This window comes from Echiichthys vipera, assembly GCF_963691815.1.
Source record: "Echiichthys vipera genome assembly, chromosome: 2".
Classification (NCBI taxonomy): Eukaryota; Metazoa; Chordata; class Actinopteri; order Perciformes; family Trachinidae; genus Echiichthys; species Echiichthys vipera.
Window position 1 is genome coordinate 32576860 of NC_139827.1, and position 72089 is coordinate 32648948.

Consider the following 72089-nt stretch of genomic DNA (forward strand, 5'->3'; position numbering starts at 1 on the left):
CGCTGAAGAGTTCTAATAGTATCCACGGGTCAGAATGTACATGATTTTGAATACTAAAACTCACCGTGACTTTACTCTGTGTAGTGTTCTGTAAAGATTTGAAACAGCGCAGAAACGCCCATGAAAGAAAATGGAGATCAGGCCCCAGCGAGATTTGAACTCGCGACCCCTGGTTTACAAGACCAGTGCTCTAACCCCTGAGCTATGGAGCCTGTGCTGTCTATAAGTGACGTCACATTTGCCTAAAAAGCTACGCTGCCGCCACTACACTGAATATTTATTGCAAGTTCAGTTAAAAACACAGTCCCTGCCACGCACACACAAACGGTGCAAACGTTCAGGGACCATACACCCCAGGCCCGAGCCGACATTTCCCAAACAGAAATAAGATAAGAAGGGGCCTATATAGACCTGACAGTAGATACGGTGATAAAGTTACATGCACTACTGTAATCTATTAGCATTTATTGACGACATAACATTCGATACGCATTTCACTTTCATGATTTCGACTTTAACTGTAACCTGTCCAAAAAATAATGAGATTTGCCATTTATCCACCAGGTGGCAGCATGTCACCACTTAAACAATAAGAAGTTCCTACAGCAAACTCCTCTTGACGTCAGGCTACTCTGTCAAAGAACAAGAAGCGTATTACAGCCGTAGACCGTATAATGATTACAACATAAGTAGGCTCCATAAGAGCATGACTTGGATCAATCACCTTCACAGGCGGACAGTGATGCTCGGTATCAAATGTACAAACATCAAACAAAACTATCTCAAATAAAGCAACCGCAATCTAAAAGAAGTATATTTTAAGTTAATTGAATTCAGTAATCGTAAGTAAAGATCAAATATGTTTCCCTAATTCTACTTAATGTAGTAAGTATACTAAAAGCAATGTACTACTGGTGTACTTATAAGTACGCTGTACTATTTGAATAGTGCTTGGTACTAAATTGGCCCAATTTTTTGTATACTTATACTTAAAGAGTATAAGCTTTGGTTACCCAACTAGTTTGTGTCTGTTTAGGCTGTGTACATTTGTATATCCGTTGTATATTGTCTTTGAGTCGGCTTGTGTATTTTTATTTGTACCTTTATTCCAGCTGAGGCCTCTCGGACCAAGTCAATATTGTAAATAAGAAACTGTTCTTAATGTTTTATCTGGAAAAATAAAGGTTAAATAAAATAAAAATTACGTCGAAGTTTTCTTTTTTTACTGCATCTACTACAAGTGAACTTAAGGCTCACTTTTGAGTGTATGACAGTATACTTTAGAGTACACTACAAGTTAACGTATCTGTTTTTTTCTGAGTAGTCTTTATTGATGAAAGATACAAGTATAAACCAAGTTTTAAATATAAGCCAAACATACTTAAAGGTTGATTATGTAGAATCTTTATTAAAAGCTATGTTTAAAAAAAAATAAAAAAATACACTCACAGGGTGTTTTGAGGGGTACAGAGTGAAAGTATTGCTTTTCCATAAAAACATATATATATTTAGTCTTAGTCTTAGTGATAAATATTTTATAGTAATTATTATTTTTGAAAAATGTTTGTTGGGTTTGACGATGACTTTCTGTCCCGTTGTGTTTCCATGGTAGCAGCCAATAGCGTTGGGCGTTGCTGGTTGCCAGGGTTGTCTGTTGTTGGGTGCAGCTACTGTAGGCTGGCACTGGGTGAAATGGAGTTTGCCAATCCTGCAGCTGCTTCGGAGCCTCAGTGAAGGGGGTGTTATTTGTCCCAGCAGCTGAGTGAGCGGAGACGGGCAAAAGCCAGAGTCAATATAGGCCGAGCATTCACTCCATTAACTGAGAGAATTCAAACGCACGCCCAAATGGCTATGTTTCTCCTTGCGCGCTTACATCACTTTCATCCTTACTGAGCTGTAACGGCTAATGCTAACGGCTAACGGTAACTGTCAGTCAAACTCCTCTAATACTTGATATTAGGGTGTGATTTTTCCGTCTGAATTTAAAAAAAAGAAAAGCTAATGGATTACAGAGCACTCAAAGAAAGAAAGAAAGAAAGAAAGAAAGAAAGAAAGAAAGAAAGAGAAAGGTGTCCAATGAATGGATTAGTCCAAATTAGTGGTTCCCCTGTTTGATTCATCACTGACATGGAGCAGGCTGATCACTGACACACTCAGCAACAAACCTGACAACCTGTCTGCTGGAGTTATTTTTTGTTGTTGCGACTACGATCTCGAGACACTAGATGGAGGAGTTCTGCTCATTCTCCATATTAACCTTTAAACTTGTATTAAGGATACAGTACATAATAAATAATAGTAATTAAAAGTAAACTGAAAGTATACTTTTTAGTTTACACTATTTTTAGTTTACACTTAGTACACTAATAGTGTTTAAGTTCACTAATAGCACACTGGAATAAACCGTCTTTTTGGTGAGGGCAGGCAAAGGCTGTCGGGGGTGAGGGGTCTCGGAATGTTTTGGGAGTCCGTCTTTTTATTGGTTGTCGGCCTGCCATCACCACGGGGGTTGCGGGGCGTGGGGAGGGACAGGAGCCGGCTGCCGTCCCCTCACTCTCCTCTGAAACCTCCTATACCGAGTTTTCCCACAGGAAGGGAAAGATGGACGCCAAAGGATAGCGCCAGAATAAACATGGCACCGTTCATTTCAACGCGTCATGGACGTACCGTGCTCCCACCTTAACCCGTTAGAGGATAGCTCCTCTCTGTTTGGCATTTTAATAGAAAGAGAGAAAAAAGGGGGGTATTTGGCTCCGTGCGAGGAGAAGGAAAGCCATGGTGGAGCCGAGAGAAGGAACGAGTATTTTCCATGCGTGAAGAGGTCTGTGGCGATCCCGGGTCTGGTTGCAAGCGTCTCGGACTAGGCGAGCCCGAAGTTCATATCAGCAGGTAAATGTTTGATTCGGGCGCCCTTTCTGTGGTGCAAACCGCTGTGCACGACTGAACGGGTAAACTCACCTAACCAAGTGTTCCGATACACCATACACAATACTCTGTAAACGCACAGGCGCACTTTAGTGGAGTGCAACTTTGACTAACAACACACTTTGAGTGAGTTCAGTCGCCACCAGGTCCTAATGATAAACAGCGAACAGTGTGTTCGTTACATTTGCTCGTAGTAAACATCTCCCGTGCTGCGTTCAGTGACCCAGAGCGGTTGAACCTGTTCCGATGGCTTGACTGACGGCGCGGTGACTACTGAGGTTGCGCCGTCGGAAGCCTTTACTTTCTCAACATTTCGGTACGCTACGCCCCGAACTACGAGAGGAAAGCAAAGACTGGCTGCTGCTGCCTACACCCCGCAGAGACTCGCTTCTGTCTGCGCGTATGTGTGGCGTTCAAGCTCCCGCTCTACAACAGACAAGCGTATTTTTTTTTAAGAAACGTAATTCCCCCACACCGAGGAGATTTCTTCCACTGAGGCAAGAAGCCCCCGAAACGTGAGAGGCCATCACTGGAAACAAACGAGTCGTCGGAGGGGCTGTCGGTGTGTCTGGAGCCAGGACTAGCAAATATAAACGACGATATTTAGGCCGCTTTACTCTGTGTCTGGTATCACATCATATTACGGCGTTATAACAAAGAGAGTCGAGCGAGGACAGCGCCTTTCGTCCCCGCTCGGTCATGCGAGGAGCTCGGGTCTACGTAGAAGAATGTGTCGGCTTCTCCCGGCGCTAGCTCAGCCGCGGCCCCATGTAAGTGACTAAAGCTGGCTCTGTTTTAGCTCTGGGGGACGTTACTGGCGTCCTGGTTCGATTCGACACAATTCGAAAGGGTGAGATTAGAATTGATATCGCCATAAAAAAGACAGTGTGTTCATATTGCTGTGTGGTTGGCCTTTGCTCGAGCACACGGGTTTGATTTAGGGGCTCTGCGATACTTCTGGCAAACAAACCAGTGTTTTTTTTTTCCTCCTGCCATTTCACAATTCATGTCCTCCCCAGGGCCAACAGTAACAACATGCTCCTGGCCTCTGTCGTGGTGGTGTGGGAATGGCTGAACGAACACGGACGGTGGCGGCCCTACAGCCCCGCCGTCTCCCACCAGATAGAGGCGGCCATCCGGAGCAGCGACCCCCGCGGAGGGAGCGTGGTCCTCGGCCAGGTGGACAGCCGGCTCTCGCCGTACATAATAGATCTCCAGTCAATGCACCAGTTCCGACAGGACACAGGTAAGACAGGGAAGGTGCTCGGAGCGATGGAGGGAGACGATGCACTGTGCAAGGGTGGTCTGTTTGGGCTTATTATTGAGGGGTCAGGATTCCTTTATTGTTTCATCTCTGTTATAGATGCAGTATAGTATAGTCCTTTGGTTTTTGCTCCTCGACATTGCAGCAATAATAGCAATACAACTAACAATATAGAAAGGCATTCTATTCAAAGAACAATACCATGGAATAGAGTATTTCATGTAAATACTATGCATAACGTGCAAACAAAGTGCCCAAGGTGCTGTGTGTGTCAATGTGCAAACCTTCCTTTGTGTGTGTGTGTGTGTGTGTGTGTGTGTGTGTGTGTGTGTGTGTGTGTGTGTTTTTATGCCCACCTTTATGTGTATGTGTGTGTGTGTGTTGTTATGCCCACCTCTATGTGTGTGTGTGCATGAGTCAATGACATACATGCAACAGGTTGTTAGCGTCCATTGTTCATGAGCCTGGTTGATGAACAAAGCTGCCCCAGAGCCTGCTGGGCCCTGAGGTTGCGATACTGCTGGCCAGACGGGAGCAGCAGAAACAGCCCGGAGCAGGGGTGACTGGGGTCTCTGATGCTCCTGCAGGTTTTAATGACACAGCGTTGGTTGTAAATATCCTGGATAGAGAGAAGTTCACAAGCACTGATGCTCTTTGCGGGCCTCCCGACCCTCTGTGAGGTAGTCAGGATGCTCTTGCTTGTGCCTCTGTAGGCTCAAAGGATTCTTGGGCCCCAAGTCAAACTTTTTCAGCACTGCCTCAAAAATGTAACCTAGATATTGATACCAGTGTATCGATAAGTCAAACGGCCTCTGATCGGAAATGACATCTATGATTACAAACCCAGTTGCATGCAGGTCCAGGTTGATAAGATAATTTATGATTTTTTTTACCAATATTCCCTAACACTATTAATAGCCCAGTCTGCAACATTTGTTTGTTCATATTCACTGAAGCCGACACACTGCTCCGATAAAACAACATAAATCATCCTTTACGTGCACCTAGAGCTTATTGTTTGTTTTGCAAAAATCTACCGCGGCCGTATCATCTTCAGCTCAGTTCACAGTTTGTGCACACGCCACAGACCGCCCCCCCCCCCCGCTCTTGCATGTTACAATATCACAGGCACAACGCCTCAAGCTAGGCATAAGCAAAATGACGTTAGCAGTTGCTATCTATGAGTAAGTTAGCCAGCCTACCTCCATGTACCATGTTCCCCATGCTGTTCATCCATGTGAGAAGACAGAGGCACGTTCACAGGAATCGGGTGCACGCGCACTGACGAGCACTTGATGGGAGAGAGCGGAGGAGCTCGGTGGTAGAGGGGGAGGGATCTGCAGGACCTGCTGACTGTAGCTTTAAGGATTTGTTGAGTTTAATGTTGTACTCCAGAAGAATTGAGATGTGTTGTTTCTAGTGGCCTCTTTGGCTGTAAGATGTAATTGTAGACGAGCCTCCATCTTGTCACGTTCACGGTAACTATGTGTGTTGACTATTTATTATTATTATTTTTATTTTTTTGCTCTTTTGTAAACTTTATTGAAACAAATTCACCTCTCTACCTCCAGTCAGTTCCATATACTGTAGTCTACCCTCTTACATCCATACACACACACACATGTTTCTATTACACTTCTGTCCTTACAAGCCTGACTCAGAAGTTGAGATTCCCGATTTCTGATTACAAGTGAAGGCAGCATATCCGTTAGTGACGATCTGGGCCTCAGGCCAACCGCTGTCCGCAGAGTCACCAACATGGCGGATTATTTAGGTCTTGAGAGGGAATTTCTCCACAGACACTCAGATTGGAATACTCAGCAAAAAAGGCAACAAGTGCTTTCTTTAGTGGGTCACATGATCAATCACCGTTGGTTTAACTCACTCTGTGATAGATATTTACTTAAAAGACAATTAAATAGATGGAAATCTTACGTAGTACATCTTTAAGTAAATTTCTGATGCAGTGAAAACCATGCAGTCATCTATTACCAGATCCACTCTGAATCTATTGATCTGCTCTATAAACTCTCGTACATTGTCAGCTCATTTTCAAAGTTAACAGGATTGAGGAACTTCTGCCAGTTAGAAACACAGAGAAAGTGCTAAGTGTGTGCGGTGGCTGCGCCGGATGGAAATTCAACATTATGATGGTGCGGAGCAGCTGCAAAAATGACCATTGCACCACAGAGTTAGCTGCATTCTTTAGCTCTTATCCACTAGCACACAGACGCACAGCAGCTGCACTCCTGACAGGAAGAGACAGAGAGAGACCTTGATTCTGTGGGAGTGGAATATTTAATTCAAGGTTCACTTTAGTTGTCTTCCCTCTGTTGCCCCCCCCCCCCCCCTCTCTCTCTCTCTCTCTCTTACAAGTGTTAAGTTTCGTCAATGGGCCAAAGTCCCAAGGGCCTTGCCGTTTTTGGCTCCGACATGGGACAGAGAAAGATACAAGAGTGTGTGTTTTTGTTTAGTGGGGGGTTGTAGAAGGAGTAGGAGTGGTTGTTCTATAAGGAGTGAGATAATGGGGGAGTCTGTATTCTCTCTCCCTCTCTCTTTCTTTCACTCCATCTTTGTTGGTTTTTGACGAACAGATGTGAGTTAGTCCATTGTGGCTGTGAGACACACACACACACACAGAAGGTGAAAGTCTGGGGGTTTGAGAAGCTGAACAGACCTCCGAGGCAGAGGGGGGGGGGGGGGTGTTAGGTTTGGGGGTCCCTGCTGATACTCGTCCAGTGGAAGATGAAGGGATGGAAGGAAGATGGAAAAGGAGAAAAAGCAGTCAGCGTTGGCTCTGATAGCCTTTCCCCTCATTATACAGTTCTCGGTTGGCAAAGAAAGGGATTTGCTGATTATATTCTTCTTAGCTGCTTTGAATATGCAAGGTGTAATGTACAAAACATCCACATAGCAGTGTTCTCATTGTGCTCATTAATGGATATGTGATGTGGCAGACAGGAAAAAGGGGAGAGAGACGTATCACACGCAACATTGTCATTAATTATGGTTAAAGCTGGGCTCAGCCCTAACAGTTACCATTGGCAACCATTTTGAGCAATGTCAGACAAATTTTTGGCCTTTGGTTTCAGTGGCAACCGCTTTTTAACATGTAAGTAAATAGGGACAGCAAAAGAATCACCACAAAATAAATACATTTTAAATAATTGTTAATAATTTAAATTGAAATATTGCTGTCACAGTTAGAACCAGACACCACTGCACGTGCATTGGTGCGTTTAGTTGTGTGTGCAAAAGCATCTGTTTTAAAGCAAAAAAGGGTGTTTGACTGAGAAAACAACTGATCCTCTTCCATTGTCATCCCTTTTTAGGGGGTTGAGGGTGGGAGACAGCAGGTCAACAGTAGATGTCACATAGAAGCGGTGTACATCATCTGAAAGATGGAACCTGAGGATTAATTTGAGATGCCGCTCAGCATCGTGTGTTAATGTGTTCTAGTCAGAAATCAAGAGAAAAATCCATGCTGTGATTGAGATTTTGGCAAGAATTGCATTTTTTGGGGATTGGATGGCGAGCACTTGTGTTGTGTAAACCCCCAGAAACCCCTTATTATCAATAGGTCTCCAGGTCTGTAGTTTGTGGTTGTAAAGGTTCATGAGGCTGTTATTACTCTAGAGAACAGATACTTTATACAGGGAGCTCAAGTTTTAAAAAATGCTTTCACTGCATTGAAATGGCTGCTTTGAGGACCATTGGATTCCTTAGATCTTCAAGTTTAATGTGATACCATCTTATCTTCACTCTATCTCTAAACCTGAGCTTCTGCCCTTTCAAATGAAGCAAAATATTGAAAAACCTATTTTTGGTATTAACACTGGTATTGTTAGCCCTGCAAGATCAGGATAGTCTCGCAAGCTTTATTGTATTTTACTCTCAGATCAGTCTGGTAATGCGGCGGAGAATATTTGGCGAAGTTTGACCAGCGACTGAACCTATCAGTGGGTGTGACGCAACGAGAAGCGACTGTTCAGTGTATATGAGCGCAGCTATGGAGCAAGCCGCTCACTAACCCTTTCTTCTCTGGATCCTTCTGTTGAATATGGATCGGGCTCCTGAAATTGGGCCTTTGATCCGTAAATTCACGTTACACAAACGGAAAATATTCTTTTACTTTCTGAGCTTTGCCTCAACGCTGTTAGTACGTCATACGCTTCGTTGATCTTCGTTGATTTGGCCCGTATTTTGGTGATGGACGGATGGTTTATCCAATCAGGATAAACAACAAATCAGGGATATGCTGTGCAAATGAGAATCAATCCATCTGGCCTTCTGAGTCAGGTTAATGTATTGTATAGATGTGATGATGAAATATTGGACAACCAGCTCAAGTCTGACTTTATTTGTGCACATGTACTCTGTTGGACAACAGGTCTCTCAGATGAAATGTAGCGGTGTCACACATGTTTCTCTCACCCTGCACCCTTCATCATGAAACTGTGTTTCTTGATTATGGGATGTTTACAGAGCAGACAATACCGTTAATGAGGTGCATGTGAACACATTGCCTGTGGGGATGCTTGCTGATTTATCATTCCCTGCAGAATTCTGTTTTTATAACTCTAAAGAGACTTTACAATGTCGATTTGTATCAATTTGTCAACTATAAGCTGCACGAGTGTTTTCCAAAGTTTGTAGAGAAACTGTCTTTTTGAAGTTCTGCATCATTTCACACATAAAAGGAACTATCTGATTTGACATAAATGATTGAAATTGCAAATCCAATACTTCCTGGAGAGAGCTTTGGATGTATTTCTTCTCTTTGACTCTGACTGTTACGTTCAGGGTCTCTTCTTTGGTCTTGAAGCGTCTGCTTTATGTCGCCACCTAATCTATCTCTCACTATCTCTTTCTCTTTTCTCCTCCATCACCCTGTTTCCCTGCTTTTCTCTCACACACTCTATGAAGCTGAAAATTGACTCTGAACCCAAAACTCAGGGGATTTGACTCTTTCAAGGTGAGACAAAGTAGAGACAAAGACAGAGAGAGAGCTTCAGGGAGTAGGGAGCACGGCAAAGACAGAGGAGAGAGGGGTGGAAAAAAAATGGAGAGGGCAACAGAAAGTTAAACAGCAGGGAAGGGAGGTAGAATAAGAAAAGATGTTCAGAGAATGAGACAGCTAAAAAAAAATCAAAATGTAGAGAGAAGCTGAGGTCAAGAGGAAAGAGAAAGATAAAAGTGACTGTGAAGAAAGACCTGACAGAGAACTTGAAAGGGGAGTATGAAAGAATAAAGGCTTGTATGATGTATATAATACAATATAATATAATATGTCAATGATGGATCATTTTTCTCAAAATACTGTACATTAAGATGTGATTTTAATCTTAATAAAAACCCTTTTTTGCATTGTTCTGAGGAAGCAGTAACCCAGCTGTCAAGGCAGGTCCTTGGAAAGTTTCAAAAACGTGTTATTACCTTTCAACACCATTAATTAACATCATTAAGTCCCACAATATCAGGATTGAAAGGAGTAACTTCAGGTTAGCGGACTGGATTCTGCCCGTTCAGTCTGTTTTCTACATGGATGTATAAATCACATGACACTAGTGGGAAGGAAACCCAGAGAAAGTGGTGGGGGAGCTGTTGTTGTGAAACTCTGCGTGTCGGGTTACTGTTGCTGTGTCCTCTGGGGGGACATCACTCACTGTCCGCTCTGCAGTGGACATATATGAAAGCAGTGGACATATATGAAAGCATGTGATGACATCAATCAATATTTATCACACTGTTGCTTTCTGTATCTTGCACCCCACTGTGGTCATGGGCAACGACAGACTGACTCAGAATTTCTTAGTCTGCGTTCCTTTAAAATCTCCAAACTATAGGCTGCAGATAATCGAAGGGCGTAGCTACCGTGACGTCACCCATAGATGAGATTGATTCTTTGATTGGACCATATTTGGAGGGCGAAGCTGGGGAGGAGCACGCTGTTTATATCTCTGTTTACATGGCACGAAGCTAAATGCTAAAGAAGAAAACTGACAGCGTTTCAACCGGTCGACACAAGTCATCTGGTGGACTATTATTGGTGGGTGACCTGAGAGCTCATGTCGCTGCACCATATGCTGCAGTGATACTGGTAAAAATTGCCAGTTTCCCTTGAGTTAGGGAATAAGCTAGCACTAGCCAACGTTAGCTTAATTAGCAGGGTACAACCGAACACAGGTGACTGCAATGTTACAATTAACTTAAATTAAGTGAAAGGGTCAAAGTCCTGATACTTCACTACAGACAACAAACAAAAACAAATTTGTGGCTGTTTTAATGAACACAGTATTGTCTTTATGTATCGCTAAACCTCTACCCTGTCACTAGCATGGCAACCTGTCAATCACAAGCTAGCCACTAAATTAACTAAGTGCACATCATGCTGTAGTGAAGTAGACTTGAAACTAGTGAGTGAGACATAAACTCAGTCAGAAAATGTTTACTGAGTAAAAAAAAAAATTTAAATTAAGTTTAAATAAAAATAAATCAAGTGAGAAGTAGGCTCATTTTCAGACTTATTTTTGCATCGTCCGCTGCTGGAAACAAGAAAGAATACAGGTTTAAGGCACTTCTGCATTGGCTTCACTTGTCAGAGCTGGCAGCTAAGGGGGCACTCCCACTGTCCATCTGTACAGTGCCCAAACAAGTTCCACGGGTAAAGCCTAGTTTGTTTGAACAGTGAAAAAAATTAAAAAAATAAATAAAAAAGACAGACCATGCCCAGACATTTAAAAGAATGGCGGCGAAAGGTTCAAGTTGGTGTGATGCAGAGGTGGAGTGTTTACTGCAGATTTGGTTTGGATGAAAATATTCAAAAACAGTCGAAAAGACGCACAAAAACTCAGAGGTCTATGGAAAGATTTGTAAACAAAGCGACGCATCGCGATGACTTCATCAATGCGTGTGACCTGTTACGGCGGGATGACGTATACACGCAAGAAGCATTCGGCGAGGCCCAGGCAGTGTGAGTACAAATGAGCCTGGCCCACGGGGCGAGGGGGGGGCAAGAACCCTAAAGTCCGGGGCACGTTACGGACGGACAGTGTGAGTCCGCCCTAAGTCCATCATTATTATACAGCCAATGCTCCAAACTAAAATTACCATAACTAACTAACTAACACTTAGGTCGCTTTCACACCTGAGGTGTGTGGTCCACTTCAACCGAGTCCTGGTCTGTTTCTGCGGATGGTCCGGTGGATTTCGGGTGGTGTGAAAGCTCAATCGAACTCAGCAAATCAGACCAAATATAGGAAGTGTTCCAACAACCGTGCACCAATAACGATAACTTAATATGACTATACCTCGCTTGTCGCCTCCAACACATCATAGTCTCTCGCTCTCATCGGGGCACGTCTTCTTCTTCCGTCTCACGCGTCTCATTTGAAGAATGAACAGCTAGACAATGCGCTCTCCCATCTGCTGCTTAAAACGGCTGCATATATGTCTGATAGGAACACCAAAGCAAAACCAGAAACCCTGAGACCACATAAATATGGTGATGCTCCATTATTTCACCTTTCTAGCTAACAACCATGTCGCTAGGTTACCGTGGCGCAAAATGTTTGGTTCGTTTGACATGATTGATCCTCTTGAAAAAAACTGCAACGTGAAAGAAAACCAAACTAAATGAAAAATGCAACAATGTTGGAACTTCCCCCTGAATCGCACCAAGTCAACAGAACTATAGGTGTGAAAGCAACCTTACACTAAAGCTCACACTTAGACCACGCCTGTCACATTTTTCAGTCCGTTAAACACTGAGCAGACGTAAGCACCGCACACACACACACACACACACACACACACACACACACACACACACACAGGATTGCCAGTGGCTGATGACTCTCATGTGATGGGATTTAGAGGGGCTCACATGGAGGCAAAGAGAGGACATGCAACAAAAGGAACTGGAAATGAAACGACAGGAGTAATGCCAGAGAATGTGTGTATTTTACATAGACCGGCCGAACTGCTGTACGTGGACCACTCAAGCTGCTGTCATGCATGGTCACCCTTAAAGGCCCATCATGAGCCATGAAGCACCCTGAATAGTTGTGGTGTTGTTTTTTTCCATGTCCGGGAAGATGATGTATTTACTTTAACCCCATTCATGGAGATGTTTTCCATTCATGAGTTAAAAACATGTAAATACTGTATTTATGAAGTGTAGAGAGACAAAGGGAGAAAAGTAGAAGAGGGGACAGTGATGCAAGGGATATCAGACAGAAGAGAAATCAAGGTAAATCAGAAGAGGGAAACAAGGAACAGAGGGGGTGGGGAAGTTATGATAAAAGGAAACTAGATAAGAGGAAGGGAAGTGAGTGTCTGAAAGCAAAATAAGTTCTGGGCGATTTTGTCTTGGTGGATCCAGGTCAGCTTGACCTTCCAGATAATTGGTTTCAGTCTCTATGTTCTTCTCTTATCTCACTCTTCTACTTCTTCTCCCAAAGTCGGCTCCTCCTCAATCCCATCCTCTCCTTACCTCTGAGAGAACCACCCCACTGCTTTTAATTCAGCTTCCTCTGTACTTTGATTTTCTTTTCTCCGTTTCAGCCGTTCTCATGTCCTTTTTTCGAGGGTGCGACTTTCATTTCAGAAACTTAACCTTGATAGACAATGGACACAACAAACCGTCTTTTTCATCCTTGACATCAATACCCGATCCAGCCGATATCAGCATTGGATCGGTGCATATCTATGACTCACATGTGAGTTTTGTGCTGCTTGAGGGTACTGTCTGAGCACGATGAGTGTAGAAGTGGGGCTACAGGTTACAATCTCATCTGATTTGCCTTGGGCTTTGTTCATGTTCAGACAGAAATCATTTAGGCTCCAACTGTCACACTGTCACATGACAGACATGGCAAGGAAAATCTTGTTTTTCTTCTGATGGGTGGATACAAAGTCACAGAGGCATGAGGTCACATAGTTTGGGTGTGTATTTGTGGCTGATTTAGGAGAGTTGAATGTGCAGGGATGTCTGCTAAGTGCCTCTCCCTTCACATTTTTGGGTTGTTTTTTTTCCTCCGTACTAGGACTTAAAGTAATTTGTAATTTTGCAGCTCTAGTTCCAAAAATGGCCAGCTATTAATTAGGATTATTATAATTACATATTCAAATTGCGTGTTATGTCTGGCCATCTAAAATCCAACTATATTCAGTATGCTATCATATATTAGAAACAAAATCTGAAACTGGGGGCGGCTGGTGGTTAAAGTGGTCGCAGTCGCTCCATGTAAGGAGGCTGAAGGTCCTCGAGGCAGCGGCCGGGGTTCGACTCCGACCCGCGGTCCTTTGCTGTTAGTCCCCCTTTTTCTTTCTCTCACCCCATTTCCTGTCTGTCCTATCTAATAAAGGCTTGAAAAACAAAAAAACTGCCCCAAAAAATCGAAAACTGTTGAAGCTGGAACCAGCAAGGGTTTGACATCTCTGCTTAAAAACGTACAATTAATTACATCAAAATAGTTGCTTATTGATTTGAGTCCGACACTACTTTGTCCTCGTTATTATGTAAAAGTAAGTGATTCCTGAACCTTGGACTGCCAGTGAATCCAGTCTGTGCTGAACTTGATGGACAAAACTGAGCAACATACTGTTCATACTAAGCACAGGACCACTTTGTTTAGCTGAAAGTTTCTCACTTTCTCCATCCTCATTTATATTTTTTAATGCTACAAATTATATCCAGCCACTAAGTTAGAATAGAAGTACAGAGAGTCGTTGCCATGGAGATGATGCACAGAACGTTACAGACCTGCACATTGCATGTTTCAACTCGTCTCCAATTAAAGGGGATTTATTGTTTTATTTATGAAGACACTTTTCATTTATTTTTACAATAATATGTTTTGGTTTACGGAAATAACAAATGAATTTAAATATTTTACCACATTAACCAGACATGCATTGCATTTCAAATATTTTGAAGTAAAATTAGAGTGTGACTTGTCATTTTAATTTTCATCTAAAAGACTATGACTACATTTCATCACTCATAACTGCTTGTTTGTCTGAAAGTGCAGTGACGACCATGGTGAAAATGAGGTTATAGGTTAGGTTGGGTAAAGTTAGGGGGGAGGTGTGCTATCTGACAACAGTGGTTCTCAAGGGGAGCAAACAGACACAAACTTTGTGAACATACCAAGTTTTAAGTAGTATGCTAAACATTTTCCCATCACTGTGCACAAAAGTACACAGAGCCAAGAGCCCTTCCCAGCACGGCACGCTTTGCAGGTTCACATTTTTTTCTCAAGAGCGCGCCTCACACTGTAACTGTGTATGTTTTGCAGTTGCAACTGTCCGAAACACACACAATTTGCAAGTCTGTTCTCAACTGGAAGTGATTCTCGATTCCCAACCCTTGTGTCGACTCAACGTCTTGAATAAGCTTAACGGAGAGGAAAAGGAAATGCTGGCTCATGTCAAATGCTGAGGTTTCTCACAGTGTTGCTGTCGAGGGTGTCATGAAAAGTGAGAGGACAAACATCTTCCTGCGTGGAGCATGAACTGACCCTTGCATGTGTTTGCCTGCTGGTCAGTCTGCAGTCATTTCTGTGTTTGTGTGTGTGTGTTTTCGGTGTGTGTTTTCGGTGTGCGTGTGCGTGCAGGGAGGGGTCAGTGGTAGAGAGAACAATAAAGACCAGATGGCCAGTTTCTTTCTCCACCTGCCTCTTTGTCCTCTCTCTCTCTCCCCTTCTCATACATTTCCCTCACTTTAATTCCTCTCACTGGTGCAAATAAATATTCACATATATTCCTCATGTTTACTTTTGCTTTCAGCTTTTCTCCATACACATAAAAACAATTTGTTCACCCCCAAGATGTGAACAGTTCATTAAGCTCATTTGTGTAGGTTTTTGCTTTTGTTTAATTACTTTTTTTCTTTTCAGCAGATTAAGATAGACCATGGGTTCATTATTTAAAACAGTGTACTCACGTACACAGACTGAGCGGTGCATAAATCCAGCGTGGTCACACCCAGACATGCTGCACTTGATTCCAACTGTGACTGACATTTGAAAGCAGCAGCAGCCCTTGTGATCCAGCTCCGACAGACGAAAACATTTAGAAGGGGAGTGTTACTGCGAGAGAGCAGCAGGATTAGGGCTTTTGCTGTGTACAACACATGGACAAACATGTGCACTTTATTTGTGTGAAGCAAATAGTCGCTCAGCTGTAACTGTCAGAGCCAATAACACCTGCTTTCATCGGCTAAGTCTTGGTTCATTTGTAGACATGGGGCACACCCAAGCATACCTACATTCACACAACTACATGATTACACAAACACACACACACACCCAGTCTTGTGTGCTCACTAGCTTAAAGGAACAGTTCACCCCAAATCAAAATGACATATTTACCTCTTATCAATCTAAAGTGTTTTGGTGCGAGTTACCCAGTATTGGAGATATGTAGGGCTGAAACAATTACCGTTAATTCCGGACTACAGAGCGCACCCGATTAAAAGCCGAATGCTCAAATTTTAGAAAGAAAATCAATTTTGTAATTATACAAGCCGCACCGGATTTTAAGCCGCAGGTTTAAACAGCCAAAAGAACTACCGGTAATTCACGTCCATTTCTTACACTTAAATAAATAAAGCACTGTGTTATTCTTCTTAAGCATTGTTCAGATATTTACACAGAAAGATATTACAGAAGATTTTTTTTAAACTTTTTTTAATTAATCTTCTTAGTAACATAAACAAATATATTACATACGGTACCTAAAACATGCTTCATAACTTAATAACATAACTTCTTATAACTACCGTAATAACATATACCACATAGCGCATCCTACCAGAAAAAGTCACTCATCGCCTTCATTTTCCTCCTGCGCACTAAAGCCATCAAAGTCCTCTAACTCAGTGTCCGAATTGAACAGCCTCAGGATCTCATCACTCGTTACAGTCTCCTCGTTTTCGATGTTGGATGAGTGCACCCCGTCTTCTTCATCGCGCAGCAGCCCAGCCTTTCGGAACCCGTTGGTGATGGTTGATGTTTTGACACGGCTCCACGCATTTAGGATCCACTGGTAGACTTGAGTTAAAGATGCTCTTCGCATGCGTCCTGTTTTGGTAAAAGATTTCTCACCGCTTGTCATCCAAGTCTCCCACTCTTCGCGCAGTGCCACTTTAAATGCCCGGTTCACGCTGATGTCCAGTGGCTTTAGATACTTAGTGGTACCCCCAGGAATCACAGCTGGAGTTGAGTTTGTGCACTTGATTGCAGCTTTCACTGAATCTGTTATATGCGCCCTCATGCTGTCCGTAACGAGCAATGATTTTTTTACTGCGAAAAAAGCCCCCCGGTCGCTTTGAGTAGCACTCTCTGAGCCAATCCTTCATTAGGCTCTCTGTCATCCAACCTTTCTCATTGACTTTCACCACGATTTCCTTTGGGAATTTTTCCTTTGGCATTGTCAGCCGCTTAAAAATCACCATCGGTGGAAGCTTAATTCCCGATGCTGCGCAGCTCAGTACACAGGTAAAATGTGTTCTCTTGTGGCCGCTTGTTTTCAGTGTGACGGAGGAGTCACCTTTTTTATTTACAGTCCGAGTGAGAGGCAGGTCAAACATCATAGGTACTTCATCCATATTTATGATTTCATCTGGCCCGATGGAATTCTCCGGGTTTTTTTTTTGAGTGAATGTGCAGAATGAAGTAAGTTTCTCCTTGTAGTCGGGAGGGAGCTGCTGACACAAAGTGAATGAATAAGCCGCACCGTAGTATAAACTGCAGTGTTTATAGTGTAGGAAAAAAGTAGCAGCTTGTAGTCCGGAATTTACGGTTCTCGAGTTACTCGATCACAAAAAATCCTCGAGGAAAAATCTTTAATTCCTATCTTGTCCACACGTCCCGTTTTTGCGCATGCACACCACTACATATGGGAAAGGCAGAGAATAAGTTTGGGATCATTTCACACTTAAAAAAGAAGCCAAAAAGATGCAATGTGTCCACTGTTGACTATAACTGTTACACCACAACAGATGATTCCGTGTCTGAGCCGAAAGCAGCGCCTTGTTAACGCCATTTCACTGATCGCCGCTGTTTCAGGTTGCCGTAGTGACAGCAGATGTTAAAAGCATGCGTACCTGTTTTTGAATGACTTCATGTTTCGTTTTTCATGACAATGTTAAACATAACGTTACCTACCTGATCAGTCTTTATAGTTTTGTTCCTTGCTTGTTACAGTAAACAGAAAGAGAGCGACTCACTCTTCCGGATAATATCTTCCTCTCATTCATTTTCTAAATAAATCTATTTGTCTTTGAAAGCTGCTTCAGTAAACACATGCTAACGTAGAATTGTATGCACCACTTTGAATTCTTTAAATAGTAACTTTTTCATGGTAAATTGGGAGTGTATTGCCTTCAACACACACACCACGTCTCTCTCTCTCTCACCTTCACGCACGTGTGCACACACAAACACACACACACGCCTGTTAGGTTACCACAAAAAATAGGCCTACCCCAGACTTAATACCGTAAATTCCGGACTACAGAGCGCACTCGATTAAAAGCCGCATGCTCAAATTTTAGAAAGAAAATCAATTTTGTAATTATACAAGCCGCACCGGATTTTAAGCCGCAGGTTTAAACAGCCAAAAAAATGAACTACCGGTTATTCACGTCCATTACTTACACTTAAATAAATAAAGCACTGTGTTATTCTTCTTAAGCATTGTTCAGATATTTACACAGAAATATATTACAGTGAAGATTTTTTTAAAACCTTTTTTTATTTAATCTTCTTAGTAACATAAACAAATATATAACATACGGTACCTAAAACATGCTTCATAACTTAATAACATAACTTCTTATAACTACCGTAGTAACATATACCACATACCGCATCCTACCAGAAAAAGTCACTCATCGCCTTCATTTTCCTCCTGCGCACTAAAGCCATCAAAGTCCTCTAACTCAGTGTCCGAATTGAACAGCCTCAGGATCTCATCACTCGTTACAGTCTCCTCGTTTTCTATGTCGGATGAGTGCACGCCGTCTTCTTCATCGCGCAGCAGCCCAGCCTTTCGGAACCCGTTGGTGATGGTTGATGTTTTGACATGGCTCCAAGCATTTAGGATCCACTGGCAGACTTGAGTTAACGATGCTACCAGACGCCACGAAAAAAAAATGAATAAGCCGCACCGTAGTATAAACCGCAGTGTTTAAAGTGTAGGAAAAAAGTAGCGGCTTGTAGTGCGGAATTTACGGTGTATTTTTTGCAAAATAACACAAAATTCTATTTATATGTATCTATATAAATATATATATATATTGTTTTGCAATTTTTTTTTATCCGATTACTTGATTAATCGATGGACTAATTGGTAGAATACTTGATTACAAAAAGATTTTATAGCTGCAGCCCTAGAGATATGTCTACCTCCCCTCTAATATAATGGATCTTGATAGCACTCAGCTTGTGGTACTCAAAAAAATACATTTGAAAAATTCCACAGCAATGTCTCGTTCCATAAATCAGGACCCTGTTACTTAAGATAATCCACAGACCTGTGAGAGCCTCTCATGCTTGAGGAGGCTCCCTTCTGTGTGGTGATACATATGGGTGTAGTTCCCTAGAAAGGAAATAGTTCCAACATGAAACTGCTCACATCCAGGTTTGTGGATTATCTTGTTGACATGTTCAGAAACAAGGGAAGGCTGTCCTCTTTGTGTCAAGACCCTGGCTTGATTAATCCAACACAGCACAGCTAAAGCTTTAACCACAACAAAATACACAGATGCTAATTGACATTCTGGATGCAATCCCTTTCCATAATGGCCCTTGCTTACAATATTCCTTTAATAATTGGCAGAATGGAGAGATTATGAAAGATTTTTCCTGTTGGAGTGGACACCTTGACTGAAGGAGATGTTGATTTTCAGCTGTTGTCTCCATCATAGACTGTATTAAAAATAGGCGTAGCCTCTCCGCCGAGGCCTGTTCTCTCAACTTGATCCAACTATATTCGCCTCCGGGAGCCGCCATTTTGTCAGACTTTGACTAATTTCCTTTTACCAAAACAGGGCATTGATGTGACGTTGGGGGGATGGAGATACGTATGTCTGGGTGACGTTTACAGAATTAGCCACATTAGATCCACCGCCCGGGAGCTAGGCTAACACAAGAAGCTGCTAGATAAACGGGAGTGGGAGTCCTGTGTCAGCCAGCATTTATGGTCTAGGATTTAAACTGATTCAACACAGTACCATGCTCATAGACCGTAAAACACCGACCCTCACGACCACAATCCTCCCAGATTGGCATCTAGTGTATTTGTCATGCATGTGTCATGGTGGTTCCTAAAGATAGATAGATAGATAGATAGATGGATAACTTTATTTATCCCCGAGGGGAAATTAGTTCATCGTAGCAGCGGTACAGAGCAATCAGAAGTACTAAAATAAGATAAAATATAAAATACAAAATATGAACAACAATAAAATAGAATAAAATAGAAGTACAGTATTGCAGATAAAACACTATATTAAAATGTGCAATGTGGATTTTAATGTGCAAGTGAGATAAGGTGCATGTCAGTGATAGGTCACTATGAGTAGTGAGAGTTTATTCCCTGAGCGTTGCTCAGCGTTGTTGTGCAGCGTTGTAAAGTCTGACGGCAGCAGGTAGGAATGATTTCCTGTGCCGTTCCTTAAGGCAGCAGGGTTGAATGAGTCTGCTGCTGAAGCTAAACCATCTGTTTGTACAGTCCTTTGAAGAGAAAAACCATCTTGTCACTTATGGAAACGACACCACACGAATGACCAAAGTCCAGGTCGAGATGACGGAGTTAGCATGCTAATGATGCTAATCCTGACAACTAGCGTCCGAGGAGAAGTGAGGGCCAGAGGCTAACCATCACCCTAGAGACCACACCCCTAATTATTCATAAACTTTAACCTCCAATAAAATAAAAACTAGCCTGGTACAAAATAATTAACAGCCCTCAGTGTTCTCATGGAGATATGACCTAAACATACAGACTAGAATGTTCTTTTGTACCAGGCGTCTTTTGTGCGTTGTCAAGAACTACACGATGCACATTCTCTTTTGGTATTTTCCACTGAACAAACATGCTGGCAGATGCACTAGCTACAGCAGTCCCTGTGTGAGCCTGGAAACTCTTGTGCATGCAACAATGCTCTTGTCATTTCAAAGTTATTAACAAACTCATCTTGATCTTATCATCTGACTCACATGGGAGATCGATATACCCATCGTGAAGCTGATGTCATTCACACTGCTTTCTTACAACTGGTGGATATGCATAGCTACCATGTTGTGCAAAGCGAGAAGGGAGACATTGGAAAAGTAGCTGTGATTTGGAAGGATGTAGCAGCGCTCAATGTGCCCCATCAACTGGACAAATCCTCTGCCCTCCACTATGGAAAATGGTTGGAAATCGTCAACTTGGCTTTGGCTTGCTCCTGATATTGTTTGTGAACATGAGTGATCAAATTGGTGGTGTCGAAGAATGTGACATGGAATCCTCCTCGCATTTCTTCGACATTGCAAGTATAACATCCTGCTACACAAACTCCGTGTGGCTACAAAAAACAACAACGCACACACCAGGGTTGCCCTGACACACACAACGCCAGGTAGATGGAAATAATAATCGGTTGTTAACATTAGACCAGTTTTGGCAGATACTGTGCATCCCTAATAATAATGAACATAATGAACTATTTCATTCAGTCTTTGAATACAAGTAGACTTTTCAATAAAGCCATTAAAATCTTTTAACAACCATCTTCTCCACTCTACTATTTGTGGAGCTGCCTCTGTCCAACCAGTACAAGGACGAACAACCTCTCCTGCCCATATAAAAAAAAAACAGACTTGGCCTCAGTCTGCTTTTTGTCTGGCCGTGAATGGACTCGTTGCGATGCAGTTTGAGAGAAATTACATTTCATGTGGCAGGTCAAGTGCTCCCCGCTGCTCTGGATTCATTCAACAGAGAGTGAGAGAGGAGGACGGGTGATATACTTTCACAGACACTCTTTTTGTCTTTGGCGCAAATACATTTCAGAGCCTATTTTCTCTATTCAAAATTGAATAGAATTTCTTTATTGTCATTGAACTGGTGCATACAATAATTCAGGTGCACTGCCTGAGCGAGCTCAAATTTACAAGCTAGAAAATGCAAATTAGGAAAATGTGGAGAATACAAACAAATGTTCATACACTCACATTTACAGTGTGATACACATACACACAGATTCTCACACACACACACACATCATGCCTATGTATGCACCGGTATAAATATTTATGGCTGACATGACCTACCCTCTATAATATAAGATATTGCGCAGGACAAGTAAATAAGTAATGCACAGAGATATGGTGGTGCTTTCAGTGCAGAGTTCAGTTTAGTGATGGCCTTATGTCTCATTTTTCCATGGTTTTGTTTTGCGTTATTCTATCACCCAGTGTTACAAAATATGCACGTGGAGCATAACTGAGACAAAAACAAGACAGAATGAATATATATTATTGTAATGATGGACTCTGATGAAACTAATAATCAATGAAAGTAACATTACTCGAATCCATAATGCATCAAACTAACTAAAGCCCTTTATTTTTAGTTATACAATTAAAATATTGTTAAAATATTGACTATCAACATGGTCATACATAGTGGTAACCGGTCTTAACGGTACAGACAGCAGGATGGTAGGAATTCGCACTACAGTATGGATTTTGATTCTACGGTGTATCGGCAGAGCAGCTCTGACGTAACGACACAATGTGTGCAGGCAAAACAAAAACGGATCTGGCCCGCAAGGAAATTCTTCCTGTCCTTTTGAGTTGAAGTCTATGTGTAAAAGTAATTCATGGGCGTAGTGGCCGATGTTGATCTCGCATTGGCGTGCAACTGTCTGTAGTGTGTAGCTGATGCCAAACACCGGTGCGCTGGGAGACTTGCTCCACGCACTTCTTGTAGGTGCGTGGCCACAACGCTTCACGATCCCTCTGCGCTCTTCTTTGTGGGTTTCTGAATCCTTTTGGCAACAGCTCTCCAACAACAGAGCAGAGCAGTCATTTCAGTCTGGTTCAGTCTGTGGTTATATCACAACCACATTGTTCCTTTCTGCTTTGATAAGAACAAATGGTTAGTAAACCGCCAATTTACCAGCGAATGGACAGAGAGGTTTTTGTTTATAACTGTCACTGGGGAGCTTGTGTGTTTACTCTGCAACAAGTATATATCAATGTGAAGCAAAAATCTAAATTGGTAAAGTAACTAGTAACTTATAGATTTTCATCTATTTAATTGCCTTGTAAGTTAATAGCTATCACAGAGTGAGTTAAAACAATGGTGAATGATCATGTGACCCACTAATGAAAGCACTTGTTGCCTTTTTGCTGAGTATACCAATCTGAGTGTCAGTGGAACTAACACTAATGGTTATGCTGCATTCAATTGTAATCAGACTTGTAGTAAAGGTAAATGTAATAGGAACGTGTGTGTGTGTGTGTGTTTGTGTGTGTGTGTGTGTGTGTGTGTGTGTGTGTGTGTGTGTGTGTGTGTGTGTGTGTGTGTGTGTGTGTGTGTGTGTGTGTGTGTGTGTATGGATTTAGATAGGGTAACATATAGGGGACGGACCAGAAGTAGAGAGGTGAATGTGTCATTAAAGTTTACAAAAGGGCAAAAAAAAAAAAAGCCACACACATAGTGACCATGAATGTAACAAGATGGAGGCTCTGAAAGAACAGACTCACCTGCAGTTACATCTTACTGCCAAAGAGGCCGCTAGAAACAAGATACCCCAATTATTTTCTTTATATTTTTGAATTTTAGTTTTATCAGGGAGAAACATAGAAAGTCATTTCAGCACCATTACACACAGCAAAAACATGTTTTTGGACAATTGGGCTAACATATTCTCTGACCTACTACGGCCCCTTTCATTTTACAATGAATAAAAAATAAATAAAATGGCAACATTTGAACAAAAGAAGTCACATTTCCGAATGCAATTTGCAGTCTTCCAGTGTTGGTGCGTTGGGTTGTAGTTGTTTCCTTGTTATAGCTTTCTTTGCTCCAATCAAATGCATTGAGCTGACATCAAATTGTACAGTCATTTGAAACATATATTCTAGACAATCCAGAATGTCATGCCGGAAAGATGAAAGTTTCGGACAATCCCAAAATCGTTGATAATGGTTGGCCACATCTGAACCACACATCCTCCAACTATTTGTTCCACTGCCTTGATGTCTCGTATCTCAATATTTATGGAGTACAACTTTTAAGTTATTCAATAAATGTAGTGGAGTATGAAGTTGAATATTTCCACTGAATTTTAATGTAGTAGAGTATAATGTAGCCTCAGAGCCTCAAACTTGTACTTCAGTACAGTAATTGCCCAGTAATTTAGAAGCATTTTTTTTAGAAGATAAGATAAATGAATGAACTGTGATATAATAACGTTACGAACATGATATCAATCTTAGACCAGACCCCAGATGCGCTGTGTCACGTAGTGGAGGCACAGCAGTAGTGTGTGTAGCTGCTGCCAGCTTCACTGAGTGCATGTTGAGTTTTGCCAGTGTAATGCAGTTGGTTCTGCAGGTTTGGAAGTGAAGGTTAAAAAGGTACTGAACGAAGTGGTTAGTTTTAACTACAGGTTCATTGATACATATGGATTTGACTTGATTTATTTGAATGTGAAATGTAAAAACACTCACATGGTTGTTCTGCTGCTTCATGTTGCCTCTGGGACAATGAGATAGTGTTTCATTAATCTAATTTTTTACACAATTCTATGTAGTTTTTACCTGTTGAAAGGGTCACATAGCTACACATAGAGAGAGAAAAAAGAACCCCCCCCCCCCATCCCACACACACACACACACACACACACACACACACACACACACACACACCATCACACCATCATCTCCTTGTCCTGGCATTGACTCAATAGCCCTGGAGACAGAGGCCGTTTCTGGTTGGTTGGTTGAGGGACCCTCCTCCCAGCCCTCTGTCTCACTGGAAGACAGAAAGATTGTTGTGCTCTGGTTATGTATTTGTATTTTTTTTTTTTATTCAGTTAGTTCAGATAGTTTTGTTAGTGAATATTGGACTGAAAGTGAAAACACAAGTATGTACTGGAGATAATTGGCAAAGTGCTCCTTCCACTGTTTATCTCACAGCCCTGCAGGGCCGGGTGTCACAAGGCTGGCAACCCCTCCCCTTTGTGATGATCTTTTGGTGGATATGTTTACCCACTCATCCAAGTATTTTAATCAAAATCATGCATAAAGCTAGAAACTCTGGGGCCATTACTTGTTAAAATTATCAGATTATTTTGTGACAGTCTGGTGATTTTAGCCATTGTTTCTGTGGTTTTGCTGAACTGTGGACTGCTGCTGCACGTAGTGTCACTAAGTGTGTCCAGACCCTCAGGCTTGTACATGATGTAGCTCTTAACCCCTTATGGTGTTCAAGTGATGTCCTCATGGTCATTTATCTCTTGGTTTCTCTGGAATGACTACATGATAGATTCATTTTTATATTTGTTCAATCTAATACTATATTAATTGTTTTGTTTGTCATTTTTGAAAATGTTACCAACCTATCTGCAAATCAAATGTTACTGCCTACCATCTACTAGCTATTCTTTTCTTCTAACACCTCATGTTTATCTGGAGAAACGGCTCTTCGGTAACTATTAGGGAAACGTATTGGGACAAAGTAATTAAAAGCCATTTTCTATTTGATTTAATTCTTTTCTACTTCAGGAACCATCCGTCCGGTGCGGAGGAGTTTTTATGACCCAGCCTCGGCCCCGGGTCAGGGCTGGCAGTGGGAGTGGGAAAACGATGCGGGTACGTGGACTGCCTACGACATGGAGGTGGCCATCGCTATCGAGAACGCCCACAATCGGCAGCAGCCCGGCTTCGACCTGACACCTCTCGGCTTCTGCTACCTCATTGATTTTCAGAACATGACACAGGTGAGTTTAAATTCTATGAATGGACATCGATGACAACATCAATTTGAAACTTCTCCCATCCCTTTAATTCTTTTACTAAACGAGTGATATTTTTTCCTCCTGGTGTGTTGAGCCCATAATGTGGGTTGACTCGTTTTTGGAAATTAAATCAAACTAATCTCCTCCTGCAGGTGAACAGACAGAGCCAGAGGTGTCGGAGGCTCCAGAGACGTGCTGACATGGCCTACCCTCTAGTGTCTGGTCCTCTCCCAATACCTAAAGGAGGCGGGGTAGGAGGAGGTGGAGGCATAACGGGAGCCCTGCTGGGTGTGGGGGTGTCGGGGACAAGCTCCATCTACAACAATGGGGGCTTACCGGCTACTGGACTGGGCCAGCCGTGTTCCTGCCAACAGTGCATGCTAGTCCTTAGTGTGAAGACCAATACAGGAGGAGCAGGGATACAGACTCTAGGCAGACGCTCACTAACAATGCAGCGGCCCAAGAATTCAGCACCCATCACCTCTAAACCTCTGAGTCCGTCTAAATTCGCCACTCTGGGTCGAGGACAGCAGCAGAACTCAAACTCAAACTCCAACTACTTTCAGACGCTGCCGCACGGCCTCGCCATCTCCAAGAACACCGCCTCTCCGAGAAGGAACGCCCAGCTCTTTGCTCAGTCGCTGGCCGCCCTCACCGCTGGCACCTCCTCTCTGGGTATCTCCTCGTCTTCCAACAGGCCGCCTCCGCCATCCATCCCGCCCCCTCAGCCTCCATCGTCCAATCCGAACCTGAACCCTCCGTCCATTCCGCCCAAGCACTCCTCATCTTCAACCAACGAATCAGTGCCAACCGCCACATTAATTACCCCAGCCAACGGCGTGACCACGCCCCCTTCTCCTGTGCCATCTCCGTCGCCGATGGTGATGAAACCGCAGCGCCCGCTGTCATCCGCAGCAACAGTGTGCCATGCCCCGTTGCCACAGAGATCAAGCTTAGCCGGGCTGAGCAGACCAGCGTTACAGAGGATTGCCATGGCTCAGTCCAGAGCGCTCATAGCATCAGGGTGAGTAGTTCATTTGGATTTCCGGAATTTCCTATTTGAAAATACTACGTGAATCGTGCAGATAGCTTAAAGCCTTTGACCTTTTAGGCCAGAACAATAGATCACTGTATTGCTGCTAGGGGTGCCATGATTCTCTTAAAACTAAGGCTGGATAGACTAACAAGCAAGTTAGTCTGTCGAGCCTTAGTTTTATGTCCTGAATACTGCCATTTACATTTTCAAGCAGCAGCACGAACCAAGAGGAAGCCGGCCAGCCAGCTCTGGCATTACACGCGGCCCTAAACGTTTTTTATCTTCATTAAATCGCCTGTAAACAGGACTGCAAAGGTGCGGAACATTTCTGGAAACTCTCCAAAAACTTTCCATGGGAAGTTAAGCTGGGGAATTATGGAAATATTCGGAAATTGTTTGTAGTCCACGGGCTCAATGTGTGGCCTCAATAGTCTAGGGTTCTAGAAATCATCTGTGCATGTGATGGAGGAATGCACAGTGTATATAGGGGGTGTGGCCTCAAAACCCCTGCAGTTAGCAGTGCGCTATGTGCATGTGAGGAAGAGCATAGAGATTCTCAAGTGTACTTGCATGAAATCTGGTTGTTTTGTCAAGATTATGCTAAAAATATATGCCCGACTATACAGTATTTAAAATCCATGTTAAGGACCAAACTTCAATTTTATAAAACCAGGTTTATTCCCATAAATTCCTGTTCCATAAATTCCCATGGAAAGTTTCTAACTTTTACAATTCCACAACACCAGTCTGCTATAATAAAATCACACACACCTTAACACACATCAGACTGCTGGGTCGTGACACTACTCCAACAGACGTCTCCCTTCCCCGCTGAGATGGACCACACAGCCCTGCAGGGTTTCACAGGAATGAATCAGTTAGAGGCTAGTGGTAATAGCTCAAAAGGCAGCATGAATTTCAGCCTGCATGCCCCTCTCTTGAGCCTAACACTGTTGAGGCAGAGCAACTAATGTTGGTAGCAGAGTAAGTAGTTATTGTCCTGCAGCTGCATTCTGCACACCCAGCTCCAGCATGACTCCTCAGAGAAAATTGACTGTAAATGACGGCAAAACACAGCAGAGACTCACACACGGAGCTGAAATGGAAACACTGTGCTGCAACACGTGTCTTTCGGTTTAATTAAAGGTAATTTTTGAAGGATTGTGTTACTAAAAAACAAAAACACTATCTAAATACCAAAATTGAAAAGCACATACCTACCCAACAAGCTAATTGTCGAATCCTCAGGCCCAGCCCTGCTCTCTGGCAGTTTTTTCCCTGCCATTATGAATGGGAGTGGGGGGTGAGAAAGAGGGTGCTGTAATTTATCGATGCAAAAGCAGTACATAATAGGTAAATATGGTAAGCTTATTACGCGTTACCAATTGTTATAATAATGGTCCAAGATAGTGTGTGTGTGTGTGTGTGTGTGTGTGTGTGTGTGTGTGTGTGTGTGTGTGTGTGTGTGTGTGTGTGTGTGTGTGTGTGTGTGTGTGTGTGTGGTGCTAGAGATGTACAATTCTTGCTTCTTCAAAGTTCCACCAGTTAAACAAACAAAAAGCAATAATATGATGGTGGTATATGATGAGGGCGTGGAGGTATATTTTATGCGTGGCGTGGGTGGATCACACGCCTGTAAAACACACACCACCAGACCACTGATTGTGGAAGTAGACACACCCAACACCATTAGCTTCATTAAAAAATGTTTAGGGTTGAAGACGAAGATGAGTATGGTGGACTCCAGGACTGAAAACTTCATTATATTAATTTCCAAGCATCACAATGAGCTGCAGGATCAGAAGAGCCCAGACTCCCAAAGGTCCTACTTTGCTTTGCTGTTTCTAAATTCAGATGTAGAGTCAACCTCAGTTGGTCTAAATGTAGGCCGACATTTTCTTGCACTTTTTTCAGACAGGGCAAGATGCAAATAGAAGCAATCTGGATTGATTGGATGTTGTTATTATTGTTATTAGGTGTTAGAGTTGCATTTGGGGGGATTTTACCTGCTAAATGCAAATTTAAGACACTGAAACACAAATTTAAGACACTGAAACACACAACATTTACTGGCACCTCATGTTTTTATACAGACATATATTGAGAAATGCATGTTCAAACACGCAGAAAAAACTCTTGCAACCCTTGATATACACACACTCAAGCCGTGTCACTTCCATCTGTAGTGAGTAATTAATCCCCGCATAGCACTCTTTCTCCCTGTAATTCTCGTTCACACACACACACACAGATAGAGAGAGAGGTATGTGTGCACAGTTTGGTTCTAACTTCTGTCTGGTGCTGAAATCTGAGCTAGGGAAGTAACGATGCATCTTGAGACAGTTAAAATCGATTTAAATGTGTGACCATTCAAATTGGAGATGATAAATAAATCAGATGCCGCTATCAACTTTTGACTTTGTTTATTGATGTTTTCCTCCCAAGATGGCGGAGTCACACCAGGTCTCTCAGTTTTATCAGAGGTTTTAACTCAGTTTTGTCTTTTTGAAGTGAAAGAAGTTGTGTATCTTCATCCACTGATTTCCAGTCCTACGCGCTGTTAGTGACACAGGCTGGCAGCGGTGCGGAGCAAGTTATTACGTAAATCATTTCAAGAATAGCTCAGTACGCTACGGAGGCTAGTCTGTGTGTGTGTGTGTGTGTGTGTGTGTGTGTGTGTGTGTGTGTGTGTGTGCGTGTGTGTGTGTGTGTGCGTGTGTGTGTGTGTGTACCGGTGAATAGAGACGGAGGATGAACTCAGAGCAGACAGCTGGAGCTGCTGATTGTCGGAGCAGAGAAGAAATGAGCAGTTAAGTTGTTAAGTTTTAGTAAATGGTTCATATTTCCTGACGCTGGTCCGTTTCTGCTAATAGAATGGTATTCATCATGTTTACAGGAATATGAATAACCTGAGTTCTCTGTGCTCATGTAAACACCATACCCTGAATATGATCATAAGCCTCATAAACTGGATATTCATGTCTCATTTGTGAATGCGCAGAGATCTCAGCTTCTGAAAATAAAGATATGCTGTCTTATCTGTCACTCTGTTGCTGTTTAGTCACTTACATATTAATATGGTGAGACATCTGGTAGCACATGTGCGACTAGACTGAAATTCAGTCGCACACTATAATTTGGACCGCAAAATGTGACCATTTAGTCGCAGACTGGAGCCCTGTCTATGCTATACCCACAGGCATATAGTTATGTACATTGTCATATTATGATTCAGATAAAAGCAGTTCAAATATCTGTTGTCAGAGCCTCTACAGGGGAGAGGTCAGAGCCCCTGCCGCTCAAAAGGTCTCCGTACGGCCCTGCACCACACATTTCCAAGTTGAATTGAAACACTGCTGGGAATTCAGACCTGTTCTGTTCTACTTGAATTCAATACTTGGCGGGTTGAGCAAAATCCCTAAACACAAATGAAAGTGATTACAAATTCCTCCTGATGGTGACGTGATTAACAGGCAGAAGACAGCCAAGAAGAATTTCAATAGTGAGACAAATGAGATTCAGTAGTACCCTCCCTCCCTACATTCATGCATATTGTGTCAGCAGTACAAGCAGGCAGTGAGTTCTGGTGACCTTAACATTTAAAACACTAAGTAACAATAAATGTGCAAGTCATGAGAATTAAAAAAATCTTAATGAAAAATGGAAGCAAGGCGAACTAAAGTTGTAAGATGTTAAACTGACCTTGTAATTGTTTACTTGGTGGATGTGTATGTGTGTGTGTGTGTGTGTGCGTGTGCGTGTGCGTGTGCGTGTGCGTGTGTGTGTGTCAAAAGTCAACCGAGGCCTTCTGTGTGTTGACCATCTGCAAAGTGGCATCTGTAGAGCAGAGGGGGAAGGACGAAGGGATTGTGTGAAGGCCACAGGTCAGCCGTACCTCCCTCTCTCTAAAGCTATTTTATGCATACAAAGTTATGCTTGGTGCAAAGGCCTGAGCACAGAGCGGCTCTGCAAGGGGTCCACTCTGATTCCCACTTCCCTGTCTCAAATTGGAAGCCACTGTGTATACCTCAGGGATCATGTGAACACACAAATTTAATTGTGAATTGAAATGTAAGAGACTAATTAACACAACAAGTATAGATCAAATCTAATGTATTGTTATTTATACAATGTACTGAAGTCCGATTTCCCCATGTAACCCACCCTTTGCATTAGGAGCAAAAGGCGTTTCTGTCTCTGATGGTTCAGCATCTCACAGATTTCATAGGCTTTCCAGTCCCTTACCATGATGGTCGATATTTTGCTGTCTCTCGTTTTTGGGATCAGCTGTTCCCTGCTTTCAAAACTCGCAGCTGTGGGTCCCACAACGGTTCACGTCATCGACACCTTCGCCCAAGTCATGCCTGTGCCGCCAAGCTGCATCAACTCTGCTTACATGGAAATCGAGCCGCCAATATGTGTAGGGTCCGAGCCTTCACATTAGCGTGCCAAATCAGGCCGGTCTGCCTGAATTCACGGACCCGGCTGCAAAAAAGGCAACCAAATGAGTGTCTTACTGTCCAGTGTAAAAACACCTTCTGTGTGTGTAACAAGCCTGATGCACAGATTGGCTCTGATGCCCTCCGAATCAACGTACCGGAGGAAACGTTGCCACATGGCGTTCTCAGAATCATATCATAGACCCAACTAATCGATGATGAACTTTGTTGCCCATTATTTTTATAATCGATTTGAACGGATTAGTTATTATTGCAGCCCTTCTTGCTGTTGTTTCCGGCTTTGCCATTCTTCTAAATCTTATTATGAAAGTGTTGCTCATCACAGAGGATTCCAGTTACAACTCAAACGTCTCTGTACTTATTCTTCAGTGCTGCACCCAGACACCTTCAGGCTTTCTATGATTGCACACAACAGGGATTAAAGTCATCTTATGAAAGCCTTGTTGCTTTAAACATCATGTATGTTTTTCACTTTTCTTGTGAAAAAGCCAACGGCTATAAAAGAACTGTAGCTTTGCAGTCGTAGTTTAGCACCAGAGACCAAAAAAATGGAATCACTTTGAAACTGAAAGCAGGGTCAGATGGTTTTGAGATGTAAATTTTTGGTAGGACCCTAGCCCCTCCGTCAACCCTGTCGGATGTTCCCTGCCCCCTCCTCTCCTCCCTCCTCTCCCGTCGTGTCTCAGCAGTCTGGGCCCCTCAGAGCCTCATTGTTGGTCTCCACAGTAACCTTTGTTGGATTACCCAAGCCTGGACTGCATTAGCAGCACAATGCTCAGCCCCATTCTACTCTCCTCTCCTTCCCCCTCTCTCTGCTCAGACCTCTCTGCATTATTTTCCTACCAATTCTTAACTTTCCTCTCCTTTGCTCCTCTGCATTTCTGTCCTTTCAGCAGCCTGTAGAGTTTAACTATTTCAAAAATAACTCAGATACTAAAAATGCACTACGAGCAAACCCCTCGTAGCATTTATGAAGGTAGATGGATTATTGGGGATGGGGGGGGGGGGGTCATATAGATGCAGTGCCGATCTAGTAGCAAACTTGTAAGACTACTTTCAGGTGGGGGAGAGGAAGACAATGATTTGAGTCCAGTCAGCATTGTTTCTACCCCAGACAATCACAATTCAGACGAGTGGAGGGTGTGTGTGTGTGTGTGTGTGTGTGTGTGTGTGTGTGTGTGTGTGTGTGTGTGTGTGGACAGTCGCAGACAGAGCCCAAGACAAGGGCTTATGGGAATGGGGTGGAGGGGTACAAGACAAAGAAACGAGTCAGCAAACTGTCAAAGATTGATCACACAGTGGTGCAAGAAATCAGGCCAACACCAGAGAGAGAAAGAGGGAGGTGACACACACACACACACACAGCGAGGCCTGGCTGTGAAGGCATTCAACAAATGCACACACACACACACACACACTCACACACACACAATCCTCTCTTGCACACAGTAAATATTGACAATCCTAACGGGAGATGCAGTGAAGAATGTGTGCTCTCTGTCTCTAGTGGGGGATCACAGGAGCGAGACAGTCGTAATGAATGGGGGGGAACTAGGGCTCTCTCATTTTGCGATGGAAGAAGAAAGAAAGGAGCAGTGAGAAGGCACCTGTTCAAAATAGAAGAAAATAGAAAACACAATGCTCAGGACATGAAGCTGAATGCATGTTGCAAAACAAAAAACCTTTGCATTTAGCACTGGTACACAAAGACAAAAAAACTGAAATCTTGCATTTACACGCAGCACTTGTACAAAACAAACAGAAATCGTATGCATTTGCCACTTGTGTACATGTGCCACCTGTCCTCCCAGCCCCATGTGGCAGTCTTTCAATTCTACAAAAAGAGAACATGCAGTTAAAATATACATGGAAAACTAGGCCTACAGACAGTTAGACCAACCCCCCATTACAATACTACAGTACATTGGCACGGTGATGTACTGAAACATATATTTACTTACAGTATACTGTGGTACAGTATATACTGTAATATGTCATACAGTAATTTGCTCTCAACATTTACATACTGTACTATAATGTCAAAAAAGATTATTACCTGTTCTCTTCTCTAAATCTTCGGATTATGGTGGACACAGTGAATCTACCGATGTTTGGTTGTACCCTTTGTCCGGCCTCCCTCATGCTCATACCATGGACAAGAACATGGTCAATCACAGTAGCTCTGATTTCATCAGATATTACTGTTCTTTGTCTTCGCTGACCACCTTGATCACCTCGACCACCTTGACCACCTCGACCTCCTCTCACACAAACTCTTCCTCTCAGATTTCCGACCATTGTAGTGCCTCACAAATCAGTGCTCTCTGAACTGGCTTTTTGGGCGGAAGTAGCTCAGTCCATAGGTGACTTGGCTGGGAACCGTAGGGTTGCTGGTTCAAGTCTCCGTGTGGACCATGTATGGAGCGTGGACTGGTGGCTGGAGAGGTGCCAGTTCATCTCCTGGGCACTTCCGAGGTGCTGTTGAGCAAGGCACCGAACCCCCAACTGCTCGGGGCGCTGGTCACTGGCAGCCCCCTCGCTCTAACATCTCTCCGTTAATTGCATGTATAGGCCCTGTTTGTGCATGTGTGTATATCGGGTCTGTGTGTGTGACACGTATAACAATAAGAGTGAAAAATCCAATTTCCCCGTGTGGGATTAATAAAGTAATTCTTCTTCTTCTTCTTCTTTATATATTCCCTCACATCATTAGCCACAAGTGTGATCAATTTTGAGTTGTTGTGTTCAAGTAGTGACAACCGTGCTTTAATTGTGTTTGACTTTTGCCACCTGGGCTTACCATTATGCAGCACAGGTGCATCACAATGAAAATGTGTTGGGAAGTTGTGTCTAAACAGGTGAAAAGTGCTCATGGTTTTGATAAAAGAGTGATTGATTCAATCAGTGGGTTCAGGCAACAGAGAAATTGGTTCAGACAACAGGGTTGAGTGTTTTAGCAATTGAGAAAAACTGTAATGAGAGAAGACACAGGCGCGTTCACAGGAATCTGGTGCACGCACACTGACGAGCACTCGATGGGAGGGAGCGGAGGAGCTCGGTGGTAGAGGGGGAGGGGCGGGAGAGTTGGAAATTTCACTGTATGAAAACCACATAACATGTTTCGTGCTTATACAAACAGCCCTAGTGGCCCATAGAGGGAGCTGTGAAATAATGATCTATTTCATACATTCAAGGAAAATATGCAGAATGAAACTCAGACAAAAGCTGATATCCTTGAACGAATGGGAAGAATGAAATCATGAGACACGTTTAGAAGGTGAAAGCACACAGAGAAATAGTTCACAGAGTTGCTGTCTCTGCTGCCTGGTGTCTTTGCTTTATGAGGCTGCTGGCTGACTGAAGAGCTCTGTCGGTTTAAGAAGGCACAATGGCATTTGAGTATTGTTCATTTAACCTTAATTTTTACGAGGAAAAAGTCTCATTGAGATTAAAAATCTCTTTTACAAGAGAGTCCTGGCCAAGACAGGCAGCAACACAGTTCTACAATCGCAGAAAAAAGTTTAGACACAACAAAGAACAAATAAATAGTCACAATCAGAACATCGTTAAACAAAGCATGGAGAAGAGCCTGCTTCAACATTATAAAGCAGGGATTTAAATCTGTTTAGAGAAACCAGCTCCTCAATGAATATAAATGAAAGTGAATTTCATAAATATGTAATGATGCACCACTGCTTAACATATAACTGAACTCTTTGACCGTGTCAGAAAACTTTATAGACGGCCATGAACGGCATCAAAAAGTAAACTTTGTGGTGGAACAGTTTTATTGGAATGTACTAGTTTGTTCAGCTGTACCTAATAAAATGACCACTGAGTGTATTTTACTGTTTAGGAATATGTCGGAAAAGCATGAAAAGTGCTTGAATTTGAATAAGTCCCGTATGTGTTCAGGCGAAAAGGATTGCTTTGCATCGTGGAGTTACAGCTCAACAGTGTTTCTTTCCCTTCATACCTTTTGAAAGAGTTTGCTTCTCGAGTTTCACCCAGGTCAGTTCTAATGATTTGATCAGCTTCCCAAGATGATTCACATCCTTTCATAATGAACAATTCTGAACATTTCACAGACACCTTTTAACTGTTGTACGATGTTTTAGAGCATTTCATCCGTCGGGTTAATGAAGCCTGTCATTATTTCGTTTATATTGTCTTTACTTTTCTGTTTATCGACAAAAGAAACTCCCAGCTCACACTTCAAACGTAGTATGACTTCAAACAGCAAACTGGTCACATCAGATGATTTTTTTTCACTAAAACTTTTCTTCAAACATCATTAGCAAGTGTGTGAGTTACTGTGTGTGTGTTTGTGTGTGTGTGTGTGTGTGTGTCCATTAGACTGTGTGTGATGCTGTCGGTGCAACTTTATGTGTGTGAGAATGTGTGGGAGTGTGTTATTGTCTGGTGTCTAAATCAGTCCATCTGGGCCCAGGGGAATAGGAGTAGCAGAGGGAGAGAGGGAGTGTTTGTGCGTGTGCGTGTGCATGTGCGTGTGTGTGTGTGTGTGTGTGTGTGTGTGTGCGTGTGTGTGTGTGTGTGAGAGAGACAAAGCTCTGGGAGTGTGTGATCCTGTGGGAAGCGGGCGGAGGGTAGGAGGGAGGGTATGAGGTCGTAAAGGGTCAAGAGACTGGAGTCCCATTCTGCACCCCTCCCTCCCCAGGGAGGGGCAGGATCTGTCCTGCTTCTACCCAAATATTTTCTTCCAAAGGTGCTGAGCTTACAGTTCTCAAGCTCTATGCCTGATTTCAGATATACAACATGGTTTAACTTAACATAACATTTAATTCAACATATTATGAATCTGACCAGACATTCATACTCACACATCTGTAGGTACAAAATAAATATGGCCTTAAAACCAAGACCTTCATTTGAATAAGAAAAGAGAGAGAATAGCCTATATATTATGTAGATTTTATCAGTTTTGGTTAAAAACATCATATTGTGAACTCAGTATCGTGAATGGAATCCAAACGTGAGCTCAGTCAGTGTTTCCTTACATCCGTACTGATCATCCTTGTTAAATTATGTTAAATAATAGCGTTTCTGGTCCAGCTGCAGCATTGTTATCGGTGTTACTGTTACTGTTGTCAGGCACCTGGCCTTGTTAAAGATTGTCCAAACAAACACGATAAAAAAAAGCAAAAGAAAAGGGCAACAGTGACTGTCTGAGCACCCCAAATCCAGACCAGGTGTGTGGCAGAAAGAGGTCTCTGTACGGCCCTGAACCACACATTGCTACCTGGTCTGGGGGAAACACTGTTCGCTGATAGTTTTTTCCTGGCATTATTTCAGACAGGCGTCCACAGGCAGTTCTGTGTTGCTGGGGACCTTTTTTAAGTTCAATACATTTTTTTTTTTTTTTATTGAGTCTAGTAACATTTGGTATCATCATTGTGTAATTTTTTGGATGTAAATTGAGGGAGCAAAAGTAGAATCAGCTCCAAATATCCGCTCAAGAAAATCGGCAGTCTGTATCGGTCATCGGCCCTAAAAAATCCATATTTGTCGATCCCTAGGCAGTGGGTGTATGGCAACTTCCAGCAAAGTAAGTAAACACTTGCCACCACACGGATTTACATGGCTAACTGGCCATTGCATGCTCCATAATTAACGTATATTTATTCATTATACATCTAAACCAGTGGTGATTGTTCTAAGACTGCAAGGGAAGCTCAGTTTCCCTTAAAATGTCACAAAAAAAAAAGAAAGTGGTGAAATATGTACTGCTGTGTGTATCTGTCATTGACTAAATATGCACTAGAAAGCCTTCATCTTTTGTTCAGAATCAGCTACTTATCACAGAAAGTGAGCCTTTTTGCCTCAATGACTTTTAATCATCCAGTTTCTCGAGGAATCATTTCAGCCCTAATGTGGATGTGTGAAAAGTTACAGGTGCATAGTGTAACAACATTGGATTGTTACACAGCTAACATTACAAAACGTATTTTATCTGAGGCTTCAGGAACATTAACTGATGTTCACAGATCTCGCGAGAGTTTGTTGCTGAGACAGAAAAGGGTCTCAAACAAAGTTCATTTTCTCCTCCGTCTGAAAAATACCATTTGGGTGTTAGAAAGTTCATGTTCACTACACGCAGATCCTGCGCATGAATGTCATAAAATACTTATCCAAGGTAATTATGTCTTTCAGAAATCAAGACACTGTGATAACTGATGCACAAGTGGGTCAACTCTGTGTTAACAACGGAGCAGTGTGTGTGTGTGTGTGTGTGTGTGTGTGTGTGTGTGTGTGTGTGTGTGTGTGTGTGTGTGTGTGTGTGTGTGTCATCAGCACATCAGTGGGGCAGCAGGAAAGTGTTAATGAGCTTCATGAATCTTATCCAGGCTCAGCCTTGACTCAACGCTCTCCTCTCTCTCCCTTCCCTCATACAGTAAAGCCTTCTTTGCTAACGCAGCAGCCTATTAATTATTAATAGATCCAGTGACTGTCAACTTGTGGTTAGGGTTGTGTGTGTGTGTGTGTGTGTGTGTGAGATCCCTGTCATCGATGATCCAGTGCAGATCTAATATAGGTGTTTCCCTTCTGTCATCAGCCTATTTATAACAGATAACTGTCTGCCTTATCTTGTCATAAATAAATCTTTATGACAATTATACAGATCTTAAACTACTCTGAGTGCATACAACAGCAGATGGTTTGCATTCATAGTGAGGCTCAAACTAATCTGATCAACGCAGATGTAAATTGGATGTGGTGGGAGCCACGTTCTTTGTATTCTCATCTGTGTTGTAGTCCGGTTAAAGGTTGAATCTGTAGAATCTTTATTAAAAGCTAATACGGGGCACTTTGAGGGGTACAGAGTGAAAGTATTGCTTTTCCATAAAAAAATGTATTCTGAGTTAATATCTTTAAAAAATTTGATGGGTTTGACAACGACTTTCTGTCCCGTTGTGTTTCCATTGTAGCACCCAATAGCGTTGGCCGTTGCTGGTTGCCAGGGTTGACTGTTGTTGCTACAGAAACATTGAATCATTTTGAGTTTAGAGCTAGCTAATGGATTCCACAGCACTCAAAGAAAGACTTCTAGTTGATGTGAAATGAATTGATTAGTCAAAATGAGTTATTACCCTGTATGATTCATCACTGACATGGAGCAGGCTGATCACTGACACACTCTGCAACAAACCTGGCAACCCGACTGTTGTTGTTGTGACTCTGATCTTGAGACACTAGATGGCGTGTTCTGCTCATTCTCCATATTCAACCTTTAATATAGCAGCAAACAAATATGTTCTATGTAAAGATACAGTGGAGTATATGTGTGTGAGTGCATGTGAGCTGCTCCCTAACTGTCATCTCTCACGCATTTATAAAGAGACTAATGACATTTTTCCACAAATGGTACGGCTGGTTTCATGTTTGCAGAAAGAAAGGCAAAGATTTTGCCTGAATTTTTGTAATTGAGTAACTCGAGTTACTTGAGTTATTGTTTCAGCCCTACACTACAACTGATGAAGTGCAGACCTTCTTCTGTTTGGCTGCCAATGAGAGGACTGAGCGAGTGACGCATTAAAGATGATGTCACTACAGTTTTGCATTGTGTCGCTATGGCAATCAGATGAGTATCCCACCTACACTAAGGTCGCACTCACGCTGTCCATCCGTACCGTGCCCAAACAGGTTTTACGGGTAAAGTCTAGTTCGTTTGACCAGTGTGAGTGCCGGCCATGGACTGTTTGGGAGAGGTGGGCTTTTGTAAAGCACGTTTGCACATGTACGAGCAGGAGCGTGCGCACGTGTACGAGCACGAGCACAAGGCCGACAGCGGCTCTGATGTCATTTTATGTGTGCCTGTTCGGACAAATAAAAAAAAAGAAGGAGGGACCATGCGTGGACATTTAAAACAATGGCGCCGAAATGTTCACGTTGGTGTGATGCGGAGGTGGAGTGTTTACTGCAGATATGGTCGATGAAAATATTCAAAAACAGTCGACAAGACGCACAAAAACTCTGAGGTCTATGGAAAGATTTGTAAACAAAGCAGCGCATCGCGATGACATCATCAATGCGTGTGACGTGTTACGGCGTGATGACGTATAGCCAGCAAGTAGCATTCGCCAAGGCCCAGGCAGTGTGATTACAAACGGGCCTGGAGGGGGGGGACAAGGACCCTAAAGCACGGGGCATGGTACGGACAGACAGTGTGAGTGTGCCCTAAAGGAGCACTACCTGCAAAGAGAACAGTACTGGAATCAAAAAAGTTAAGGAGAGAGTGACCTCCCACAATGCATTGTAAAAGCGAGATGGCAGAGGGCAGTTTGAAGCTTTAAGCATTTTAACGATCCAGGGAAAATATTTATGCATATCGTCTTTAAGATGTACCTTTATTTTGAAATGTACACTTTAAATGTATTTTATCAAAACAAATTGTTTGTTTTTCAGTTAAATCTCAGTAATTCAATTGTCATAGTTGCTTTTGTGAGTTAATATACATGTATTTTGTCTCATATCGATCACAGGCTCCTGAATCGTATCTAAATCGTATCATAAAACTAGTGATTTACACCCCTACAACTATATCTACATGTACTTCATCTACATCTTCATCTGACACCATCTAAATCTGCGTTTACTCCACCCGCCACGAGCCCAAGCTAGAGATTTTCTCCGTATGGACATTTCCTTCCCCCTCTAACAGTGTACCTGAGTGTTTTCTGCTTTACAGAGAACGCGTTAGTGCCACTGAAGGAAGCCAAACATCATTCATCTGTTCACTGAACGTTCACCATTCATCTCTGCAGGGCTTCTCCGCAGAGCACTATATGCAAAGTATCCCTTTAAGCAGCGAAATTAAAATCTGTAGTGATAAACTTCACAGAGGAAGCAGAAGTAGACATAAAGCTTCTGAAATATTCAGTGAAGCTGCTGTTCCTGGTGTGCAAATGTAAGCGCCATCTCTATAATGGGGACACGACACACTTGCCTGAGGAACAATGATCAGCTGTTTGCTGCAGCAGCGGATGCTGGCGTATCAGAACTCTAAGCAGAAATGGAAACCTACCCATGTCTGTGTGTAATTTATCTTCACCCTGTGATCTGTGCACTGTTGCCCGCATTGCCCCGACACAGACCTGGATTAAAATCAGCAAAATATCTCTTTGAATTCTAAGTGAGTTTTGCAACTACATCTATGACGTTGTATAAATGGCAGATGACATCAGTGATGTGTGTTGTTTACCCCTCACTCTGCATGTCTAATGGTCCTCTACTCTACTCTTTTTTGTTTTGCTTTTTCTCTCCAAGGTGAAATAATACCTCATTTCACACAAACTGCTTCTCTCTTACCCTTCCACTCATCCACACTAGTGCGCACACACACACACGCACAAACACACACACACACACACACACAAGCACACACAAGCCAGTGAGTCATTCACTCGCATGTCATCATGTGTCATTGAGTGGGGTTAAGTGAAAGCAGCTTAGTGCACTAACAGAAAGCCTGTTAAAGCTAAACCAACAACAGGAAACAACAGATCATCGCCACACTCTGTCCTGCTGCCTGTCACACTGCTGCACTAGTCCGTCAGTAGTGGCATTCTTCTGAACGCCATATCTCATGGAACCCCTGGAAGGATTTTTCTTAAATGTGGCACAAACGTCCACTGGTGCTCCAGGATGAACTGATGATGTTTTGGATTTTTCCACAACTCAGTCATTCCAACTTTAACAGGAGTGATGACATTTTATTTACAAAAGGTCAACTTCACTGTGACATCATGATGTTTCATAACTTAGGAACAGAAGAAACTGATCAACTAATGTTGAAACTGTGCTGATTGTAGAGATCTGAAGATGTGTGTTTGAAGAATCCCTGTTTCACCAAAAAATACAGTAAATACCTTTTATTAACTTCACCAGTCTTCACCAAATATAATTGGGAAGTTTGGACAGTTTGGATGTAAACTGCAACTCGACTGTTAGGAGGAGGCACACAGCCCCAGTAGGTTAAATCTGGTTTTGTTACTGGAAGACAAAGGACAGTCACAGCACAAACTCTCAGGCAACATTGGTGTGTGAGTAGCTAGAGGTGTAGTGTAGTCTATATAATGAATTAACCTGCCACTGACCCCAGCTGAACTGCTGTTAACACATACAGCTGTCAGCTGAGCAATTTATAAACACCTGAACTCAGAGTTTCAGTCAAAAGGTCTGAATGCACAGAACCACATGTGTAACTAAATATAACCTGTAAGACTCAGACCTCATGATGATGATGATAAGGATGAGGATGAGGATGAGGATGACGGTGACGATGACGAGGCAGGTAATCCCCAGCAAGCAGCTGTATGACGTCCATCTCTTTGGAAACTCTGTGGATTAGCTCTCGTAAACAGAGGCAGCTGGGCGGAGTCAGTCCTACGCGCTCTAAGCTCCGCCCGATAAAGTAGTTCACCGAGAAACAAGGAGATACACAGATAAACAGCAGAGAGAGGAGAGAAACACAGAGGGAGAACTGAGTCTTGTCTTCTAACAAATTTCTTCTTCAGTTCTTTCACTTTTGAAACATTTGACAGGATACTCATTTACTGAGCTGATTTGATTCGCTTGTTGTCTTTTTTGTCTTTTTGTTAAACTTGGTTGCACAATTGTAACCTCCGAATTTAAAAATGACCGTCATCCGTTTTTATAAGTGAGTGTCTGTCTGGTGGAGTGCATGGTAACCTCAGTATTTGCCAATGTCATTCTATGAGGAAGTGTTGGCAATACTCTGAACACCGTGTGTGTCTTCTCTTGCAGTGTGCCCACCGTCCCAGTGAAGAACCTAAATGGATCCAGTCCTGTTCACCCTGCACTTGCCGGTAAATCACACACATTTGTAGCACACAAGGCTGCTACAAGTGACAGAGAAGAAAAGTTAAACTTTGGCTTTTTTTTCCTGTTCTAACCACATTTAATTTCCGTCTGCTTTACTTTAGGAATCACTGGTATCCTGATGAGTGCTGCTGCTCTGCCCGTGTGTCTGACTAGACCTCCAAAGCTCGTGCTGCACCCTCCGCCTGTCAGCAAGAGTGACATCAAACCCGTACCAGGCTTGGGTCACTGCTGCAGGAAGACCACTAAGAAACAGGCTCGCAAGGGTGAGCACTCAAGTCAAGACTTGCGAATACACAAAAACAGTTCAACCTCCTCAAATGCATTCATTGATACTTTCTACCCTTGAAATGGCTCTTTTTAAATAATGTACATCCCCATGTGCCTGATAATTGTGTCTCACCGTTTATCATCAGCTTTTCTACTGAGTAAGTCTAAGGCTACATCAACACTACCTTTTCATTTCAAACGTCATATCTTTTGCTACGTTTACGCCTGACGCTCACACTACCCCGGCGTTTACGAGCCTGTTTCTGTTAGAAAACTCCAGGGTTGTGTTTTAGTCGGGACGGGCTGACATAGCTTTTGTGATTTCATCCTTCTTGTGCGGTGCTCCTTTCTCTTTGCCATTGCTTCCTCCAGTGATGGATAATGATCCTGGTATGGCTCTAATATGTTACTGTATTTGCTATGCAAACAGTCTCAGTCTGTGTTTTCCACTCATGTTACGGCCTCATGCTCATGTGATCAGTAACAGTTCCACCTGGTTGTCGGTCCAAGATAATACATCTTTTACTTTTCACCATTGTTGTTCTTACTCTAAAGTATTTTCTGTATTTTCAACTGAAACATCCGTGGTTTTCAACTGCAGATATTATGACAACCTGCTTCCTGTTTACACCGGCACACATATGCCCAGTATAAGTGAATGGTCATATGATATGTGTTTTTAGGCGTGTTAATATAGACGGACATTATTTCTAATAGAGCTTAAATGTGTGTGGACGGAGGTTGTGTTCATTTTGAAATGTCATTTTAGAATGAAAATATAGGAGTGTGGATGTAGCCGTAGGAATGATTCACTAACAGGTGACTCTCTCTCACCTTTCAACCCCCCCTCACCCCCTCCGACTGTTTCCTCTCCTTCCTGTCTACAGGTAAAACTCCAGAGGAGGTGGTAAAGAAGTACCTACAGAAAGTAAAAAGTCCACCAGAGGAGGTTTGAACAGTATTTGTATCTATATCTTTCACAGTGCTAACCCATACGACACATGATGTTGGTTTCACATTAAACGATGTAGAATAATGGGTTTTCTTTCCCTTTCCTTGTCTTCCCTAGGACTGTACCATCTGTATGGAGCCATTGGGTGGTCCATCTGGATATAAAGGTCCAGGGGTGGGGCCTGTGTCTCGGGCGGAGTCAGTTGGGCGACTAGCACAGTGTGGACACCAGTACCATTTCCAGTGTCTGGTGGCCATGTATAATAATGGCAACAAGGATGGCAGGTAGGCAAAATTTGCCATTTTCATCTTGAATTTGGTCATTCTCGTGAATAGTGTAGATCTGCTAAAAAAAAACTTTGACTGTTTCTTACGTTAGTCATCATCCCAGAATCTGCTAATCTTCTGTGTCATGTTACCTGTTGCTATAGCATGGGTATAGACCCGTTTCTCCCATCCAACCAATCTCATTCCTGATGCCTAACTTTCTAACGCTTCAGGCAACTTTGCATACAAGACTAAGGGTCTACTAACACTGTCCATTCGCACCATGCCCAAGCACAAATCATGCCTAAAGTCTAGTTTGTTTGACCAGTGTGAGGACAAGTCCACCATGCTTGAACACACTTGCCCGCTTGAGAGAGGTGGGCTTCAGCACATTGAGGGCGGTCCTGATGTGTATTTATATGCGACTGTTGCCCGTGACGGACATTTAAAACGATACAACTGAAAGTTTTGCGGTGGTCCGATGTGGAGGCGGAGTGTTTACTGCAGATTTGGGTTTGTTAAAATTGTCCAAAAACAGTCCGACAAAACAAAAACTCAGAGGGGTGATGAAATATAAGCAAGAAGCAATCGTGCTGCGGCCCGGCTCGTTTGAATAGTGTGAGTGCAGGCAGGCCTGGGCCGTGGGGGGAGGGGCTATCACGCTAAAGCACGGCACGGATCACCTGGGCCAAGTGTGAGTGTGCCCTAAGTTACGTGAAACTTGAAGAAACAAGTTGACGATCAGCAACCTCTTCTTGAAGTAATTAGGCTGTTGGTAGCTAGCTAAATTAAGTTTGCTATAGAGCAGGATGGCAGCTCTTCACTTTTCGTGAACTTTACAGTTAAATTTAGTATTTAGGGTATAGTGCACTGTTTGAATATTGCCTTTTAGCAGTCTAGCCGACAAATGTGTTAAAAAAAACTCCAAATTGACTAATATAACCTAAATTAAGATTAGAAAAAAGAGAAGGGGGAGAAGTAAGGCAGAGGCTGATTCAAAGATAGAATATATACATTTTAATATGTCAAATGCTCATTTGTCACCTCTTTCACCCTTGACAAGTTTGCACCCCTGTTTCTCTGTGTTTTGAAAATGAGCTCATGAATTTCTTCGTCTCGTTGCAGTCTGCAGTGTCCCACCTGCAAAACCATCTACGGCGTAAAGACAGGCAACCAACCAGCAGGGAAGATGGAGTACCACGCCATTCCTCACTCTCTACCAGGGCACCCTGACTGCAAAACCATACGCATCATCTACAACATACCACCAGGCCTTCAGGTACTGGAAAAGAGCTGGGGTCCCATACAAGGAGGTATTTCATGGTCAAAGTGCGTTTGATCAGCATGATCTCCCTCTCCTTTCAGGGACCAGAGCATCCGAACCCAGGGAAGCCCTTCACTGCCAGAGGCTTCCCCCGACACTGCTACCTCCCAGACAGTGAGAGAGGACGCAAGGTAAACACCATCCTCTGTCCTGTTACAAACACCCACCTAACCTATGGAAATCAGGACTCTTTTTTCTGCACATGCACTTTGAAAATCACATGCACCAAAGTTTTTTTAACCTTCACTAAACATTTTTCTGCACCATCTGTTGAAATTGTCCTTTCTCTGAATCTACTGCTATTGATCTACTACTGATAAAAATCTGCTTCTTTTTCATTAAAGTATAAAAATATTATAATGACATTTCATATGAAGAGGTGTGTACCTTGTAGTGAGGCATCTCTGCCGTAAAATCAACATCAAATAATTAATTCAGACAGTTTTTTCATGTATAAATTATTAATGGAGAAATCTGGGAGAGTCGCTAACAGTCGCTAACTACTGGACGTGGCTAACACTGATTAGCTCGGGGCAGTACAGTGCCGCTAATACTGCTCCAAATAACAGCAAACCTCTGCAGCAGCATGAGAAGAGTCCTTAAACAGAAAACAAAGCAGCAACAGCGTAGTTAGTGAAGCCAGAGTCACGGTTTTCAATAACGTCCATGTGACCATGGACGTTATTGAAAACCGCCATTATTTTCTATTAAATATGCAACATAAATGATCTAGACAGTAGTGATGAAAATAATTGTGTTACATGAGATCAATTTAGTATATATTTTATCATAATATTAGCAAGTCAGCATGAAGGTATTAAAAAAAACGTAATTCATAATCCCTAAGTCCCCAACCCCCAGCTGTTAAATGTGAGGGTTGGAAGGTGAGCCATCTGTCCTTGTTCTGCCAACACTGAGCAGACACCGCTAGGTCCAGAGTGAATGTGTGTCTAATATCCAACTTAAACTAACTTCATGGTGGTGCAGAAGTCACAGCTGGCTTGACCGCAGAAGCTGCTGCTGTAGCTTTGTGCTGCTCTGTCTCATCTTTTTGTGCGCTCTCAGTATCCTCTTTTCTTGCTGTGACATTATCAGTTACACATTTGTTCTTCACTCTATGAGAAAATGGACGTGTGGCGTGTGAAAAGTGTCAATTCATGAGAGCAGGCAGCCCTGCCAACATATTTTATGAGGCCCGATCCATATGGGATTTTTGAGACTGATACCAATGTGGCGGACTTTATTAAAGAATCTGTGACATTATTATACATTAAATATACAGTACAGTGTGTTACAATTCTAAAAATGAACACGTAGAAAATGAAGAATTAAAAAAATAGATAAATTAATACAAATCAGGACTGTATCTGTGAGCTGACCAGACGCTTGGACAAATTACATAATGACACCATTTTTAGACCCAGGTCATCGTTTTCTGTATTATATGTTCTGTAAAAATTTACAGTATATTGAACCACATTCTGTATACGCGGATGCTGATCTGTCTTTGATTGGCCAATATCGTTCAACCGATATATACCGCTCTCTCTAATATTTATGTACACCGGTGCTGAGAATACCACATACTCTGCATATCCAGTGGTATTTTTGCCCTTACCTTTACTCCAACCTGTGTCCAGGTACTGAGACTGCTCCTGGTAGCGTGGGACCGCAGGTTGATCTTCTCAGTTGGGACTTCAAGCACCACTGGAGAGTCTGACACCGTCATCTGGAATGAGGTACACACCCAGATCAGTTAGATCAGACTGTAACTCAAGAATGATTTTGAGTGTAGTTTGTGAGATATGCACATCAGGTTTTCGTTGTCACAGAAACAAAGGAAAACAGTATTTCCTTCTCTTCAAGGTCCACCATAAGACAGAGTTTGGCTCCAACCTGACTGGCCACGGCTTCCCCGACCCCGGACACCTCGACAACGTCCTGGAAGAGCTCCGAGCTCAGGGCATCACTGAGGATGACGGACTGATGGAAAAGTGAAAGGACAAGCAGCGGAGAGGGAGGAGACATCTGCGTGAGGGCAGTGAAGAGTGGAAGGGAGAACGAGGAGAAGAAGAAGAAGAGACCATGAAAATAACAAGCAGGAGAGGAAAAGAGGAGGTCCTGGACTGAGACACTCTCTCTGAGGCACTTAGAAGGGGTGCAGGAGGGCGTTTTGGGTTGTAGAAGACAATTGATTTTGTTTTTGCAGAGGGAACCACTTTTCAACATGTCGAGTGAGTCACTGCTGGGTTCACCTGTCAATACAAGTGTCTCCAAACGCCACGGTTCTTTAAGCAAGCACATCAACAGAAGCGAGAGGTAGTTCGGGGAAGCTGCAGCACTGAAGGAAAAACAATGCGGAAACAGCAGACAGCACTCTTGTTTCAGCTACTAGACAGGCAGCTAGGTACTAAATGTTGACAAGCAGAATGAATCGGTACTAATATTTAGGACACAAACAAGTTCACTTTACTGAGGGAGAGTAACCAGGAAAAGAAGGTCAGTTGTTAGAGCAGTTCAGTTAAAAACTGGGAGGAAAAGGACAAAGAGAAAGAAGTTGGAGCGATGGGGGAGGGGGCAGGCGGAGAGAACGCAGGGATGATGTAGCAGAAAGAGACAAAGACGGTGTATGGATGTAGCGTAGGATACGAGTAGAGTAAAATTAACTTGTACGGTGCTTAACAGGTACTTTGGCTATCATTAACAACTCAAAGAAACCGAGAGTGATGAAAAGAAAGACAGACAGAGTGCTGGCTTTGTTCAAACCACCTGCTTGTTTTAGTGCTGTTGCTCCCTCTTGTGGTGGTACTGATGAACTACGCCTCAGCCTGCAAGCTACTGGAACCAATCAAAATGTTACTATGAGTTATCCACCTGTGTTGCTTTTTATCATTGTTACTATAATCCTCATTTAACATCATTCCATACTTTACCTCCTACTTTTGACTCGATGGCTGTTTATATGACCGAGTCTCTGTATGTTTATGACTGTGTGTGAAATGACAAAAGACCAAACTAAGGCCTTGTCATTTGGGCCTATTTGGAGTCTTACTATTGAGCCACCATGGTACAAGTTAACCGTAGATACACAAGTACCAGCATTCACCTCTATATCTTTGATTTTTTTATCCGTATTGACAGTTCACATCTTTTCAGTGGATGTACATGTTGTGAACAGCGTGGCTCAAGTGAGAAAAGGTGAGGATGGGAATAACATCCTGATGAAGATGATGCATTTTCAGAGTTGCCTAGATGTGCTGAGGATTTGCCTCAAGGGCCTCAGTATTTAGTTTTAGTTGGATGAGCTTCACTGTCAGTGTTTAAACTCAAAGAGGAGTGAACCTGGGGCTGGTCTCAGAGCCAGTAAGCCCCTCAGATTGGACAGGGGGTTGGAGGGTGGGGTAGGGTGGGGAGGACAAGAGGTAGACCTGAAGCAGAGGTCAGAGCCTGGTCAGATACGTAGAACTACTGAGGAGAAAAAAACCCTCAATATTCACATAAAGGACAAGGCTTGGTAAGCCTCCGTATGTAGAATGTTACAAGTTAAACAGGCATCTGTTAAAGGTCCCATATTTATGTAAATCATCAAAGATAGTAAGAATGAGCAGAACAGCGCCATCTAGTGTCTCAAGATTGTAGTCGCAACAACAAAAAATAATTCCAGCAGTCGGGTTGCCAGGTTTGTCGGACTGGCAATACCCAACTCTATTGGCTGCTACATGGAAACAGAACGTAAAAGAGAAAGTCATTGTCAAATAAAAATTCTACATATTCAACCTTAATCCTTAATTTAAAAAATGACAAATGAAATGAAGACTATTTTTCCATTTTTTAAAGAAATTAAATTGTTAGTCCCCGAAATAAAAACCCACATTTAGACCAATTACAGGAAGCACATCACAACTGGACATGATCTGGTCCTGACTGGCTGGCATCACTTATACATGGCGTAAGGCCAGTTTGCAGCCTCTGACCGGCAGACCCTCAGCCTGGGCAGATGCTGGATGGCACATGCCGGAAGTGTTGACATCCACCAGGTCATACTGTGCAGGCATCTACACTTAACACTACAAACCTAACATGTTCCAACAGGAATGTGATCTGAAATTGAGGAGAAAATAACTTCAGCAGTCGAGAGCACAGCTTTCCCCTGACGTTAGCATGTAGCTAAACGTAGTTAGCAGTGGAATGACAGTGAAGTTACATTGTAGCAGCACTTTCTACTGTGAAAAATCACCAATAAAGGTTTTTAAACCAAAACCACACGACCGAACATGTTCCTGCAGGAATGTGATCCGGACATAATCCGTAACATCTTTTGTGTAGTTTTTGGTTTAAAAGCCGTTATTTATAGAAGATTTCTCACAGTAGAACTTGTTGGTATACTTCATTACAGTCAGTCTAACCGTCTGCACAGTATGCCTGTGTGTACGTCGTCACATCCAGCGGGTGCAGTCTAGCATCTATCCTCATTCTGTGGATGATGATGATGATGCTGTTGAGTCAGATGAGCTGCTGTGCTGACCAGTCAGTAATGTCAGTTCTTTCTGTGAGGATGTCAACAATCCCTCCGTGAAGTTGAATTAATCCAGTAAATATTCTTGTAGCTGTTTTGCTTCTTTTTTCTTTCTTTTTAGGACAAAACATCCCGTTGTGGGAAAAGCCAATTTACATACAATCTGGGACCTTTAATCTATCACTCTCTGGTACCAGCTCTCCTCTTCTTACCTCTACCTCTCCTGACCGATAACACACTGGCCAGTCTTTGAGTTGGGTCTGTAAGTGACCCCTTATCACAATGTTACAAGACCTGTGAGTGTGTGTGTGTGTGTGCGTGTGTGTGTGTGTGTGAGAGTGTGAGAGTGTGAGAGAGAGAATATATATGGTATACTACCAACATGTTCCCAGTTTAGGGTATTATTTCGGTACTCATCATCCTTTAACTGATGATGATTGATGATGGTATGCCCCTCCTTCTTGATTATGTTATTTTAATAAGAAATGTAGTTACGCCTTTGTTTTTCATAGCATTTCTCTTGACACTATCATAGAGTATTGCCTTTGTTTTTTCATTTTGAACGTTTCTCTTGTATCGATCATGTTCCTTTTCATTTCCGTTTGTAATTGGTTTACAAAGACATTATTGTTCAATGCAATGTCTTTTTTTTTATTATTGTGTACAGAAGTTAAGCTGATTTGCGTCATCTTTTCTTTGGAAAAGGAACTCGATGGTAGAATTTTATTTGAGTGTGAAATGTAATGTGTTTTAATAGCAAGTTAAAACCCTTATACACTTGTTCTTCTGTAAGGTAAAGAATAATTTTATTTTCTGCATATCATCTGTCTTGCTACTGTTCTTTATCCGCCTACCGGAGCTCACGACACGTGTGACCCCGGAAGGTTGAGTAGCAGATGTGTCGATGGACGTATGGGTTATAGTCTCCTGGCCACCTCTCATTTAGCAGCAGAAGGGTTCAAGTGCAGGTGACGAAAATGATTTCAAACTTCGAAAATAAAATAAAATCTCAATATCCTCCTGTGTTCTTGTTTGCTTGCTCTGTTGGCCCAAATACTGCACAATGAGTTGGGAAAACAATGATTTTTCATTTCTAAATGATAAAGAAACGTGTTTTTTTACTGTTTTTCTTGACATGAGGACTTTGATGAATTGAGTGGATCTGGCTTTGGGTTAACAGGTGTAACAGAGAAGATAATGCTCCCATCAAACATGCACCTATTAAATGAGCCCTGTGGTGACGTTTAAGACATCCTGCTCTTCTTCAGATGAGCAGTCCAGAGAGCAGAATGGTTGATTTAAAGTACCTTTGAAAGGTTTTGATTGATATAAATGGTGTGCAGAGTCTGAAGTCATGCGAGCAATGCAAGCAACAGCTCTGACTAGTTACTCACCATTTCAGTTTTGTACTTTAAATGCAAATTTCTTTCCCATCAGCAATTCTCATCCCTACTGAGTGCCGTGCCTCGTCCTAATGTCTGTGGAGAATGGCCTGAACTTCCTGTTTCTGAGGGGTGGGGTGTGGTGGGGAGAAGGTGAGCGTAGGTGCGGATATGGAAAGAGAGCACCAACAGCAAAGTGTAAATAATGCAAAATAATTGCTGGAGTTTGGATGATTAATACAAGAAAAATAAAGAATGAATTAAACTTGTGTGTTGTGTTGTTCTAATTTTGCGTAGCCAGTTTTGGACATATGCAGGTATTTCTCATCTACATCACTTGTTTTCTTCTTCTTTTAAAAGTAGCCAAGCTCACTCCTGGACACATGCCCCTTCAATGGTGACGACAGAGTGCAGGGCCGTGTGAATAAATGTGACCTTGAGGTTTTTGGAAGAGTCAAAATCATTGCCAGAGTACCCAGCTGCTCCAAAGCTTAGCCAGCTACTAGGGTGAAGTATTTTATTAAAACCAAATTGTATTAACATCAAAAGGAATGGATTTTTTAAATAGCCACTGCTTTTTCAGTTTGGAGGTTACATAACGGCCTGGGGACTATTCTGTCATAAATCTCATCAGTGGGGCCTGGGAGTTTTATTTTCTGTAATTAATAGATAAATAGACGACTTTATTAATCCCAGGGGGAAAACTGAACACAATAACAAGAAATAAAAATAAATTAGTACGAATAAGCAGAAAGACTGGGGAATGATATGATCATATCAAGGCACTGGGGCATGGTTACATTTAGGAAAGATATATTTGATCATCTAATTCTTGAAAAGTTATGGAAGATGTTTTGTTCTGGTAGATATGAATGTACAATAGAGTAAATAGACAAAACACTGTTCCCTGACCGGGAATCGAACCCGGGCCGCGGCGGTGAGAGCGCCGAATCCTAACCACTAGACCACCAGGGAAGGTTGCAAAGTTCTTAAAACCATTAATAAAATATAGGTGGTCCCACTTATAGATCGATTGGATCATTCATATCATTCGACAGATTCATATACTATAGTGAACATTCCATTTCAAATATTTATTTCGTTTTTCATTTTTGATAGCGTATATGCAGAGCTGACCCAAACTAAGCAACTGCGATCGGCCCAAGGCCCCACCACAGCAAATTGTAGGTTCATCCATTACGGAAGTACCGAAAAACTGCAGTTCTCTGAGTGTCCACTAGGGACAGGTTTCATAATAGAGCAGTTTCCCATTTACCCCCATGTAGCCACTTTTCTATGGCACCATAGGTGGCGCCATCAAGAGACTAGGGGAGGCTTAGCTTCCCCAACATTGTCACAGGAAAAATAAATCCCCAAAGAAGATCAAGATTTTTTTATGTTTCAAATTTTATTTTAAGATGGCGTTAAAGAAACATGCACATGCATGAATAAAAGTGCACACTTTCAAGGTATTATTTATTTATCTTTTTAAATTAATATATGAAAGATGTAATTTGACTAAAATAATGATTTTGTGATTTGATTAATTTGGGAATGACTTAGGCAGAGCACAGATTTCTCCTTTTTCCCTGATGCTCTGAATAAGGAGCTAAACTGCTCTCTAGTCTCTTTTTATAAATAAAGTTGCTAAGAAGGTGTGAAAAGTCTCTAAATGTAGTGAGAAAGTGGCGTCTGTGAGTGCTTTGGGACGGGGAAGGGGCTCCCAGCAGCACCCTCTGCTCAGTGAGGACACTAACTGCAGAGTGATTGGTGCATCAGAGTCCAAAACAGCACAAACGTCTCCACTAACACCAGAAACAGTGACACATTTCTCTCTAGGATGGAGGAGGATTTGGGATGTCTCCAGATTTTGAGAGAAACTCTCCGGTGTTTGGATTCTCCACAGCGTCTCCCCGTCTCTTCTTCTCTGTTGTTGGTGTATTTCTGTGGCAGTTACAGCTCCACATTCAGGCCTGACATGTGTACTACAGCGTTTGGAGTCGCTGCACCTGGTTTCCTGTGGACGCAGAGATTTCTTGAGTCAAGGCCGTGTGGACGGAAAGCGTTTTAAAAATGCCAGAGAAAAAAAAGTTTTTTTTCCACGTGTGTACCTAAGAGTGTACCCTAAGAGGATTAAACCTGAGGAAATTGTTGACAAATACGACACAAAGGCCCCGCGGAGACTGGTGCTTCATTAAGGTAAGATCATTCTTTGGTTAGGCTTCTAATTAATAATTACTTATGGGCTACAACAACAAAATTAATAGAGAATTTATTGAATTTTTCTGCCTGTCTCAGTTTGATGAACATCAGCAATAATATAGGCCTGTGTATCTGCCTAACTGTTAAAGGTTGCCTGTTTTTTCTCCGTAGCTGCCTGAACTTGACTCCCAGAGCCAGAGTGTTCTCCACTAGAGACTGACACTGGAGTAGACTTTCAATCCCGTCCGGCTCTTCCCTCCAGGTCAACATTGCCTAGGTCCTTGCGGTCGTGCTGATAGATATATATCTATGATCGTGCTAATGTTGCCAATTCGGTATATGTCAGCTAGACGGGCGTATCTCCCTCCCTCTGCCGCACTCTTCTGATGTAATGCTACTAGCTACTGACAGTCTTTTATGATAGGGTGACAAGTTTATCCAAAACTGGCAACCAATGATATACTTACGTAACACATAACAGCCTGTGGCTTGTATTGTTTTTAATTAATAATGCATGTCTGTTTACTGTCTGCTAACTTTAAGTTAATTAATTTGCAAATATTGTCTACATAAATGTATGTATATTAAATATTGCAATTTATATTGTATTGTTTATGTTTAGCCCTACAATTCAACTGTACTAATATGTTTTAAAATCCCAATTTGCTTTTAGCTGTGTGATTTTTCTTTTTTAATACATGTTTAATGAGCACTGTTTAAGGGAACCCAAGATCCAAGATTTTAATTTCAAATAACTGCTACTTGTAATTGATGAGCACATAATTATAAATTAGTCGAAACTACTGATGAGCATGTAGTATGCAGTACATAAGTATGCGATTTAATACAGACACTTCACTTTTAAGACTTCTTTAGGGACACATTTTCAAAACAGAACCTAGTGTCAAATCAAATGATATCTTGGGGAGAGTTAACTCCTCTTGATGAGAATCTCCAGCATTTCTCAGTGTAAGGGCTCTTTGACTGAGCCAGGAAAAGATCGATCAGGGAAGCTACCAAGAGGCCCATGGGGATCTTTAAGGAGTTCCAAGTCTTAATGGCAGAGGTTGGTCCATCTGTGCAGGTGACAACAATTTCAGTTCTACATGTATGGCAGGGTGGAGATAAAGAAGCCTCTTCTGAAAAAATGTCACACTGAGTCTCTTAAAAAAAACATATTGAAGATTCTGATGCCATGTGTTAAAGGTTTTATCGTCAGATAAGACCAAAACTGAACTTTCTGGGCTGAACTCTAAGCTCTATGTTTGGCAGAAACCAAACACAGCACACCACCCAAAACACACAGTGAAGCCTGGTGGTGGCAGCAGCGTTATGTTGTGGGCTTGTTTCTCTTCAGCAGGGACTGGGCAGTTGGTCAGGATTGAAGGGAAATGGATGCTGCCAAGTCCACCCAAATTCTTAAGGAAAATCCTTGTCCCTCTGTTAGACACTTGAACATGGGCAGGTGGTTCACCTTCCAGCATGACAACGACCCAAAACACACCTCCATAAAAACAAGACAGTGGCTAAAGGACAGGAAGGTGAATGTCCTAGAGAGGCCCAGTCAGAGCCCTGACCTGAATCCTACACATCATCTGTGGATGGCCTTGGAGAGTGCAGTCCACCACCGCTCACCACAGAATCTGACTGAACTCCAACAGTTCTGCAAGAAGAATGGGGAAATATTTCCCAGTCTAGGTGCACAAAGCTGGTAGAGACAAATGTCTGTAATTAAAGCAAAAGGTGCCTCCAAACATGTATTACATCTGGGGATTCATCACTTTTCCAGCCCTGCTATTGTAGTTTTTCTTTTTTTTAGTAATTCTCAGAAATTTAGAAAGAAAAAAAAATCACTTGAATGTTGTAAGGCAAAATGTTTAAATCACACTGTAAAAATATTGAATCATATGTTTTATGTATCTCAATTCTCCTCAGCTTTACAGAGCTTCTTAATGAATTCTGACACTAGCCCATTGATTTGGCAGTTAGGGAATAGCTGGTCAACATAGAGCAGCATTTGGCAGCTAAAGGTGGAGACACAACACAAACACCCCAGCTGGAGGATAATGTTGCTCTGTATCTGTTGAATGTTTGAATAAGCTGTTTTCTAACAAGTTCACCGTAACTTAAAATGTGAAATGTCAAAGTTGTGTTTCCATCTTGTTTCCATCAACCCCAAAGTGACCAACAAATGAATTTCTCAAATTGCTTTCTCTTTAATGGGCTTTGTCTTCTCTTTTACTCCATACACGATGACAAATTCCTGTATATGGTACAGAAAATCATAAATGGATGATGGGTTAGGGAACAGTATCTTATTTTCCAGAAGGAAGTCTCAGTTATTCCTCTGTTGAAGTTAATGATGAGTTTATAAGTTCATAAGTGTTTCTTAGACTGAGTCACACCCGTCACGTATCTGCCTTTTATAGTCAGATTTATTGGAACAAGATATTTTCCTTCCTTAATGTTGACTGTTAGGGCTCTACATTAAGGTCAATCTCATAAATCGCATAATGAATTCTGTAAACTGGGAAGTGATGGAAAAACCTTTCTGTCTTCCTGCTAACACAACTCTATAATAATGCAGGAGGCAAAGTCCACACCTTTCATTGTCAGCTCTGTCACAAGAAGGTGGTGACTCAATGTGTTTCAGTGTGTATATAAAGATCACAGAGCCTCATGCATTCACACACCTGTCTGATACCCGACTTTAACTGACTGCTGGATCTCTCTGTAAGTCATCATGGTTCAATGTTGCCTTTTTGTGTTGTATTTTTATGTGTGTTTGTATGTTTTTCTCTTACCTAGTCAGTGCTTTCCCTTTGCAGATCTGTGAGCCTCCACCTCCAGACGTCCATAAACTTCCATCATGAAGATTCTCCTGATGCTCTGCGTTAGCCTCTCTGTTGCTCTGTCCATCAGGGCTGCACCAGGTGAGATACAACACTTATAATTCAGTGACCTGAATTGGATTTTTCCCCTCATATGTGACACATAACTGACATGCTTTTCAGGCAACTTTTAAATGTGCTGCTGAATCGGATACGTATCTGATTTTTTTTTAATGCAGTCAGGTCACATTTAATGTGACTTTGACGTCATTCTGACCCATGTTGCACTGTTTTGTAAATCAATGACGTATAAAGTTGATTGAAAAAAAAGTGGGCCACATGTGGCAGCCAGGAACAGAATAAAAGCAAACATGGAGGTCAGCAGTGAAGCAGACGGCCAGTGGAGGGAGAGTGAAATTTTAGACCTGATTAGTATTTCACAAGTTTTAGACTTCACTGTTTTTAGCATTAAGCCTAAAGTCCTACAAAACCAGTTGCCGTTGCCATGTTCACTTCCGTAAACACTGTCGTGGTGTGACGTCATTCGATAAACTGCGAATGCGGGTCCCTTAGGAGCGTGAGCTGTTCACACAGATAGGCCAGAGTTGTGCATTAAGACCTGCAGTGTGGACGGAGCAATAGAAAATAGTGAAATGTAGATGATATATTGAAACTTGTTTGAAGGACGGTGATAATGAAAATATGGGTTTTGGGACGAGGGCTAAAAGGGAGTTTGGGACTACTGCTCATTTTGTCAGCTATTTTTTTTATTTACGCTGGGTTCAAAAGTTAGTTGTAGTTAGTTGTAGTTATATTTCGACAATCTCAACCTTTTCACTGACGTTTAGTGGACTATACATAGATTTCAGTTCTACCTTAGTCAAAGATAACCAAGAACATTTCGGTCTAGTCAAGGCCAAGAATGAGCCTTTAAATCAAACTTTTAGAACTTTCATCCAGTTAATTTTAATCCAAAAGAACTGGTACGGAAAATGAGCCGCGGAATGACGTGTATGTTTAAGAATGCAGCTTTGCAGACAGGATGTCTGGTCTGATGTTATTAAGTTTAGTAATACACGCACACATGTAATGTCTATAAGCAGATGTAATCTGTAGGCAATGGGGCAAGATTTTAGTAGTATTGACCAACCACGTTTGAGCATGCTTTAGTTGCTTGCAGGCAAAAGAGGCAGAATGTATTGGCTGAAAAGTAATCTCAGAACCCCTTGGCTATCAACTGACACCAATTTAACTTTTTTAATAATGCATTCATATATCAGTTATTATACATCCCCTTTAAAATGTTTTACTTTCTATCTTTATCAGTTTGTCTAAAGAGAAAATAAGAAGTACAGAATCTCACACAATCAATACATAAATCAGTTAACCATGCAAACCTTCTGTTGTTTTAAAGGGATGGATGCTGACAGTGTTACTGCTGAGAGAGCAGCTGCTCTAACTCAAGGTAAGAAAATCACACAACACATCTTCACAGTAACAAATGAGCTGCTGGAGAGAGAAGAGAAAAAGAGCGTTGTCCATTTTCTGTCCTTTTCTCACTGTTCCAGTTCGTTCTGGTTTCTGCCTGGATGGATGGCTTAGTTACCGTGGCAGATGTTACTACTTAGCCAACCATGCTGATACCTGGACAAATGCAGAGGTAATTAAAAAGGCCTACAATTCATAAGGAGAGAAAATTAAGAGTTTTGGGCTCTTTCTTAGAATGTCACTCCTCTCCTCTTCTCTCCTCTCCTCCTGCAGAACTACTGTGCTAGCTATGAAGGCAGTCTAGCGTCCGTCCACAACATCTGGGAGTATACATTTCTCCAGCGTGTGGCCAAGACTGGGGGTCACTCTTTCGCCTGGATTGGAGGTTACTTCTTCCAGGTTTGTTCAAACATTAAAAAGTTTATTTGAAAAATCCAGAATCCTGAATGATTTCTAGACTGCAACTTCTTCCTTTTCTCTTAACCCAATCTTCAAATAGGAGTAGATTAAAGGTTGAATATGGAGAACGGGCAGAACGCTGCCATCTAGTGTCTCGTGATCGTAGTTGCAACAACAAAAAATAATTCCAGCAGTGGGGTTGCCAGTTCTGGGGACAGGAGACCAGAGTCTGTTTGAGCCTGTTTGAACCCATCCCCTCCAGCAAATCACACCATAAAAACAAGGATTAGAGGAGTTTGACTGACAGTTACTGTTAGCTGTTAGCATTAGCTGTTACAGCTCAGTACAGATGAAAGTGATCTTAGCGATCATGGAGAAACGTAGCCATTTGGGCGTGCGTTTTAATGGCGTTTCTCTCCTTTCTCTCAGTCCATGGAGTGAATACTCGGCCTATATTGACTCTGGCTGGGACAAATCATGCCCCCTTCACTTCACTGCTACCATGGAAACAGAACGGGACAGAAAGTCATTGTTAAACCTGTCAAAAGAAAATTTAAGATATTTATTCAGACTCAATATATTTTTATGGAAAAGCAATATTCTCATTCTGTACCCCTCAAAACAACCCATGGGTGTATTATTTCATTTAAAATATAGCTTTTAATAAAGATTCTCCATATATTTAACGTCTAACAAAGTTGGTGCATATTGTGTTAAATTAAGCTCTCAGCGACTTTTCGGTCCATTCACGAGGAATTAGGTTTTTGTTTAAAAATGAGTTTTGCAGATTATGATATGTGATTTTAGCAATTTCTAAATGATCCCTTTGGCATTACATTGTGATTGTAGAAAAGTGAAACAATCTTAATAAAATTGATGCAGTTTCTTAAGTCATCCATGTTAAAATATTACCCTTTAAGCTAGACGTGTACATGAGACACTGAAAAAAATACTGAATGGGTCTGTAATGTGATTTCCTCCAGGGCGACTGGAGATGGGAAGATGGCTCAGTGTTTAACTATCACAACTGGGAAACATCGGCCTCCACTGATCATTACCAGTGTCTACAGCTCAACTCTCAAGGTAAGAAAAGAAAAGTCACACAGCCTTTTTTTAGTTTTGAACAAATAGCAAAGCATGAAGACATCAGGCCTATTTCTACCATTAAGCTTGATTGATGTCATTTTGTTGCCATAGCTGATGATGTCGTTGTTTTTGTAGAGTCCAAGGGCTGGTCCAATCATGGTTGCAACATGCCCTTCCCATTCATCTGTCAGGTGAAGTCAGACTGCTAATGGTCAGTGTGAGTGCTGCTGACTCTGCGGATTAAACTTAAATTGCTGATTGTTTTTTATAATACTGCATGTCACATGTGCTTATACATACTGGAACAAAATCATACATACGCACTATTTGTAACACAAATATAAGCACGAATGAATTAGTCAGGTGGGATATTTCTTCCTCACACCACCTTGGAATGTAATAGACTCTTTTAAGGAATAAAAAAATGTGTTTGTGAGCTTTTGTCGATATATAGAAAAAAAAGGCTAAAATAGAATGTATTTGTTACCCAGAGGCAAGTTGAAATATTATTGTTTGTATTTGTTTATGGTGAGGGCATGTATTGAATAAAAGTAATGTTCAATAAATTACTTTAACAATTTTCCAGTGATGGTCATCAATGTGATGTTATTTTTGAATTAGTTCTCAAGACATGATTGTGGAATACAAAGTTTCAAGTCATACATTTTTGTGTCTAAAAATGAAATCCTGGCTATCTGTTTTAATGCACCATTCACTACCGCCTCATTTCGTCTTACCAAAAAAGGGCATGTATTTGATGTTGGGGGGAGGGAGATACGTTCATCTGGCTGACGTATACCTCCGAGGAGAAGTGAGGGCCAGAGGCTAGCTGTCACTCAAGAGGCCACGCCCCTAATTATTCATAAACTTTTACCACCTGGTAAAAAGAATCAGCCCCCTCAGTCTTGTCATGAGACCCCCAGTTGAATACATCCACAAGATATATTACTGCTTTTGAGGAACATACTGATTCAAATGACTTATTCCCTGACATAATATTTCCCCAACAAGGGGATGCTCAGGGGCTGCTCAAAGTTACCACCTTGACATTTCAACCACATTTCAACCATTCTAAAGTTATGGATTGTGTTTGAAAAGGGCCAAACCATAACATGCACAGATTATTGTTTATACCATTAAAAAAGGAACATCTTGAGTTTATTTCAGTATACTAGTCCATCCTCAAGGTCTTCCCAAGCAACTGGAGAGGATTGGTCCTAACTGAAAAGACTGATGTCACACCAAGAAATCCGTACAGGCCAGTGCCACTTTTTGGTAGCTGTAGTGGAAAGAGCCTGATTTTTTTATGTTTGGCATTCCATATGGATTGATGTAGGTCCATAACTTTTTCCAATATCCTACTGGAGAAATATCATCATTCTCAAAAAATGTATATAAGGCAGGCCGGAAGTGGAATGCCCAAACTGAGGTCGACAGAGCCATCAGTCGTCTGCAACATCAAAAGATTTTCGGCAGAGTCCAGACAGGAAGGTCAGGCCTAGGTTGGGGAGAAGCACCATGGTTCTGGTTTAAGGCCAACCACAAAGAGAGGAAGGAGATGGGGGTTGCAGAGGTGACAAGGTTGGAGGAAGAGCGCTATAAGATCAAGGCTGTGTCACAGGGCCGACAAGGAAGCTTGTCAACTGAAACATCAGTTGGACAGATCTTTGGAAGATCCCCCAGGCAAGGCTCAGCTTCCTTATTCGTGCAACATATGACACGCTTCCCTGTCCTCGGAACCTTCACCAGTGGTTTGGAAGCGAGGTATGCTGAAAACTCTGCAACAAACCAGCAGAGGGGCACCACCTGCTTCGTCATGGAAGGTGGGGGGAGAAGAGACACCAGGCCAAAAGTAACACCTAGGCCGTTCTCCCCTTACCAGGAGTGGAACATGAGGATCGACCTTGACAGGCAGCTTCGCTTCTCGGTCGAGATCGCTGCTACATCGCTCCACCCAGACATAGTGGCTCGGTCCTCTAAGACAAAATCCCTGCTCCTCATTGAGCTTGAAAAAAGGCCAAGTACTCAGAGTTGGCTGCTGAGTGCCAGATGGCTGGCATGAAGATCACCATCTATCGAGTGGAAGTTGTATGCCGAGTCTATGTAGGGCAGTCAACCACACACCTTCTGAGATACACAGGAGTGACAGGAGGGAGCCTGAAAAGGCAACCAAGGAGCTGGCAGAGGAGGCTGAGGGCGCACTCACACTGTCCTTCTGGCCGGGGCCAAAACCGTTTTTTCAGCTAAAGCCTAGTACCTTTAAGCAGTGTGAGTGCACCCGTTCCGCGCACAACTGCGGCCAGCGGGCCGCCCACGGCCCCTCATGAAAGAAGTGGGCTTTAGCGGAGCCGTTTGCACATGTACGAGCACGAGCCCTGCGGCGGGAGCTTTATGTCCGCCTGTTCGGACATAGAAAATAGAAGGACGGACCATGCGCGGACATTTAACAACAACAACAATGGCGGTGAAAGGTTCACGTTGATGTGATGCGGAGGTGGAGAGTTTACTGCAGATTTGGTCGGATGAAAATATTCAAAAACAGTCGGACCAGACGCACAAAAACTCTGAGGTCTGTGAAAAGATTTGTAAACAAACCCACACACACGCGATCAATGCGTGTGACGTGTTACGACGTGATGGCGTATGGACAGCAAGAAGTATTGGCCGAGGCCCAGGCAGTGTGAGTACAAACGGGGCTGGGGCGCGGGGGGAGAGGGAGGGGGGACAAGTACCCTAAAGCCCTGGTCGCGGTGCGGAAGGACAGTGTGAGTACGCCCTGAGAAAGGGAGTGTTTGGCTCTGGTTAAGGAGGAAGAATAAGTGCTGGGGAGCGAACAACTAACCCAAACCACAGCCGCAGGGAGAACACCAATCAGCTGCAGGGGGTGGCAGACGTTTCTGTCATTGCTACGTCACCAGGAGACATTCCAGGATTAAAGGAGCGAAACATTGGTGATTGGTGGTTCCTGGCTGATGACCTTGCCTTTATTTTGTACTTTGTTCTGTGCCACATTTCTCGTCGTCAAGTTAATAAATTCAGTTTTGATCCGCAAACCTCCGCATCTGAGTCCTCATTCCTGCCTGGGCTTGACAACGGTGTTGTGTAGGTCAGTTTCAATCAGAACTCTAAGATTTGAAATCTCGGTTTTCATTGGGGTGTTATAGCACCATCCTCACAGCTTTATCCAATAGCATCAATGCTGTCATTATTTGACTGCTTTAAATTTCACTTTCTGAGCTGTTGACTGAAGTTACTCTGTGATGAATGCCCTTTATTTTCAGACTACAACTGCACATCAACAATCACTTTTCAACCAAGCTCTTAAAGGAAGATCACACATTGTTTCATTCTTACAATTCTTTATTATGGAAAAGAAGCGAGCCACAATCACAAACAGAAAGACTTTTACACAACACTGACTTAACACTTAATAATGCTTTGATGAATACACAATTGAAAATAATTCAGTAACACACAAGTTCACGAGTTGGCTTTATACAGAAAAAAATTAATCAATTAATCGGCCCCAAGGCCCCAGATGTTTGGAACCAATGTTAACAGTTGAAAGGGCTCTTGGAGCAGATGAAGCGCTGAGTAGAAGTACACACAGTGTTACCCCAACCAACTGAAATGGGATTAAAAAAGAGAAAAAATAACAATGTTAACACTTTATCCATTTTTAAGTGAACAAATAATACATCAAATGTTCACAGTGATATCACTGAAGAATAAGTCAATGTCGCATTCACTCTGATCTAGTCATTGTCCCCGATCAACACATATAAATAAATATACCAAGACGAAAATCCAGTCATAACATTCACACCTCTCACAACTGTTTTAACATAGCTACGTTTTCTTCATGTTATATTCCCTGTGAGAAGATAACATAAGAAACCGGTCAAACATTTAGCTAATGTAGCCAACCAAAGTTAACAGGTGGACTTACGGGTGGCGCGTAAGTACATGCAGGGGGAGCTGCTGGAGGAGGAGGAGGAGGGGGTGGAGTACCAGTTGGTGTAATAGAGACCCTGACGGCCAATCCACATCCACCGACCCTAAGAGACAAAGAGCATGAGTGTAAGGAAGTGTTGGAGAGGGCAAACAGGCTCTCATATCCATCGTGTGTATATCTAGAACCCCTTTGGATCAGGTCCGGGGCTTGATCTGGACTAACTAAGTGCTCTTTCTTCATGAATCCAGACCTGCAGGCTGAAGCCTCCCATCCATGCGATGCTGTGCCCGGCCCTGTCTGTGATCTGCTGCAGGAAGCTGTACTCTCTGGGGTTGGTGGCCGAGGCCAGCTGGGCATCCAGGCTGTTGCAGTGCTCCTGTCAGACAGAGGAAGCACAGAAGAATCTTTGTGGTGATACAACTTAAAAGTTCTGTTATTGAGTTTCTTTATGTTCTTCCTCCAAATGGAATTGTCTTTAGCTTGGATGTGAAGCTCATGGACTGATGCTGGCAGACTGACTGACCGACCATCACCATCCACATGCACCGTGTTGGAACATGTTGCATTCATCATTTGGGTCGATGGTAAGTTTTAAAGTAGGCTAACTGAATTAATAACAACGTCTATCAGATGACAGCAAAGCTACAACGTTTTAACAACATAGAAGTGTTACAGTAGCAGTACCTCAGCACTGTACCAGTTCATGGGAGAACTGACGAACTTGTAGCAGCGAGAGTTATGGGTGTACCAGCCTCCTGGACAGATGTCTAAACGAGCTGCAGACACACAGAAAAGGGAGAACATGGAGCACTAATAATATATACTTTATATATTCTATACAGCTGGTCTGATGACACCAACACGTGTCTGTTTGTATCAGATATATTTTGGAGGATAGTTAATGGAGTAAAAAAACTAGGATACATAGTTCTACATGACACTTCTTTCAGTGGTGTCGTTGTTGCCATGACGACCTCATTCATGAAGGAACATAAAGAAAGATGTAAACATTGATGTGGCGCTTACATTCAGGGGCTGTCTCCTCAGACACAGGTGCTGCACAAACAGAAACACAATCATTAGTATTATTGTGGATATGAATGGATAAATATACATGTGTTCTCTCTGATTACCGTTTCTGGCAACAGGGACAATATCTTCTGGCACAAATACTTCTTCATCTTTCATCATCTTTTCCTCAAACTCTGAAACATCAACAGCTTCATCAGACCTCAGTTTAGTTTTAGAGTATTTGACATTACAGTGTGTCACACCTACAAAAAGCACAATAAGCTGACAAAAGTTCAAACCAACGGTCATGCTCGTGGCTCTATAAATCTGGACTTTGATTGTAAATTTGAATGTACGTAGCATCTGGACCTGAAAAGTAAAGCCAATGCAAAAGTGCCTTAAACCTGTATTTCTTCTAATGTCCAGCAGGGTGCAACTCCACTGGCTCAAAAATGTCTGATTGTATTGAAGTCAATGAGAAAATAAGCCTACCTCTATAACCTCAGTAAAGATGTGTTTATGATCTCAACCACTAGTTTCAAGTCTTTTTCAATACAGCATGATATTCATTTAGTAAATTATGGTCCCATTAAGAGTAAAAATACCAAGATAGTGACGACCAAATGCCAAACTCCTGGTTTCAAGGCAATAGTCCACAAATCAATGGGGTGACTCCACGGTGGATACTTCGATTATTTTGAATTGTTCTGACTTTCCTCTCTGTGTAAAATAGTTGTATTGGATTTGAACCCAAGGACACACGTGAACAAACAGTATTTACAGCAGCTTGTGTGATCAGTTTCGAAGGACAGAGCAGTAAAACTAAAGACACTCTGTAACTAAAAAGAGTGCATTTCAAGCTGCACCAATGGAATGAAATGGTAGACACTTCCTGTCTTCAAAGTAGGCACAACCTTATCAATGTATTCAGAAGCTCTGTTTTTATTCAAGCTCTCAGTATGAGTGGATGTTGCTATGATGACCTGCAAAACAAATGCCATTCCCATCAGCCTCAGCTGTACTTTGTGTTAGTGCTTATTAGATAATGTAAGCATGATACTGTAACACACTAATGTTAAAAGGTGAACATGGTATAGGTCTGCTAAACAGCAGCATGTTAGCGCTGTCATTCTGATTATGTCAGCATTTAGGTCAAATCACAGCTGTGTTTAACTACAGTCCATAGACCGTGAGAGAAAATAACGGAACTTAAAATTTGATCCTACTGATTAAACTTATTCATTCTAGCTTTGAATGTGAGTGGACTAGAACTATTTTGATCATTAGTTTGGTTCATTTTATCACATGGCTGTCACAGTGCAGGCTAAATAAAACATGAGATTTAAAGAGGACACTAACCAGGTGCAGCAACCATCTGTTCCTTCAGGGCCTCCACTGCTGCTTCTGCTTCTGTGAATGAATCACATGACAGTAATGTTGGTGTTAGATAGGTGTAGGTTGTACTGTCTGTGTGTATTAAAGCAAAGACTTTCAGTACTGACCTGGAACCTTCTCTTTGTCTTCAGCTGGAGCTGCAGAGAAACACAACACTGTGAGTAACATTAGTGCACTAGTTACTCTTCTCACTGTGTGTGTGTGTGTGTGTGTGTGTGTGTGTGTGTGTGTGTGTGTGTGTGTGTGTGTGTGTGTGTGTGTGTGTGTGTGTGTGTATTAGTGTGTGTGTGTGTGTGTGTGTGTGTGTGTGTGTGTGTGTGTGTGTGTGTGTGTGTGTGTGTGATTCTGATTAAGTGAAAACACACTGTGAGAGGGTCAAAGGTAAAACTATAACACTGACAAAACACAAACACAATTTCACAGTTTCACAGCTATAAATGATATAATAGATATTATTTGCCATAATTTATGAAATGAACATTAACGTATTACAAAAAACCTTAAACTCATTAGGAAAATGTTTACTGAGGAAATAAATCCAGTGAGTAAGCTCATTTTCTCATTGACTTCTATGCAAATAAACGTCTTTTTGGAGCCAGTGGAGTCGCCCCTGCTGGAGCTACGTCCATTACTCTTTCCAGTCTGAGGTACTTCACGTTGTAAGCACGTTTCTTACTGACTCCTAAGAACATGGATCACAGTGTGTGTGTGTGTTTGTGTGTTCTGTCTAAATGGTCTGTGTTAAATCTGACCTGCAAATGCAGCACAGAGGAGAATGGAGAGGACCAGGACAGTCTTCATGGTGATGATGAACTGATTGTTCTGTGTGGAGAAGAAAAAACAGCCAATTAATCTACAGAGGGAGAGCAGAAGCATCTGCTCCACTGAATGAAAAGAAATGCAGCGGGTGTCTTACCTGTCAGGTAACGGTGAGGTGATGATATTCAGGTATCAGCTGAGCGATGCAATGATGATGAGGAGGTCCCCCTGCTCTTTATATACACAAACCTGAACCACACTGAGTCACGTTCATGTGGGTGTGTGGATGGCAGAACGTGCTAATGTTTAGTCTATGACGGGAAGATGATTGAAGTGTGCAGATATGAAAGATATGAACCTGAACTCTGATCTTTTTCCTGGCAGCATGTTAGCAGTTTGAACAAACCACTTCCTTATTGTTGTGATTTCAGATGAGGTTAACGGTTAAAAATAATGGAACCTGGGCTGGATACTCAGTTACACAATGTGTCAGCTGTGTCTTCTGCACGTGTATTTTAAAGGAGATATGAACAGTGGTGATACACAAGTCAAAGGTATACTACACAAAAGGACAGAAGTATAAGCAACAACATGTAGTGATTGTGCAGAAGGTTTGGCTTCTGTCACTGTTACTGTACATGATATTATTGGATCAATATTACTGAAGCAATTTAATCCTGCAGCTGATGGTGGTGGATATATTTGATTAAATGATTCTACATACCTTTGGGCAGTTTAATCTATAACTGTGGATGATATTGTATAGCTGCAGCCACAGTTCCACTAACTTCTGTAACCATGGTGGAAGGGTTCAACATGTCCTCATCAGAACTTACACATGTGGTTTCTGTTATTAATTGAAACAAAACTATGTGGTAAGGGTAAGAAAAACTATGGGTGTGGTTAAAATATTTTTTTTTATAAGGTGATTACAGCAACCGTGGTTTCCTTGGTGAAAGTCTGGTGTCTGTTGACCCATCTACTGCCTCAACCTCCTCTCTACACTGACTGTTTTGCTCTTAATTCTGAAGCACTTGCTCTGAGTGTCTAATGTTGCTGCAGATGGGTTTACAGTTGAAAGCCTGGTGTTTTTCATACAGATGTTCAAGGGTCCCTTATGTTTCAGTATGAAAATCAGATGGCCATGACAAAACAGTGGTATTGGGTGCACTGGGAATGAGAACTATTTCCTCATAATGTTGAGGACTTGAATGAAGGTCACGTTGTTCCCTCTCATTGACAGCTACACATAAAGAAAGTCTAAAGTCTGTTCATTGTTCCTGTAACTCTCTAGTGGATTTTCTTACTTTACATCACTGTCGCAATCATGGAAGCAGGATCCCACTTGCTTGCTTGGAAATTACACATTGTGTTATTGTCTGTTTCTCAAGAACTTACAGACATTTATTACTGCTCAGATTAATCATTTCATGTGAAAGGTAGTGCCAACATCTGCACTGATGGCTGCTGGGAATGTTACAGTTCCTGCAGTGGAAAATAGGGGTTTTCCCTAGAAAATCAGCAACTTACTGGACATTAATACTATTGCAACAAAATTATTGAAGACAAGGTGTGCCCTGGTCCTTTTTCAAGTGCTTCCCTAGTAGGGTTGCTAATGTAACAGATTGTTCTGTGTTTATGTGTGGAAAGGAGGTGTGTCCCTCTGAGTTGCCATACGGCGGAAGTTTTAGCTGGGTTTTACCGCTGGTGTTGTGTGCCTCTTGGTCTGAAAAATAAAGTGGAGCAGAGTTGCATCGCTGGACACGCTATCCCGTCTCCTGCCTCGTTTATTGTTTTGTTACATCACTACAGTATAGGCGAACCCCTAACGCTCGGCTACACTAATTGCCCCTTGAAAAACGTAATCGTCCCGTATTCAGAAACAAAACCCGAATTGAGCTGAAAAGGGACGCAGTTTGTCCCGTATTATCATGAGAAACACAAATAGTATGTAAATTGTCAATAGAATGAATGAATAAATGGCGCCTTATAAGAAAATGTATGGTAAACTTATTCTCAGCCTCTCCTGCTCTGTGACCAATGAGCTGACAGCACACTCACACACGAGTATGACGATCCAGAATCAGGCTCATCTCATTGGTAGAGGTACTGTTGCTTGCGAAGAAGATACCGGAAGACAACCAAGCCTGGACATGGATGAGTCAGCCAAGATGGCGTTCTAATCACCCGCGTTTGGATGAGCTCAGCAAACCTAACTGTTTTTTAAAAGTGTAAAGTGCGAACAGACGAACTATCTCAATTGATAACGCCTGTATCTTCACCCGGATACTTCTGAGGAATGTCGAAATCCAAAACGAAAACTTCTGAGAAAAGAAAAAGTGATGCTTTGAAGATGCTAGCAAGCACTGCTTACTCTGCTAGCAAGCCTGTAACGCCCACCCCTCCCGCTCTTTACGGGCTAACTGGAGCCATGACTACTTCGACGCGAACAACGACCAAGTACAGGTATCATTCATGGAAGAAGAGTTTCCACCTCTGCCCATTACACCGTCGAAGCCTCCTGCAGTTAAACAGAGAAGGGTTGATGACACGGAGATGGCCACCATCCTGTCCCATCTCTCCTCTCTCTCACAACTGATAAACAACAGTGCGGACACCCTGGAAACGATGGTTAGTAGCAACTCAGATGTGATTGCAGAGGTACAAGAAGCGGTCAAAGAAAACGCTACACAGATTACAGGTCTCCAGGAAGCTTTTGAGTCTATCTCTGCTGACATTAAAACCATGAAGCACAAGACATTCAAAAGAAGTCATCCAGGTGTGCCAGGCTCTTCTACCAGAAGCCAAAGATAAACTACCAGACGTCATTGACACGGTACATTGCCTGGGCCCAGGAAGCCAACCAAAAACCAACCCAGAGGCATCATAATGCAGTTCACCTCTCGCATTTACCGCGATGCCATCTGGCGTGCAGCGAAGAAATCATCCTTCCTGAAGAACAACAACCTGAAGCTGGCTGAGGACCTGTCGGCAGAGGACAGAATCAAGAGGAACCAGCTGTGGCTCGCTGTGGAAAAGGCACGGAAAGTTGGCTTTCTTTGTTGGTGGCCGTGCTTTTGTAAATGGAACTGAAATTTTCCCACCATAGAAATATGACTGGTGAGCCATTGAGGTGTTATCAGTAAGGTTTACGTTATGACCTTTCATTTCTTTTCTCTTCTCGAATAATGCCAGAGCCTCATGGTTGAATGTTTTTTAGTTATATATATATATATATATATATATATATATATATATATATATATATATATATATATATATATATATATAATTTTATTTTTTTTAACAATGGGCATTGAAGAATTAATAATCATGTGTTAGCATGTGTATTTGTAATGATTAATAAGAATGTGATAAGTGTGATTATTAGGTATGATCATTTAAAGTGTGATCGTGATTATTAGTCCAAGCTCAAACTTTTCTGTTTCTAAAAGCACACAAACTTTTGACTCAATCTGTATCTCCTTTCTCTGCAGAGGAACAAGTCAAGGTCACAAAGACAAAGAACTAGTCAGCTTTCACACAGGCATCTGGCAGATAGCGTAAGATTTAGGAGAATTGCTGTCCGTGTTGAGTTTCCTTCACAGATAAAGAAGAAGACTCCTGTGGACAGAGGGTACCCCTACGGCAGTGACGTGCAGTGAGGGTTGGGGTTGGGGAGGCACTGACTCACAAGTCAGATTTACAAACATACAGTAGGATGCCAATAGGATAGGATGAGAGAATAGGAGCGAACAGGATGCTGATAACCATTTTAAAACACCAGTGCCACTGTATATTGCAGTATATCTTACCTTTACTGTAAATGACTGTATATTGCAGTATATCTTACCTTTACTGTAAATGACTGTATATTGCAGTATATCTTACCTTTACTGTAAATGACTGTATATTGCAGTATATCTACCCTTTACTGTAAATGACTGTATATTGCAGTATATCTTACCTTTACTGTAAATGACTGTATATTGCAGCATATCTTACCTTTACTGTAAATGACTTTATATTGCAGCATATCTTACCTTTACTGTAAATGACTTTATATTGCAGCATATCTTACCTTTACTGTAAATGACTGTATATTGCAGTATATCTGACCTTTACTGTAAATGACTATATATTGCAGTATATCTGACCTTTACTGTAAATGACTGTATATTGCAGTATATCTGACCTTTACTGTAAATGACTATATATTGCAGTATATCTGACCTTTACTGTAAATGACTATATATTGCAGTATATCTTACCTTTACTGTAAATGACTGTATATTGCAGTATATCTTACCTTTACTGTAAATGACTTTATATTGCAGCATATCTTACCTTTACTGTAAATGACTGTATATTGCAGTATATCTGACCTTTACTGTAAATGACTTTATATTGCAGTATATCTGACCTTTACTGTAAATGACTATATATTGCAGCATATCTTACCTTTACTGTAAATGACTGTATATTGCAGCATATCTTTCCTTTACTGACTGAAAGTCCAGCTTTGAAAAATGTCTTAGTTTAGAAATCAAATCCTCCATTTTCAGGGTGAGAAATGACAGCTTGTCGCTAAGCTCTACAGCGTCGCACAGCACACTTCTGTGTTTACTTTTTACACACAGGTCAGAGTTCACCGTGACCTGCAGGCTATCAGGCTGCTCACTATCGCCGCCTAACTTGAGGCAGAGGTACTGCCTGCCTCAAGGCAGCATTTCCCCTGTGGATTTATGTCACATCAATAAGATGTAAATATTACACACACACGTAAAATACATTACTGAACACCATGGAAAAGAAGACGTATGCTTTTATTACATAAAAGTGTCCTCAACCATCATATTGGAAACATACACAGAAATGGGAACAAGCACGCGCAGAGGGCACGCGCTCAATCCAGTTTGTGAGTGATTGCGCAATCTGGAGGGAGGCTCGGCTGTCCGTGCCTCACCTCTCCTCTCCGAAGAGACTCCGCTTATTTAAATAGGAAATACAGAATTTTCTGCCATTTTTACTATAAAAACGTTCAAAATACATTAAGAACCACACCAAAATCATAGTCCACAGGACAAATATTAATACTTGTGTTATTTCATTATTTCGTTTCTTTTTCCTCTCATGATGACAGGGGAGGCACAGCCTCACCTGCCTCACCTGTCACTGCCCTACGCGTGGGTGTCGAAATGAAGGCGTCCTGACGGCTGTTTCTAAAATACACATATGCGCGCACAAGCGGACACTTAACCACGCCGTTGTAACAAGTTTATATGCTGGAGTACTGTGTGTTCACAGTTACTCTAGATAGAGAATAGAACATTTCTCCAGACGTCTGTAGAATCCGATGTCCATCCTGCTAATAAATGCCTGCTGGCACTAAACTACCAACGACTCTGCTGACTCCAGAAAGCCTCCTGTAGAATTTGAATTACGCAATATATACCCTGTGAGGTCCTTCTGATGTGACTAAAGTATTGTGTGTAAAATTCCTACAGCATTCAATTTCAATGGCAAGGTGATCCTAGTAAGGAATAAAGTGCCTTCAAGTTAAAAGCTGCTATTTTTAGTTTACTTATAAATATTACTATTACTATTATTTTTAAGATACATTATAGAAGATGTTTCTAGATACAATCTAATGCAGCTTTTTTTTAGTTGTTTACCTGCCTTAACTACAGTAAGCATACTTTATTGTCTCCTCAGTTTATTCCTCTACTTGAAACCACACTATAGGTTCCCAACTTTTAAAAAAAGTGGTTGCTCTTCTCATCTTCTGGTTAGTAAGTACACTCTTAAGGACCGTACATTTCCTTTACTTGGTCTAGCACTTCATTATTTTTTTTTTACATTTCTATTTTTCCTTCTCATCCCTCATGTCTTTATCTGTTATTACACTAAATGTGAGACGTCGAAGAAACCATACCAAACATAAAGCTACATTTCTTTATTCTAAACAGTATAACACTGACTTTTGTTTTATACAAGAATCCCAAAAAAGCAGAAGAAAATGATACACTACTTAAGATTAGTTCTTTATTATCCAAACCACTAGAGGCTCTTAGTGAGTCAGAAAAGATTGAGCTCACTGAGCAACAGCATAGGTTGGATGAAATCTACAAGCGAAAAGCTGAGGGAGAATTTGTTGGATCACGTAAAAGGTGGCTTGAAGAAGGGGAGCAGTACTCTGCCTACTTTTTTAATTTAAAGAAACACCAAGCTAAAAACAATACCATACGGCAATTGAAAATAAATGGTTTGAATAGTGAAGATCAACAAAGAATAGCTACTTACTGTGCTGAATTTTACGGTAATCTCTATACTTCCAAGTACTGCCATCAATATAGCTCTGACTTCTTTGATTCTATTCCTAATATTAATCAACTGAGTGAAGCAGATAGTCTTGCGACCGTCCTATTGTTTTGAATGAAATCAGCGATGCTATAAATCATTTACAGATTAATAAATCACCTGGAATAGATGGTTTTACAGCCAAATTTTATAAGCAGCTCTGTGAAAAGTTAGCCCCATTCCTAAAAGAAGTGTATGCAGAAAGTATAGACAGAGATTCACTCCCCCCTACTATGTCAAGGTCTTATCACCCTCATCCCTAAACCTAAGAAAGATCACCTCCTATTACATCATTGGTGCCCAATATCAATATTAAATAATGATTA

The 72089-nt window shown here is 42.0% G+C and overlaps 3 protein-coding genes across 5 annotated transcripts; 2 read left to right on the forward strand and 1 right to left on the reverse strand.

Moving 5' to 3' along the window:
* Positions 1-2757: 2757 nt before the first annotated feature.
* LOC310962768 (E3 ubiquitin-protein ligase DTX4-like) lies at positions 2758-50393 on the forward strand. Of its 3 annotated transcripts, none has more exons than XM_083935334.1 (12): positions 2758-2889; positions 3945-4171; positions 24979-25193; positions 25364-26235; positions 41493-41554; positions 41672-41833; positions 42725-42786; positions 42907-43073; positions 44181-44334; positions 44421-44510; positions 46020-46118; positions 46246-50393. In XM_083935334.1, exons 1-12 carry the CDS (start codon positions 2810-2812, stop codon positions 46375-46377), a joined length of 2322 nt encoding a protein of 773 aa, XP_083791460.1. In that variant the 5' UTR covers positions 2758-2809; the 3' UTR covers positions 46378-50393. The 3 variants fall into 3 exon arrangements, with proteins under 3 accessions (XP_083791460.1, XP_083791462.1, XP_083791461.1); XM_083935336.1 differs by lacking the exon at positions 2758-2889 and adding an exon at positions 3279-3775; XM_083935335.1 differs by lacking the exon at positions 2758-2889 and adding an exon at positions 3279-3695.
* A 6333-nt stretch (positions 50394-56726) lies between these two features.
* LOC310956646 (ladderlectin-like) lies at positions 56727-58492 on the forward strand (the record flags this gene model as incomplete). The annotated part of the gene is made up of 5 exons (XM_083926955.1): positions 56727-56775; positions 56879-56970; positions 57072-57197; positions 58181-58280; positions 58419-58492. The coding sequence occupies 5 exons, from the start codon at positions 56727-56729 to the stop codon at positions 58490-58492; spliced, it is 441 nt and encodes a 146-aa protein (XP_083783081.1).
* Positions 58493-61837: 3345 nt separating this feature from the next.
* Positions 61838-65445, reverse strand: LOC310956655 (perlucin-like; the record flags this gene model as incomplete). Its single annotated transcript, XM_083926966.1, has 9 exons — positions 61838-61908; positions 62233-62341; positions 62489-62614; positions 62923-63014; positions 63265-63294; positions 63372-63443; positions 64609-64659; positions 64752-64781; positions 65397-65445. The coding sequence occupies 9 exons, from the start codon at positions 65443-65445 to the stop codon at positions 61838-61840; spliced, it is 630 nt and encodes a 209-aa protein (XP_083783092.1).
* Positions 65446-72089: the final 6644 nt, after the last annotated feature.

Coding starts and splice junctions, on each gene's coding strand:
- LOC310962768 (XM_083935334.1), top strand. CDS start 2,810: ATGCGTGAAGAGGTCTGTGGCGATCCCGGGTCTGGTTGCAAGCGTCTC. Junction 25,194..25,363: donor ATTTTCAGAACATGACACAG/GTGAGTTTAAAT, acceptor CTCCTCCTGCAG/GTGAACAGACAGAGCCAGAG. Junction 43,074..44,180: donor AATGGCAACAAGGATGGCAG/GTAGGCAAAATT, acceptor GTCTCGTTGCAG/TCTGCAGTGTCCCACCTGCA.